This window comes from Pinus tabuliformis, chromosome 7, assembly GCF_031772625.1.
Source record: "Pinus tabuliformis cultivar Carrire ecotype Pingquan chromosome 7, CPIR1, whole genome shotgun sequence".
NCBI classification, from domain to species: Eukaryota; Viridiplantae; Streptophyta; class Pinopsida; order Pinales; family Pinaceae; genus Pinus; species Pinus tabuliformis.
Window position 1 is genome coordinate 2,081,154,292 of NC_142293.1, and position 72,089 is coordinate 2,081,226,380.

The window sequence follows — 72,089 nt, forward strand, 5'->3', positions numbered from 1 at the left end:
TTGAATAGAAAGCATATGGACTATACCTTTCTGGCTGCCTTCTTTCTCGAACTGATCTTCTCACACCCAGAGTTTGTGGCTCTTCATCTTTTGATTCCTCCTCTGTTGTAGATTCTGATTCTTCCTCCTTAAGCTCAAACTCTATCTTCTCAGGTTCCTTTGGTTGGACTTCATGTTTAATAACATCTTTCATCTCTTTGAACACCACATCTCGGTTGTACATAACCTTCCTTGTTACTAGGTTCCAAAGCTTATAACCCTTTAAACCATCCTTATACCCAATAAAGATGCACTTTTCACACTTACTATCCAACTTGGTTTTTTCTCCTTTGGAACATGTACATATGCATCACATCCAAAAACGCTCAGATGTGAAAGAGAGGGTTTCTTACCAGTCCATACCTCTTGTGGAGTCTTATCCTCCAACGCTGATGAAGGTGATTTGTTGACCAGGTAACATGCTGTCTCCACCGCCTCTGCCCATAATTCCTGTCCTAACCCGACACCACTGAGCATGCTTTTTGCCATTTCCATCAACGTCTTGTTCATTCTTTCTGTAACTCCATTTTGCTCAGGTGTGTATGGAGTAGTCTTCTGCCGTGCTATACCATAGTTCTTACAGAACTCTTCAAATTCCTTACTACAAAACTCTCCACTGTTATCTGTCCTCAATACCTTTATCTTCTTCTCTGTCTAGTTTTCCACTAGAGCCTTAAATTCTTTAAACTTGTCAAAGACATCAGATTTCTTCTTAAGGAAATATATCCATGTATTCCTTGAGAAGTCATCTATAAATGATACATAGTACACAGACTTACTCAGTGATGGAACCTTCACAGGTCCAAACACATCACTGTGCACAAGTTCTAATATTTGTTTCACCCTCTTACCACCAGAGGGGAAACTCACCCGATTCTGCTCCCCATATACACAATTTTCACAGAAATAAAATTCAGAGAGCTATTAATCATACCTTCTAACATACCTTTACCATGAAGTATTCAAAGGTCTTTCTCTCCAATATGTCCAAGCCTTTGATGCCACAACATGGTCTTCTCTCCAGAGACCACTAGATTTTCTACTCCACTTTCAGGAACCACATAGCTGTTGCACCCATCAACAATAGTGCTACCTTGCAGCTTGTATAGAGTTCCAATCCGAACTACCCGCATCAATACCAGTGCTCCCCTAATCATCTTGTAGGTATCCTTCTCAAACACTGTTTTTACACCTGCATCATCCAACGTGCTTACAGAAATTAGATTTCTGGCTAATGCAGGAATATGCAGAACACCCATAAGTTTTCTAACCCTTCCACCTTGCAACTTCAACTTTACTTTTCTGTGACCAACAATTCTAGCCTTCCTATTATCCCCTAAGAAGACATCACCACCATCGTATTTCTCATACGCGCAGAACCACTCTCTATGGGGAGTGAAGTGAAAGGATGCACCTGAGTCAATCAACCATGCCTCATAATCTACATGTGTACTTGAAGAAGGCAAGTACACATCCCCACCTTCATCTGAGGTGGTTTTCACCTCTTCAGAAGGAGCATCATCAGATCCCTTTCCTTTATCAGGAGCTTTAGATTTACAGTCCCTTTTGTAGTGTCCTTCCTTTCTGCATTTCCAGCACACCACCTTTACAGATTTTCCTGGAGATTTAGAACTCCCACTCGATGACTTATTTTTGTTTCTATTCTGGGACCGTCCTCGTACAGACAAGGCATCACCATTCTGGCTCTCCATATTTTTTCATCTCATCTTCTACGTTAGCAAGGATGAGACTATTTCATCAAACTGCAAGGTAGTTGTATTGCTACCTATTGCAATAACCAGACTATCCCACGAATCTGGTAGAGAAAAAAACAAACTGATCAATGCACTTATCTTCATCTGAAACTTTAATATCAATAGATAATAACTGCCTTACCACAGTATTAAATGCATTCAGATGCTCTCTCACCGAGTCTCCATCTTTCATCCTCAGGTTATACAACTTTTTCTGCAGGAACAATTTATTCACCAAAGACTTAGATTGGTACAAAGTCCCTAACTTGTCCAATAAATACTTCGCCATAGCTTCCCCTGATACATTCAACAATATTGAATTTGAGACACACAATCGTATTGTGCTCTTTGCCTTCCGATCCAACTTCTTCCATTCTTCATCGGACACTCCCATTGGTTTAGTACCCGGATCTACTGTGATCCACTGATATTTATCCACCAACATATCCTCCATCTTGAGTTTCCACAACTCAAAACTCTAACCATTAAATTTCTCGATCTCTATCTTTCCACTGCTTGCCATCTTCTTTCACCACCAGAATCAATCTCGCAGATCTCCCATTGAACAGGGTCTACCATAGGCCCGAGCGAAACCCCTCAGCAACAAAGGCGTCCCCTTGAAGCCAAAACAACTCTAATACCAAATGTAGGTTTTAACCCTGTACAGAAATTACCTGCATATGAATTCTAAAACATAGAAAATAAACAATGCGAGAGCATAACACATAAAACACATACGCATAGATTTCCCCTGGATCCAAAAACCGGGACTACCAGCTTGATTTTTCATTATGTTCCGTTAAATGTTACAATACATATTTATACATGTCGAAGCATCCAATACCATGGACCGAAAACCATCATGTCCAAAACATGGACCGAAAACCATCGCGTCCAAAACCATGTGCGAAAGTGATGCACAAAACCATAGGTAGGTCCTCCCAACCTAACATAGGGTCCAAAAAACAAAATTTTCCGGGATGCTACCCCGGATCCCATAGAGGGGGTTTACTTGCACCCCTCAAACCCCCTGTGACCCCCCTGCTACGCAATCAGCGCAATGAAGGGGGGGCTCCCCATGCCCCCCCCTCCCAACCCCCCGGTTAACTACGTGGGCTAGTCATGGAAAGAATATAACACAACCCAATAGGTGCTCCCACATTCTCTCTCGCATCCTCCAACAATCTGTCAGCTTCTCTTGTGTGCTTTCGTCCATCTTTGGAAGACTCTACTTGAGTGGATGTCTCCACTCCTGGAACCTCTACATGCGGTTTCTCCACATCAGTTTGAGGCTCCTCCTCCTTAGGAACCAACAGTTCCTCCACAACCTGTAGTTGGAGCTCCCTCTCAAGGGAAACTTGCATGGCCTTCTGCTCATCAAACTTGAGATCTCTGTGAACCACTGTCCTTCGAATAGTACGCAAGTACACCCGATAGTTATGAGGTGTATCAGTGTACCCCACAAATATCCCCAACTCTATTGTCAACTCAAGCTTCTTCCGTGCATCCTTTGTCACATGGCAATATACCGATGAGCCAAAGATCCTGAAGTGACCCACATCTGGTCTCTTACCGAAGAAAGCTTCCTCTGGTGTTTTCATTCCAAGTATGCGATACAAGCTTCTATTCTACAAATAGACCACTGTGTTGCATACCTCAACCCACAAGTGAAGTGGTAGGCCTTGGTCATGCAACATTTCCCGTGCTGCCCCTACAATAGTTCTGTTCTTCCTCTTGGCCATCCCATTCTCCTATGGGTTATGAGGTGCCGTCAACTCTCGTTTAATTCCTTATGCTGCACAGAAGTCCTTAAACTCTTGAGAGACATATTCTCCACTGTTGTCACTTCTCAATGCCTTGATCTTCTTCCCTGACTCTTTCTCGACAAAAGCTTTGAACTCACAAAACTTTGTGAAGGTTTGGTCCTTCTTCTGCATGAAATAAATCCAAAATTTACGAGAATAGTAATCAATTAAAATCACATAATACCTTTGCTTCGCTGTGGATGCCATCGAGAATGGTCCACACACATCAGTATGAACTCGCTCTAAGATAGCCTCTACTCGACTGTATCGATCATGCAAGGAAGACTTGGTGTACTTTCCCAAGGTACAACCTTTGCATGTGTCATTCTCAAGTTTACCTTTGGGAAGTCCTGAATATATCTACTGCATTATCTTCAAAGCCCCATGATGCAAATGACCCAATCGCCTGTGCCACAACTCGCCAATGTCTTGGCTTTGCACCAATTCTGCTTTCATACTCAATGCTTCACAATCATCTACCTCTAGTTTTTAGAAATTCTTCACCTGAATCCCTATCCTCTTGGTCTGACACGTGGCTATGTATATTAGGAATGCCTTTCCTTTACTGAATACAACAGCGTAACCTTTCTCCTCCAACATCGCGATCGATATCAAGTTCTTCTTCAGTTCAGGCACATACATCACATCTGTCAAGGTGAGAGGATCTCCATGCTCCATCTGAAAAGCAACCATGCCCACTCTTAAAACACTATACCTTCCGTCGTCACCCATCTCTATGCGCATCTTGATGTCTTTCTCCTCCAAGGCACTGAATAAATTTTTATCGCCGGTCATGTGGAATGAGGCTCCACTGTCAAGATACCAGACACAACCCATCATCGATGACACCATTCATGCGATAAGGGTAAAGTCCATTTCGAACTGAGAGGCTAATGCCTCACCTTCCGATCCTTCCGAGGATCCCTTCTTAGATTTCTTCAATGGGAAATTAGTCGCATAATGTCCCATCTGGTGAAAATTAAAGCATATTACTTTAGACATGTCACCCTTCTTCCCTCCATGAGAAGAATTCGATTTGAAATGGAAAGCCTTCCCCTTCCCTTTCCTTACCTTACTTACTAAACCATATTTTCTTCATCATCATTCTTGGATGAAGAACCATCTCGTGTGCTCCTCCTGATCTCCTCCTGCATAAGATCCGACCATAGTTGTTCCCAATCCGACAGTTTCTCCCTTCCATTCATATAGTCGTGGTATCTATTCCAACTCTTTGGAAGGCCAAGGAGAGCGAGGCTCACCATATCATCATCGGCAATAATTATTCCCACACTGCCAAGCTCATCTCTACAGGTGGTGAGCTTGTTTAGATATGTGGAAATAGTATCGCCCTTCTCCATCTCGATTCTTCGAAGCTTATCCTTGATCATCATTTTCCTCTGGTTTCTACTGTTCTGGTAGAGGTCCTTCAATGTCTTCCACATTGAAAATGGAGTATCCTTCCCATGGAGACTCGAGACAATATGGTCTCGAAATCCCTCAAGGATGATCCGTCTTGCCTTCGCCACACACTTCTTCTACTCAACCAACTCTTGTGCATTAGTTGAAGCTGGATTTGGGATTTCTTGATCAATGAATTCCTTAAAGCCATTGTCTTTTAATACATCCTCCATTCCATATTTCCATGCTATGTAATTCGAGCTACCTTCCAAGGCATACTCGAGTCTTAAGCCATAGAACGCCATTGGCCAGCCTTGAAGTATGATATGAATTCGTTTTGCACCTGCAACCTCGAACTTCAAACTTCGAATTCTCTTTTTAGTATAATGTTCACAGTTTCGATACCATGTAGAAAATTTCTACAAATCGATGTCTGATACCATGTAGAAAATTTCTACAAATCCAGCTCTGGTACCATGTAGAAAATCTGTGTAGGTTAACCCGATAATGCAATATAAATCAAAGTAGAATACTATAACCTACTTCTACTATCAATTTGCGGAAGCTTAAAGATCGAGTTGAAAAATATAACCAGAAGACGAAGAATCAATGGCACAATACACATGAAAATACTTTGGGGAAAGCCTCAGCTAAAAACCCCACACTATTGTATTATCATACATGGTGGAAATACATAGGAATTATATAAAGCCTTAGCTCTCACAGCTACCCAGCTCTCAGTACAATCCTCACAGATGCTCACAGGCAATATTGGCTTCTCTCCAGCCTTCCTCTCTTCCCTCCAAGCTCCTATTTCCTTGCGCTATTCCTTGTGGATGATCTTCTCTTACCAAGTGGAGAACCCATCTCCAAAACTGTGCAATCCTCAAGGATAAATCCTTGACTGCATGCATGAGTTTTCTCCATGAGAAAACACATGCAACTTATAGTACACTATCCTTGCCTTTAATCTCAACTGGGTCTTTCTCAGAATAGACATACATGAGTTTCTGATGAGGGAATTTTCAATTAACCGGAGTAGCACTAGTGGAGTGCATGCATGCATCAACTAACTGTTAACTCACTATTAGTTCCTCAAACAGTTTGGAACTAATTTAACTGGACTTAACTCAGTAAACTAAGTTAACTAATTACAAATCAAATATAAATCAATCTTATCTCCTTAATTTAAGGGATAACTCTTGCATGACTTCAGAAAGACTTCTAACTTGAATTTCTCCAACTAATTAATTTAAAATAAATAAATTAATTATTTCCAAGTAGCTGTTAAGACTAAATTCAATTTTAATTCACAATTTAATTCAAGGAAAAATTAAATTGGAATATTATTGTTGTCATATTTCAACAGATCAAACAAGATTTCTCCTCGTTCCTACAACTGATCTCTTATTTCAGAAACCCTTATGAAGTATGGAGCTATACCTTATTCTTTGTTGATCTTCATCTTGTATAACTCATTCCTTAAAGAGATCCCTTCTCCAGCAGTGCTGACGGAGAATAAATCTATCAATTTGTCATAGATTTCCTTGGCTGTTTCAAGCTTGGCTACATAAGGAATCAGAGAGTCCTTGATAGATTCTATGAGAATCTTTTGAGCTCTAACTTCATTCTTGTTATACTTAGCCAATTCTTGACTATCAATAGGAGCAACAATTTTCTTTTGTACATGCTCAATAACTTCTTGTTCTTTCAAATTGAGGTTAGTTCTCGTCTTCCAAGCAAGGAAGTTGGAAACTCAAACTAACTTATTGCTTTGCTTGCAAGAAGACATCTTTTCCAAGACTAGTTTTGCTCAAACAAATAAGATACTTACTTGATGTGATGATCCTTGAAGCTTGACTTTGGATGACTTCCTTGTATGAGCTTGAGGAAGCTTGTCTATCATTGAATGCTAGGGAATTTGATATTTTATCCATGAGGATCTTATCTTCAACTGAAGTGAGAGGATTCTTGATACCTTCCTCTTATAGATCTGCCCAAATAGTAGATCTTGTCTTCTCTTTGATAGATCTTGAAGTCTTAGAATGTGGATTTGAATCTAGCTTTGCCTTCAACTTCAACTACCTTGCCTCTTATTTAATGTTCTTTATCAGCCCTTCCTTGATGTACTACCAACCCTCTGATACCATGTTGAGAAATCTTAGGGCTTGATATGTTAATGATTTCTTTATCTTAGATAACTGCTTGTGAAATATTTTTATCTTTTTTCTTATTCAAACAAGATCTTTTCATATGTGTATGTTTCTTAACTTCATCAACCAACTATCATGCATAATAAGCAACAAAACAATAACACAAGATATAGGAATCATCCAGGGAAAAACCTCTCCAACTTGAGAGGAAAACCCACGGTAATTATTCTTATAGAATCTTCACTTGAAAAAATTTCCAAGACCCATACAAAGACCTTTTGACCAAAGTGTCTCCAAGATCAAGGCTAGAACCTTCTGCTACTGCTGGCCTATAACCTGTTATTCCATGGATCAGATCTGCAACTATAGACAGATGAATTAACTTCCCACTTCCTTTCTCCTTCTTCCAAGCTTCACTTGTCCAAACTAGTTTACTTGTCCAATTGTTGTCCTCAACGCTTGCCTTGAAACAAGATGATCTTCTTCCTTGATGTGGACTTATCGGAAACCCTTGCTGTAGACCTGAAGACGTCACTGTCTTCCCAAATGTGAGTGAGCTACTTGATCTTGTAGCCTCCTTCTTTCCTCGCTATTCTTGGAGCTTCCTTCTAGACCAACAACCAAACTCTTTAGGCCTCAAATCAACCCTTATCATGAAGATGACCTAGGATTGTAATGCAACCCTAATTGTGACCTGTTCCTTCACAGGTGTGAGAGGTTTAGGGCTCTTCTAGCACTCTTAAACCTTCTCTCTACTTATCTCTGCTCTTCAAACAAATCTTCCCTTCAAATAGACCCAAGATCGAACTCTTTCCTTGATGATGAGAGCATATAGAATGATGCCCTAGCCTCACACGTGTGGAAATAATTCCTGCAGCTATAGATGGCAGAACAAACCTTCTTCTTGTTGCCCTGCGACTCCTTGAGTTGACCCTTTCTTTGCACCCTTAGACATGATTCTTTGCATAAGAGAGAGACCGAATTGATGTGTTGTGAGTGTTTTCAAATGAGGGAGGAGAGGCCCTTATTTATAGTCCTCTTAATGCTGCTCATTAGGCCGACTTACATAATGATTTAGCCAACATGAATATAATACATTTTTGCCGAAATTACAATACTATTTTGATCTTCGATTGGAGGATACTTTTACTAGCCATTTGTACTTGAACTTGGAGGAGGCATTCCACATGGTTCTGCCCTTGATCTTGGAGACATAAATTATATACTCTACAAGTGTAATTATTTACATCAATGACACAAACCTATCACCTAGCCTAGAGCTCTTAATGGGAGCTACTACAAACAAATTTTGAGCATGAAACCCTAGACTCAAATTTACAAAATATTTTGCTAAATACAATTTACATAATTTACAATGGAATGTGTCATTATGAAGACCGAACCTAGTTACACTTTATTCAATAGAAAAAATGATAGAGAAGGAGTGAGGGAGGGATATAGTAACATAGTTGGAGGGTAAAGAGAGAGAGAGAGAGAGAGAGAGAGAGAGAGAGAGAGAGAGAGGATCGGAGAGAGTGGAGAAAGGGAGGGGAAAAGAGATGAAGTTGGAGGGGGAGAGAGAGGGAGGTAAGAAGAAATACATAGAGAGAGAAATGTGGAGAGAGAGAGAGAGAGATAAGGATGATGGAGAGAGAGGGAGAGAGGATAGTAGGAGGAAAGAGAGAGAAGCAGGGGGGAGGGAGAGAAGGAGAAGAGATAGATAGAGAGAGAGAGAGAGAGAGAGAGAGAGAGAGAGGAGGAGGAGGAGGAGGAGGAGGAGGAGGAGGAGGGAGGGATAGATAGATATATTGGAGAAAGATAGTGTATGTTTTGGGGGTGATATAGAGAGACAAAGGGTGATAGAGATATTGATGAAAGGTGAAGGGAGACAAGAAGAGAGAGATGGAGAGAGGGAGGGACAAAGACATTAATAAATATGGAGTGAGAGAGCGTGTGTGTTTGGGGGGGTGAGATAGAGAGACAAAGAAGGAGATATGGAGAGAGATATAAATATAGATGGAGGGGGGAGAGAGGGAAGAATTCTTGCACTAGATGCATTGATTTTAGTGTAGATGGCGATTTCTAATCCTATTTGATTTCTTGCACTAGATGCATTGATTTTAGTGTAGATGTTGATTTCTAATGATATTTGATTGCTTGCACTAGATGCATTGATTTCAACATAGATGATTTCTAACCCTATTTGATTGCTTGCACTAAATGCATAGATTTTATTGTAGATGGTGATTTCTAATCCTATTTGATTGCTTGCACTAGATGGATTGGTTTCATTGTAGATGTTGATTTCTAACTATATTTGATTGCTTGCACTAGATGCATTGATTTCAATGTAAATGATTTCTAATCCTATTTTATTGCTTTCACTAAATGCATTGATTTCAATATAGATGGAGATTTCTAATCTTATTTGGTCGCTTGCATTGAATGCATTGATTTCAGTGTAGATGTTGGTTTCTAATCCTATTTTCTTACTTGCACTAGATGCATTGATTTGAGTGTAGATGTTGATTTCTAACCTTATTTGATTGTTTGCATTAGATGCAGTGATTTCAGTATAGAAGTTGTTTTATAATCTTATTTGATTGTTTGCATTAGATGCATTGATTTCAGTGTAGATGTTGATTTCTGATTTGATGTAATTGGATGTATGATGGTACATTAATTTTAAAGTGATTGGATTAACAATGTGTATTGATTTCACTGTAAGCACAAAAAAATATTGACAATGTACATTGATTTTTTTATTCTAGTAATTCAACTTATTAACATTGGAGAGAAAGAGAGACAAGGTACCATGTTTACTACAACAACTGAAGTTAAAGATTTAAATGGTTTACGATTTCAATTGTCCTTTTCATATAATCGATATGAAAAGATGACAAAACTAATAACGCTGACAATAAGAATAGTAGAAGAAAATAGTTTGAGATTGATCACAATAAAGACTATTTGTAATTGACTACATTCTTATTATTCTCTTTTTCTATCATTCAACACTACTACATTGTCACTTTGCATTAAAAATTTTATTTCATCATTTTCATCAATAAAGTTATTAACAATATTTATCATTTCAACAAACTGAGGTAACTAAGCAAATTTAAAATTAAAATAATCTGAAACATATTTAGTATATTTAAAATGAATATATTAATATTAGATGTATTTACTTATTATTGATAAAATTAATCATAACTTGGCCGCACACGACTGAACCAACCTAGATTCATCTTAACTCAGGATCTATCAAGCACAGGGATCAAATCTCTCGAGGTGCAAACCTTTCCTTAATTTTTTCACTCAAAAAAGAGGTTTGCACTTCAAGAGATTTGATCCCTCTTGGTGCTTGATAGATTCGAAGTTAAGATGGATCTAGGCAGGTGGTAGGCTTAATCTAGTGCCTTGTAGTGCATCTAAGTTCGCGTCCTCCATTGCCATTAAAGACCCCTAGCTGGGCTCTGACTCCAATCTTCTCACACACGTGACATCTCTCATCACCTTCATCATTTGATATATCATCTAGGGCGTTGTCTACTAAGGTGGCGAATTTGCTCGGACGACAAAAAATCTATGGAATATGACCATTTTTTCTTCAAAAACTCTGATAGTAACAGTGTTTGAACCCTGTTTTTGATGGTGGAAATGAATTCAACACCATTAAAAACCAATAAGACACCCAAAATCTTGAAACTTGATAACTATAACCCGGAATTCCCAAAATTTACCGAAAATTTTCAAAATCCCACTTAAATTTCCAAAAAAAATTTGAAACCTCACTAGATTACACCTATAATCTAGCTCGAGGCATAAGTTAATGGGCCTCGTCATATACTACCAACTATAAGAAACATGGTGCCATATTTTCATAAATTTATGATGTTTCATTGTTAAGTAGCATTTTTTTGAATTAAAAAAATGGATAGAGACATTCTTTAACAAATACCATCCAACTGAACGGTTGTCAATTTTCAAACATGACGATTGCATGGGGTTGTCGCCCTATTACTATCAATTATTAATAATCATTGAGTGCATTAATTATTAATAATCATTGAGTGCATTAAATATCTCTCTGTACTTGTACACAATTTAATGCACAATGAATGGGGGATGTCAGCATTGATTGTGGTCATCAATGCAGTATCACGTGCATTACCTAGATTCCACAGATCCCTGAATTTGTTTGTTCTTAATCTTTGTCTATGAGAGATGGGAATATGTGGTTGGAAGATGGCAGTGGCGCTCAGTGGGTCCAATATTATTCTTCATCTGTAGTTTATCGTCATTTAAAGGTGAAAAGATCCTTGAATTTGTTTGTTCTGGACTTCGTATCTGTGAAATGGGCATGTGTGGCTGTAAGATGGCAGAAACAGTAAGTGGGTCTTAAAATTATTATCCTTTGTTCTGCACTTCAAATTATGTAGATTATTGACATTCATGAATATAAATAACGATCATTGGTTGATCCATTGATGCGATTAGTTGCTTGCCTTTGCCATTGGGGATTCTCATGGGTCTGGAGGAAGCTCTAACTCTTATGAATTCTGTGTGGGAATGGGCTGCGGCCAATTACTATTCCGTAGCTATTGTCTCAATACCGATAGCAGCAGCAGCAGCAGCAGTATTTTGGTGTAACGTAATAGGGTCACGGAATTTGCCTCCGGGGCCTATTCAATGGCCCGTTGTGGGCTCTCTATTATCGGTGGGATTCCAATACAGGCACCGCACTTTTGCAGAGTTGGCCAAAAAGTATGGCCCTCTCATGCATCTCCGCCTCGGTGCTTCAGATATTCTGGTGATTTCAAGCCCGGAGCTCGCCATGGAAGTTCTCAAAACCAAAGACGCAGAATGGTCATCCAGGCCACTGGGTTCTGCTGGGAAATATATCGGTTTCGATTTCCATTCCCTTAATTTTTCCCCCAATGGTCCTCACTGGCGCCACTTACGGAAAATATGTGCCACCCAGCTATTTTCTCCAGGCAGAATCAAGGCCCAGGCTCGAATCCGAAGAGAGGAGCTTCTGCGCGTGGTGGATCACATTTTCTCTGCATCTCAAAGAGGGGAAGCCATTAATCTCAGAAATGAATGTGATTGCGTGATTGTCAATACTATTACCCGAATGCTATTCGGAAACAGATACGCGCAGTCCGAGCATCCTATTGCTAAGGAAATGGACTCGTTCATGGATGTGGTAAAAGAGGCCATGATTGTCATCGGCGCCTTGATCGTTAGCGACCTTGTTCCTGCTCTGGATTGGCTAGATTTGCAGGGCTACGATCGGCGAATGAAAAACATAAGCCAGAAATTGGCGAGAGTTTTCAAGCTTATTTTAGACGACCATAGGCGTGACTTGGAAAACAAAAAGGAAGGCGACATCAGCGAGGAGAGCAAAGATTTCGTGGATATTTTGCTGTCACTACAGGGTCAAGACCAGCTCTCTGACAAATCCCTCATGGGAATCATGACGGTACGCTTCAATCTGTATTTATAATTTCTCTCTCTTTTTATAGCACATTTAAGGGATCATCGTTTTGTTTTATGTATATTTTTTTATAACTCATTAAAAAGTTAATTATCCCAAGCTTGTCAATTTAATGCTCATACTTTATTTCAGCTTCATATTGATGGAGAGTTCACAACTTCTTTATAATGCATAATGTCTCTTTTTATTTAATTTTTAATTTCTCCTTAATTTAATGTAACTGTATATATATCTCTATTTTCTTCTCTTAAAGTAAGAGTGTATACATTTTTATTTTCTTATTTTAAGGTAAATGTGAATATATTTTTATTTTCTTAGTGTAAGTATTAGGTGAAGATCCATTATAGAAATTAATTTAAATCTACATGTATATAATTATTTTAATATTTTTTAAGTGAATAAATTTTAAAAAATAAACTAATATTTTAAAGATTTAATGATTTTTTTAAGCTAAATATAATTTTAATAAATTTTAATATTTTTTTGATAATTCTGATGAGACTATATTTTCATGATGTCTAATTCATATCAAAAATTATCTAAACAACAAAGAACGATCTATCCAAGTTTCTATGAACAAAATTTCAAGCATTTTAATTATTATTGAAGCAAACATTTTAATTATTATTGAAGCATTATTATAATTATTATTTTTTTATCATATATATTAAATTAATTTTAATCCTATTTTTTTTCATATGTATTAATATTAATTTTAATCTTCTTTACATTATTTATTATCAATAATTACTTACTAAAGTGGCGACCAAATGCACGGAAATGCCCTCACTATATGAATAGTGAGCGTTGACACCCTTTCAGGGGCTTCTCACTCACCTGTCTGAATGAGTGGGTACGGTCATCCTTCAAGTGGGTAGGTCAGCTACCAGTTCATCCACGAAGTGGGCAGTAAGGAGTTGAAGAGGCAGGTCGAAGTGGGCAGTAAGGAGGTGAAGAGGCAGGTTGTAGGGTGCAACACTTCCTCTGAAGTTTTTCAGTTCAACAAAAACAGAATCATTGATTTATAATAAATATTCTAATATCGGGATATTACATATATATATTATCTGTTATCTTATTTAACAGAGTACTGGTATATAACTCGTTGTTAATCCTTTTTTTTCATATGTATTTTTATCAATTTTAGTCTTCTTTATATTATTTATTATCAATAATTACTTATCCATTTTACATTAATTATAATTAACAAATATCTATTCATTTTATTGACATTATTATTAGAATAATTGTTTTTTAATATTATTTTATTGACATTATTATTAACCAATTATTACTTTAACGTCCACTAAAACCAATGCCGTCTATGGGACTTCAAGAAAAGAAAAAAAATCTAATTGTGATTCATCAAAATCTTGTTTTTGTGATAAAAAAGAAGAGAAAGAAGCTCCAAGATTGCTATAGTTGGGTTGACTTAATAAGTCAAGCAGATGTTAGTGAATTGAGAACGCATGTAAGAGTGAGAGTGGATGTGAATAAGAGCCGGGAAGTCTAAATAAGTGTTTTTCATCTCCCACCTTCTTAGTATTGTGAGAGATTCTATCATCCCAGGGAGTTTTAGGAGTAGACCGCCCTCGGGTTTCACTTCGAAGCTCATGAAAATTAGTTGTTACCCTAGCAAAGTTCATTTTTTCTTAACGCTGGTCAACACAGAGAGATAATTCCGGTTATCAAAAGTGGGTTGATCACCTCCTTATAGTATATGAGCTTCCATTGGAAGTAATAGTATCTTTAACACTATCCTTACTTTCCATAATAATCTCCTCCTTAATTCTCAATAATTATCCCAAAACTAATTCTTCAATATTTTTATTTTTAATATTATTTTTATAAAAATTAATAATAATTATTAAATCTTTTAACATATTCACAACCAAATAAATATTTATTCATTTTACATTGAAAACCAAATAAGTGTTTATTCATTTTACAGGGACAAGTATCCATTTTCTTGACATTACTATTTTCCAGTGATTATTTATTAATTTTAATATTATTTTTATAAAAATTAATAAAAATGATTAAATCTTTTAATATGTTCAAAACCAAATAAATGTTTATTATTTTACATTGAAAACTAAATAAGTATTTATTCATTTTACATGGATAAGTATCCATTTTATTGGCATTACTATTTTCCAGTGATTATTTATTAATTTTAATATTATTTTGTGAAAATTAATTATGAGTATTTTTTTTAGATTTTTTAATAAATATTTAAGAACTTGTATTCCCCACACATATATATTCTCATCACATATTATAAATTATAATTAAAAAACCAAAACCATAAAACAATTCAACTTTACAAACTTTAAACACTCCTAATGTATTTTTATCTTAATAATATATAATAAATTAATATAAAATTTTATTTCAAAATCAAATATTTGCTAAAGATTATAATAAAATAAAGTGAAGTGAAGGGAATCTGCAATGGACTTAAAGATCATCACCAATGATCATCTTTAAGTCGAGATTCTCGGAATATTTTAGGATCCAAGAGATAGGGGCTCGGTTAAAAAAAATTGACTGCCCCATCTCCCTCAGATCCCAAAATATTCCAAAAATCTACAATCGACGTAAGAATCATCACCAACATAAAATTGTTGATAAAATATATTCGTCAATATTTGATAGGTGTCTCCGTTTACAGGTTATCTTACTGATATGCATGGATCTCACCAACGTAAAATGTTGCCAACATTTAATAGTTGATATGCATATGACTGTCCCCTGTCCCTGTGTTGCAGGATGTATTACTGATAGGCATGGATATCACATCGAGTGTAATTGAATGGGCGATGGCAGAGCTGATCCGAAGCCAGAGGGCCCTAACAAAACTGAAAGTAGAAATAGACAATGTCGTCGGCGATGGGCGTCTGGTGGATGAGTCGGACATCTCACAGATTCCATATCTGGAGAGCGTTGCCAAGGAAACTCTTCGTCTCCATCCGCCTGCTCCAATGACGGATCCCCATTACAACGAAGAGCCTGTAGATTTGGCAGGCTACAGAATCCCCGCTAAATTCATCGCGTTTGTCAACATATGGGGAATTGGACATGACCCCAAACTGTGGGACGAGGCCTCCGAATTCAAGCCGGAAAGATTCGATGGATCGACATCGCCCGGATCAAGTTTGGGTGTCAATTATGACTTCAAATTGCTGCCCTTCTCATCTGGGAGGAGGCAGTGCCCAGCTGCGAACATGGCGTTTTTGGAGGTGCAACACGCCATAGCTCTTCTAGTTCATGCATTCGACTGGTCGCTTCCGGAGGGCGAGCTGGAAGTGAACATGGAGGAAGGAGTAGGAATTGTTGCCCCCAAGAAATTCCCTTTGCTCGCAATGGCCAAACCTCGACTGGACTTTACCAAACTTTGTAGCCTCTGAAGTCGGCGGACAACGAGTTTATTTATAGTGCTGAATGTTTGAATCATGAATGTCATATTGTTATCCCCAAGTGCTTTTCAGTTATCAAAGTTGTGAGAGTGCCCATTAATTTAATCTGCATGCATGTTGGTTAGATAGCTCCGCATTTTGCATTACAGTAGAATTCTGTAGGGTCCGTATTAGCTACATATTTTTTTAAATCTGAACTTCTCTAATAAAGGGGTTATCGGGAGTAATATTTTGCATTCCGTTATAATGATAGAGAATATCTCGATCTGGATCTGTATTGGTTACAGATTCTTTTAAATCTCAACTTCACTGTCGAAGGGGCTATCAGGACTTGAGGGTAATATGGATAAATTATGCCTCCACTATAATTGTTTTTTATATTAGCGTGAATTTCATACTGCTATCAGAATTGCTTTTTAATTATTTATTGAATGCTAACGATAATCTTTTGATATCTTATGAATTGTATGTATGACTCTCGAATTTGAATGCGATGTTGTTGTAATTATTGTATTTCAATAATTGATTGAATTAGTGAGAGAATGTTTCTAATTGCTATAGTGATTAAAATTGAATTATTTTCAATTTTGTTATTTTGTATTTGTATAAAAAGTTGAATTACTTTAAATATATAGATTTAGGTAGCAATTTTATTATATATGTTATTTTTTTGAGAGAATGTTTCTAATTGTTATAGTGATTAAAATTGAATTATTTTCAATTTTGTTATTTTGTATTGGTATAAAATGTTGAATTACTTTAAATATATAGATTTAGTTAGCAATTTTATTATATATGTTATTTGCTAAGGGGTGTTAATTTATGAAATTAGATATTTTTGACCACTTATTAATAGAAAATTAAACTAAAATTTATAAAATTGTAACAATTCTAGCATCTTTAAAATGTTTACAATAATACTGGGAAAATAAAAAACTCAAGAATATACATTTAAACTCAAGAATATGAGGAGGTGATAAGAGCTTGATCAGCTCTAAGAGTAAGTTCACATTGAAAATAAAACTCCATATATGCCAATAATGCATCAATCCTCTTTAAACACAACTAATAGTTATCCTGAAATCTTTTGACATGCACTAAGCTAACAAAGATAATATGTCCCAATAATGCATCAATCCTCTCTGAACACACCTAATAATTATGCTAGACTCTTTTGACCTACACTAAGCTAACAAAAATATTATGATTTTGTATACTTGCTTGTCCTCCCCAACATAGTCTTGGTATGAAACCTTCACCTCTACTATGAAATCAAATTGTATGCTTAGGCATGCAAGAGGGCTGCCACTCCACCGCGTCATTAACTCCTCCGTTCAAATTCACCCCACAAGGGGTTCAATCTATTTAATTTTTAGTAATATATTAATGTTCTCACTTCTCATTTTGTTGGGTGATTAATGACTATTAGTTAATGAGATAATTTATAAGATTAAAATCATTTTTATTTTACTTATTGTTTCAGTTAATTTTTATTAGTATTGATAATTTTTTCACATAATGAATGTTAAGATAAATATCCTACACCATCTTAGTGTATGTCTTATTTTATGTATTATATCACATAATTGATATGCTATGAAGATTGTGGATTCTTTAAAGTATGGAATTTTTTCTAGTATTTAGTTTACATAATTCGAATTCTACACTTTATAATAATCTTATTTGTTTTTGTTATTTTTGCCTCGAGCACCCTTATCCCGATTGCAGATTCGTTAAAAATGCTGACGTGGTTGTTTGGACCCACCTATTTGTCTCCGTTTACATTGACGAACGCCGTTAACGTTGATTATAAAAATATTTTTCACCGGAAAATGCTGCAGCCGGAAAACTAAACCGTAACGCATCTTACAGGTGGTATTGTCCTTATGCCCTTCAGCGAGGAGCTCGAGGCATAAAGAACTTCACGTGGGAAGGTCGGAGTATTATTTTCAATATATATTTTAATTAATCACACTCCCTGTGGATGAACTGCACAGATTTCGAACTGTGATATTTTTTTAAATAATATATTTTGTTTTTATTTTATTGGTTTCTGACATAATTCATAGGAGTAGTCTAGCTGGGCGGAAGAATGGCCCGTTTTCCGGCACCGGCTGGAAAATCGTCCGGCTCCGGCTGCCGGCCATCCCTCCGCCCTCCACCACTTTCCCCTTGCTCCGCCACCCTCCTTCGCCGCCCAGCCTTCCCTCGCGATTCTGACAGCCTGACAATGGATTCGGCGCAGGACGATTTCCTGACATCCCCTGACGGATCGGATTCGAGCTCGAAAGTCGGGAACAGAGAGGAATGAGGTCCCGCGGTTGCTCCCTCACGCAACTTCCTTGCCGCTCTGTAATTGCCCTGACCTCCGCAAGTCCGCTCTGCAATTCCCCGGAGCTCTGCAACTAATTGCCCTGACCTCCGCAAGTCCGCTCTGCAATTCCCTGGAGCTCTGAAACTCCTTTCTCTTCCGCTCAGTAATTGCCCCGACCTCTGCAATTCCAAACCCAGGTAAGATCCGCAATCTTTATTATTGAATTTGTGTCTTCGTAATACCATTGGCAGAAGTAAACAACTCTTAATGGATCCGTGAGTCTAATAGCCATCGTTTGCATAAAATCAACCACAACCACCAACATTTTCTTCGTCCATTTTCAGTGGCCGAATCTGCTGGTCGAAGAAGCAGACTCCGGTGGCTAAATTTTTTGATAAGCTTCTCAGTTTACTCTGTAACCTCATTGTTCCCCATACATTTAAAAGGCTTCCCACGAGCAAATAAAACAATGAATGCGATTAGGAAAATAGAAAGAACACAACATACTGTAACGATTTCAAGATATCCGAATTACAAAACTGTTACGACAAAATGACAGAATGGTGTATTTGCTCGTCAATGGATGTAAGAAGGGAACAAGGTGAAAGTGAGGCTGGTTGTCCGCGTATAAGTTAATAGACAGTGGAATATAAATATAATAAGCAACCATGAGCCTTATGAAATTCTACCAGAAATGGTGCGTTTTATTGCTGCTTCATTTTTGTTTTTGTTGGTGATCACATTTTATGCTATTTTGTTTGGAATACGCATTGCTTTCAGTTCATCCTTCAAACTCTGAATTTAACTTCTATCTGAATGCGCATGAATGTCAGACTTAGTCACTGAATTACTCACGGGCTTTTATGTTTCAGTAATCACAACATACTGTAACGATTTCAAGATATCCGAATTACAAAACTGTTACGACAAAATGACAGACATAAATTTGGGTATATTGGCCAGATATATTCAAAGAAAGTTTTGGTTAGCCTTTTATATAGTCTTTATAGATATGGTTGCGGAAGAGTTTAATATAGCATTTTTTAAAACAGTTGATAGAGCCCTCTTCAATCCACTGAGACCATATAGATCTATTGGACAGGGAAAAGGAGCCGTTGTGATTTTAATAATCTCCTCTTCTTAGGTTTTCATCCATTAACACCACACAGGCTTATTGGACAAAGAAAAGCAACAGCTGTGGTTTATCAGTATTTCTTTCAACCCTAAGATTTCGTTTTTTTTTTCAAATTAAGCTTAAATCGCTTCAATTATCCATCACAGTTACAACAGGTAGACATAATAGTTACAGATACTCTTCCAGTAAAAGCTGGGATTTCTCCTATGAAATTCTGGATCACAGACATCATTCTTTGTCTGGTAAATTCTCATAATGTGCAGAGTTTAATATAGCATTTTTTAAAACAGTTGATAGAGCCCTCTTCAATCCACTGAGACCATATAGAGCTATTGGACAGGGAAAAGGAACCGTTGTGATTTTATGAGTGATTCTCTCCACTCTAGAATTAGCTTTTTATCTAAATGCAACTTCTATAGATTAAAATAATAAAATATGCATCAGAGGCACAGCAGACAGACACAAGAGTTACAGTTACATGAAGATCTTCTTCCTATAATAGCTAGGATTTCTCTTATGAAATGCTAGATCACAAACATCATTTTTCGAAGTGACTGCTAGTGTGTTAAGTTCGACATCAGTTCATAGAACTCTCTTTCATCCATTGAGACCACACAGGCCTATGGCTGAGGAAAAACAACTCTTCTAATTATATTAATGATTCTCTCAACTCTAGGATTTTTCCTTTTTGAGATATTTTCCAAATCCTAGAAAAGCAAAATGAAGATGAAAATGGTCATCTCCAAGAACTGCAACATGCCACTGCATACTGTCCTGGAAAGGAATTGAAGACTGATCCACCGCATATATCCAACAACTCTTGGCAAACAAGCACTCCCAAAAGATATGCTTCATCATCTTCAGATGTTGATAAACTGGATATAATCCATTTCAGAGCCCACTTGCCTTGGATGGGATCCTCAGATAAATCACAAACCAGGCAAAATCACTTTAGCTTATTAGAGAGCCAAATATACCACAAACTGTGAATTTGATGCACCTATCTCTCCTCTGCATCAGTGGATACCCATCTTGCATTGAGAACCATAGATAGTAGGTGTCTCTAATGAAGAATTGAATACGATTGCCTGGAGTCATACTACAGAAGTAGGGGACAAAAACTCCAAGCCCAGTCTCTCCAAAAAGGCCTCAGGTATCTCAATTTTCATCTTTAAAGCTCAATGTCTTGAATAAGACTCCTTAGCTCCTTATTAGAGATATAGTCTAGGGCAAGCAACCCAAATTATTATTGAGCAAGAAAATGCCGACCCTTATAGCTTTGAGGAAAGATCTCCATAAACCTCTACAAAGGAAGAAGCCTTTTATGCTTGAGCTATGAGCCTGAAAATGAGGCATCTCAGTAACACAAGACCCGTGGATATGCCAGCTCCAAATGGACTGACTGGCTAGATCCCACCCTTCTCATCTGCCCTTGGAATGCCAATAGACCAAACTCGAGGCATCCCTCCAAGCTGACCAAATACTGTGGAAAGTAAGAAACCTACGGACTTGAAAAAGTTGAGGCAAGAGATAATATCACACTCCTAAGCTAAGTCACACGGTTCATGTTTGAGCTTCTGTTCGACAATGTTTGAATTTTTTGATGAAGTTTGGATGAGGTTTGCTATTAGGTTTGTCAATATACATTTTCTATATATATATAAACTTTAATTACCATAAAATAGTAAGAGATTGAGGTATGGAGTCATGGACATGGAAACTGTGAGGATCGATTACAAGTTTGAGCTGTGGCATGAGGTCATGATATTGAGGTGTGGACTTGGTCAGTGGCCATGAGGTTGGCTGAACCACAATTTTTTTAGGTTTGCTGAATTTCAAAGCTTAAGGTTGAAGTTCAATGAATCTTGTGACATAAATCCAAAGGCTGCCTGAACTTGACCAATGTGTTGAGCAGTTATCAACCAATGCCGAAACCGAATCTGCTGGGAGCATTACCCTCAAAGACGTTACCACTCGCTTTGGGCCACCAGGATATGGCCAAAAATTGTTGTTGTCTTTGGGCATAGCACAAACATCTTGAGGTGCCAACAAAGTTTCCTCTCACCACCATACTTTGATCACAAGTGGGTTCATACTACATAGAATGTGGTCTAATTGCTGAAACTAAGTCCTGTTGGGGAACCAACAAGAAGCATTATAAACATGAGAAGCTTGGAGAATGCACCAGACAACAGTCTAAGTCATTGGGTTTGGTGAACATTATCCTCCAAGTTTGAAAATTGCCAAACTTGATATGGATTAAAACTCATAGATGTAGTTGGGTCCAATAATGAGCATTTCATCTATATAAAGTGGTGATTGCTAAATGTGTTTTTTGCAGAATAGTTGCCAGTATTGAAAGTGTTGCAGTGTAAATGAACACAAATTATCTGCTTTTTTTAATTATATATGATTGAAAAACATGTTGAGTATTAGGAAATAGATAATTGTCTACTTGTTTAACATGAATTTATTGTTATTTTATTTTTCAGGTTTTTGAAGTGTAAAAAATGGTGCAAAAGTGGCGTTTATGCATTGAAGTGTCTTGCTTTCCAAATCCAGGTCGAGCAATTATTAAATTCGTCCTTTACAATATGGCAACAAATCATTTATTTCATGGAAAGAGAGAAGTGCCTGGAATGACGACAAACAATGAGGCATATTACATTGCCCTTGTTGAAGGGTTAAAAGAGGCAAAACAACATGATGTCAATGATATTGAAATCTTCACCAACTCGGAGTTGATATGTAATCAGATGAAAGGCATCTATCGGGTTCGGAAGGACAATTTAAAACCTCTTCATAAGGAAGCAATAAATTGGAGTTGTCAATTTCAACATTTTACCATCAATCACTCTGCAGATATTGAAAAGATGTCCACTGATATAATGTCCAAAGCATTTTTAAGCACATATGTAGATGCCAAATATGACATAGGATCACCATCCACTGCAACAGAAATCATTGATCATCATCAATATAAATCCTCATTGTGCGAATGGGTTGTTGTTATAATTTTTCTGGGGTCTATCATAGCTTGGCTCTTTCACTAAAGAAGAACATATTAATGTTTTATTTTTCCCCAACATACAATGATTACTGTTTTTTGTACGGGAGACAAATTTATGGACAAATGTATTTTGAGAAAAGTCACTGATTCATGGTTTTGTGATTGTCATCAATACATTATGATGTTGTCTGATCCTTCCAAACACCTTCTTAGATCTTTGTTTCTGGAGAGATATTGATATGCTATGTGATTTGTTCATTGGTCGTTGATCAGTGATGAAAGGTTTCTTTACTATGTTTATAAGCACTTTATTCTTAATGACACATATTTCTCTTGAAACTAGTTTCAATTTATTTCTCTTCTAGTTTACATAACTGGCTGGATAGTACCTGTTTTTGGAAGACTTTGAGAGATAGTTCGAAAGTAAAGTTGCATTTTGCCAATTTATCTGTTCAATCTATATGAGTATTTGTTTTTTTAATGTAAATCAAGCATTTCATGGATTTTTTTAGGGTTCAAGACCGTATAACAAGATTTAAAGTCATTATATAATGACAATTAAATTTGAGTAGCAAAGATAGCAATCATTCGTTTTAAACACTAGAAATAAACTCAATTGACCCTCGTGATTACTTGCAAAATCTTATTTCTCAGTTTTATTATTTATAAAATGAAATTAACTGCTTTTACAATGCATGTGATGAGATATTGTACATAAACAAGTGACATACTTGTTCATAAAGGGCACTCATACAATCTTTCTTGTTTATATCTATTGTCCACAAATCAAATCTCGGAATCTCAAGTACCCGAAGTTGCAATATTAGAGTGTAACAGGTTCTCTCAATCAACCTAGATGGTTGAAATCACAGTTTAAAGAAAAAAAATTGTGATATCAACAATTTCAGGTAAGCCAAATTCTAGAGATAGCCTGAAACTTGTTATATTATTTCATATTTAAAAAATAATATAAAATATAAAATAAATTAACATTAATTTAATTTAACCCATGGGCTTAGAAGAGTCCATGATAAAGCTCATTGTTTTAAGGCACTTCTTATGTGAAGATCGCTGATTCCAAATCCTTTTTATGTGAAGATCGTTGGTTCAAAATCCTGTAACTGTAGCTTAAGAAATGAACATAAATTCAACTTAATTCCAAACTCTACATTTCCCCTAATTCTACTCAACTCTGAAATTTCCATTTTTTTAAATTCTGCTCAAATCTAAAGCTTCCATGGTTTTAATCTTCTCCATGTTTAATAAATTAAAAATCAAAATAAATATACTATAATATTAATAAATTAATAACATATTTCATCCATTTCAAAAGATAATGTGCTTCTTTATTCGGATTAACATGCTGAATATGCATTGCATTGATGCCAAGATCATTGAATTTAAACGATGCTATGGTAATTGATGGGAATGAAAAGAAGTATAGCAAACTTCCTAACAAACTTCCAGGATAGCAAACTTCCTAACACAAGCAATCAAACATATATGAAGTATGGTATGAACCTCTTACCTGTGGACATGTTTTTAAACAAAAGATGGAAAAATCAAAATCAAATCTCCAACTACCCACATAAGGCAGAGAGTGATATGTCAGATTAAATTACAATACATTTACTGCAGAAAATTAAATTACAGTACATTTACTACAGAGCAAAAAAAAATCAGAGCAAGGGCAAATAAGTTTCTTAAGCAGCACGGGAATTGGGCAAAAAAGTTTCTTAAAACACCACAAGAACTACCTGAAGAGAGTTGAATTGAGCAATTTTTTTCAGTTAAACTCTCTTGACTTTAATCTAAAAGACCAGCATTAACAGAATCAAGTGCAAAATTGATATTTTAACATATCTTAACTACCAATATTTATAAGAGAAACGGCTTACATATAGATAGCCCAGAAAAATGGTACAAAGCTTTCATTAAAATTGGTGTACCAGGGCTGCAGAATGAAGAGTTACTGGTTTAAGTTTGGTTTGCCTTAGTTTGAACAAAAGAATGAACATGATCACAAATGCATTCTGATCCTAATATCTATATCTTATCTGGAAAAAACTTATAGTTTGAAAACACAGTAGTTGCTTCTTTGAAGGGCACGAAGTTTGTCAACGAGGTGTGGATGAGATGGATGGCTTTGCATTTTATGCAAAGTATGATTATGAACGGCTTCAGAACCAGAGATGCTGTTAGAAAGTACAAGAAAGGAAAAGACACTTGCACAATGGCCTACCATTATAGGCACAAAGTCTATAGGCACTTGGTGATGTCAAACTACTTGGACAATATCTGGGGAACACTTTCAAGTTCAGATATCTTGGAACTACAAAAGGAATCATTTATACCGGTTGCAAATGACACCAGGATTACTACAGTAAGTGTTCTTTATGTGCAGCTTGGATTAGACTTGGCCCCATTTGCCCTTGAGTTTCCAGGTTTATATCTTCCATATGTTAGGATTCTAAGAGAGATCAGACTGGGAAACTCCAACTTTTGACAGTGCAATGAACCTGTTGGTACAAATCCAGCAAGCAACTTGGTATCAACATCTCAATCCCAATGAGCTGCGTGCAGTTTTACTACTTTTACAGTTTATATGTAAAGAAGGAAAGAAACATTGAAGTTCATTAGAAGTTTCAGAGGTTGTTGAAGTTGCAACAAGTGGAGAAACTATTGTGCAATCTGCTGATTGACATATTGTAACTTATAGAACAAGCAGACAGCTCAAGCAAGAAGAGATCCCAGCTAACTTATATAATACCGAGAAGCATGAAAATTTTGCTGATAAGTTTTCCTTAGGCAAAATATTGGTTGGCAATGCTCCTAAACAGGTTCATATCAGTTAAGAATCAAGATCTTCCATAAACTCAGAAAAGGAAAGGTATTAACCTGTCCACTGTTGTTGGGAGATAAATCATCCATCTTCAAACAGAATAAAGGGTGCACTCTGTTTATGTTTACTCAGAAAACTCAGAAGGAACTAATCTGGTTTGAAACTTAAAAGCAAGATCAATCTTGTCATGCCTATATATATATACGTATGCAATGATACTTGAAGCTGACCTCAGATTGGGAGATATTCAATTAAATTTAATAAAAGTTTGGAGCTAGACAGAAGATATATCATAAGTTAATTTAAAATTTATGTGGTTAACCTGTTGGGGGTAATTCTAAAATAAAGAAAATATTGATCCAAACCCTAGAAGAAATTGATATGCGCATGAGATGCTCCATATGTTTGTCTTGATGGTTATGATGTGTGGTTAACAACCTTATTAGAGAATCCATGGATATAGATTCTCGTGGATGCAAAAGAATGGGAGGGGACTATAGATACCCTAATTCTTACTGACTAATTTAGAAATGGCATGAGTTACACAAACTTGAATAGAAATTTTGTTGTCATGTGAAAAAGTCTTTTATATGAAAACTAGTTTCATGTCTTAAGGTGAAGATATTCTTAGATAATAGTGTCACACTTAAGACTAATTGGGGGACATAGTTTGCATAAGTTGGAACAAAAAAATATCATGCAAATGGAACTCTATATATTAGAGAAAATATGAGATTTGACTGATACCAATGATGAATATCAAAAGTGGGATTAATCACCCTAGATGCACAATCCTTTAAAGTTGTGGCAACGTTAGTAATTTTTTCTTATGTTACACTCAAGAAGGCTAAAAACAAATAGTTTATCACTGATAGTTATGATAAGGTGATGTGCCATTATAAACAACAAAGCAATCAATAAAACATAATAGGGGAATGAAAAATAATTGGACTAAAAATTGAATGCATTGATTGTTAACTAATATTTACATCCAATGCATTAACACATAAGAAACAAGACTATAAAAATCTATAGATATTACCTCAAATAGACAATGTGATTATGTGAGGATTGGCTCAACTATAAATATGTTATTGACACAAAAGAATGAGCTATAAAGAATGGTGTATATCAAAGTGATTTTAGAGAATTGTTGTGATATAGTTAGAGAGTTATGGTAGTGATTGATGTCTCTAAAAATTTTACAGCATATTTATATATGAAAACATATGAGCTTCCAGGTTTATATCTTCCATATGTTAGGATTCTAAGAGAGATCAGACTGGGAAACTCCAACTTTTGACAGTGCAATGAACCTGTTGGTACAAATCCAGCAAGCAACTTGGTATCAACATCTCAATCCCAATGAGCTGCGTGCAGTTTTACTACTTTTACAGTTTATATGTAAAGAAGGAAAGAAACATTGAAGTTCATTAGAAGTTTCAGAGGTAGTTGAAGTTGCAACAAGTGGAGAAACTATTGTGCAATCTGCTGATTGACATATTGTAACTTATAGAACAAGCAGACAGCTCAAGCAAGAAGAGATCCCAGCTAACTTATATAATACCGAGAAGCATGACAGTTTTGCTGATAAGTTTTCCTTAGGCAGAATATTGGTTGGCAATGCTCCTAAACAGGTTCATATCAGTTAAGAATCAAGATCTTCCATAAACTCAGAAAAGGAAAGGTATTAACCTGTCCACTGTTGTTGGGAGATAAATCATCCATCTTCAAACAGAATAAAGGGTGCACTCTGTTTATGTTTACTCAGAAAACTCAGAAGGAACTAATCTGGTTTGAAACTTAAAAGCAAGATCAATCTTGTCATGCCTATATATATATACGTATGCAATGATACTTGAAGCTGACCTCAGATTGGGAGATATTCAATTAAATTTAATAAAAGTTTGGAGCTAGACAGAAGATATATCATAAGTTAATTTAAAATTTATGTGGTTAACCTGTTGGGGGTAATTCTAAAATAAAGAAAATATTGATCCAAACCCTAGAAGAAATTGAGCCAATGTCAAGTCAGGGTTGATTTGTCAATAAATTCACATGATGAAAGGTGTAGGAGCAGCATTGTGGTCCATATGTACACACTTAAATGAAAACTTGAGGTTTTGTTGGCATGGTTTATTTATTTGGAAACTAAGCTTTCATTAATCTCTGCTAGGAAAATTCATCAGCACAGTGCTCTCTATTTGGTAAATAAGAACTACCAAGTTGTGAGAAATCTCATATGTAATACAACTAGAAGCTTAAACTTGAAATGCTTTCTCTTAGAGGGTGAAAGCGGGCATTAATCATATGAACACCGTAAATAAAATTAGATTTGTTTTGATCATATAACAGATCTAACATTTCAGATAACATTTCAGAATATATTTGAAGAACAATTTAGATTGATGTCCAAAACACTAATTCATTCCCAAATTGTGGTGTGTATACAACATTGTTACAGCTTAGTCTGCAATATTATACCAATTACGTGAGAAAATACAGAAACATTGCAGTAAAAAGAACCAACAATTCAATTTGTTGAACAATTACAGAGCCATGTGAATTAACTCGACATTCCATGTCAAAGTTCAAAATTTCATGAAACTTCAGGAGAGTAGTGGCATATGATTGAACTTTTACTTTTGCATTGATGAGGGCTCAAACATTCCTCGGTGCTCATCAGGCACCCATATTTTTAATATTGCACTGATGAAGGCTCAAACATTCCTCGGTGCTCATCAGGCACCCATATTTTTAATATTGCACTGATGAAGGCTCAAACTTTCCTCAAATTTTGCACGCACCCATGTTCTCAATGTACCTAGATCCTTCTGAAACAACCCAACATTCCATGTCAAAGCACAAAGTTTCATGAACTTTAAGAGAACAGATTATGTCCATGAACAGATTATGAAAAAGGTATTTTTATAACAACATAACAATGGGAAAACATAAATATACTTATCATATTCTTTGTGCATACCTCATTGATTCCCATTAGAGTTGAAGTCCTTCCATAGATGGTCAGTCATGGTAGAAGATGATGCTTCTCCACTTATTCTATAGTTACCTAGAAAAATGTCCAATGTTATCGCAAAGAAATTTTCTAGAGCATCAAGGTATATGTGCACACACAATGAAAGAGTGTCAAATGTACCTGGCATGGGAGATAAGGTTGGATGGTCTTGCATCTCCCTTTGGTCTTGGGTTATCGCCATGGTTGGGGATTGTTGCATTGCTGTAAAAAATAAACATACCACATGTTAAAGAATAGTGGTGATTAAATACTTAAATCTAAAACCATGACTCTATTCAACACATGAAACTAGCCTGGAACCATAGAGACGACATTATTTGATTGATGACGTCCTCGCTTATTGAGGTATTGAAACTCAAATGATTCATATTCTGATGGATCAACATTTAAATCAATTTCCAAACCATTGTTTTTTCTGCTGCTTCTTCTTTTCTTTGTGGGGCTAAGGAAACTCTTCTTCCTCTTCAAAGATGGATCAAGAGATTCCAATCCAGGTGTGAAGTCAAAATCAGTAACGTGCAAATTATTGGCTTCATCCAACATTTTTTTAAGCATACCAGTCAACTGGATTGTCTTCGCCAAAGTAGTAGGAGGGTTATCTAAAATGAGATGTGTATAGCTAAACAACTCCTCCCTTGCCAAATGAAGTGCCTCGGCATCTGCATCAACAACATTTGTGGCCATAAGAGTAGCATCAACATCTTCATCATGGTTTTGAGGCTCTATATTGATCTCAGGTGGGTCATTGCATATGTTATCCTCTGCATGCTGATGAAGCAATGGATTTGAATTATCCAAGTGGAAATACAACCAATTAACCTTTATGGCATGCTTGCAAATGTTTCCACGGATAGACCATGGACATTCACAGGTTATAAAATCCTTATGATACCAGGTGACAAGGTATTTTTTACTTCGATCTGTCTGACTTCTCACCCAATAGGCACGGGTTATGCTCTCATGAGGACAACAATCAGTATCCATAATTTTTCTTGCTCGTTCCACTGATGATTCTAGCTGCTTTTCTCTCTTATAGTTGTTTATAAATCCTTCTTCTTTTAAGATTTCCTTGAACTGATAACAAGGTTCAACTGTTGTTAGTAGCATATGCAATAACCAATCCATCCTCTGGGCACATTTTTTCCTTCTATCAGATAGAAATGTTGTTTTTAGGTAACAATGGTATGACTCAACATCATTATTGGTCTCCTGATTTGCATGAGGAAACTCCCGACAACCTTTCACCCACATACCTAATTGCAAATAGAACGATGTCAGTCTCACTATATCACCTTTATAAAAGTAAAAAATGCATATAATACGAAAAAATTTTTTACTTACGAATTTTATCTCCAGTGACCCAATTCTTGTTGAAATAGTCTAAGAACTTCTCTTCATCTGCAAACTTGATAAAAAATTGATTGATTGCATCTTCCACTTCATAATTGAGAGTGTGTTTCATGATGAAACCTAACTCACTGAACATCTCTTTGGCTTTTGTGGAACTAGTGGCCAACCGATTGACATTTTTTAACCAAGCCCTCCGTACATGCCAAACGCATAAGATCACATCACAACATGTGATCCTCCTGCCATAGTCAATGCATTTTAGTGTGGTATTTTTAGAAAAAATGCAAGTTTGGTTATGTCATGACAATGTTAAATTTACCTCAAGGCACTGATTTCAGCCAGTGCATCATCAACCATGAAAGCATTGACTTTCCAATCAGGACGGGTTTGGAAACATTTGCGCATGAGATGCTCCAGCCATATTGCAATATCATCTGATTTGTTTTGTGATGCCATGACCCATGCAACAGGCACCCCGCTTTGTTGTTAATCAAATGCCACGAGTGTATACAACTGATACTGTCATTTTCAACATTACATAAATTTAAATACAAATTATTAATCATTTTGAATGTATACAACTTAAATAAATATATTCAATAAATCATTGGCATCTGACTTACCCCATATTTGTTTGTGTTAAATGTTGAATCCATGGCTATTAAGCTATTGTGCGATAGCTTGACCATTGTCTCCAACATCCACTTTGTTTGAATCCCTATTATAAAAGGGACCTCCACACCATTGGGCTTTTGGTAAAAGAAAAAATCTTCCCAATGCTTTTGATACCAAAGGTTTACACTCATTTCATCCTTTTTATGAAGTTGATAATTTCCCTTCGCCAATCTATTATAGATGTTTACAATATCTTTCCTGCATAAGAAGAAATCTCTATCTCGAGCTGCCACATCGATGTCAACATGTCTCTTAATGTGGGTTCTATACACTACATCAATAGGCACTCCCAAAAAGAAACAACTCTCTACATATGCAACAATGTCCCTCGAAAGCTTTGGCCTATGCAAGGCCCTGGTCTCACCTGAAGTGTCACATTGACCATGACAAGCCCAACCTTCCCCATCTTCATGTTCATACATATTGAAAGTTAATATTGCTCTATCAGGCATTTCATGCATAACTTTTACAATAAAGTGGCATTGGCAACCCCTCTTCTGCACAAATGAGGTCCTTCGTTTAGCTGAAAGATTTCCTCTTTTGTCCTCTGAGCCAAATGAACAATGATAACTAAACCACAAATTTAAATTGTTAGTACATACAAAGAAAGATAATTGTGGTTTCAAAATATCTAAACAATATATATTTTAAATACTCACATATCATATTGCAATGCAGCAGTAGATCTTTCTTTTGGTTTCTTTTTTGTTTTTCTTATGAATTTGCATGGAGCAATAGGATTTTCTTCCTCTCCTTTGATAAAGTCAAAAACTCGTCGTAACGGGATTACAGCAACTCGATCAATACCATTGTTTTTTTTATTTATTTCTGTCCAAACCAAGTCTTTACTAGAGAATGCCATTTTTCCTTTGAGGTCTTGCACCTCAAGATCCATGATATATTGCCATTTCTTTCGCTTGCCCATTTTGAACTGATCTGGTCAAACAATATGCAAGAACATCAAAACCAAAATTTCAATCTTAGCAAGTTATCCAACATATATATAAATATAAAACATCTTTTATGCTTTTTTTGAGGTTTAAAATATCAATCACTCAATAATGACAAAAATAAATAGCACAAAAGGATGCAAAAAATTTGGGATGCAAGCATTTCCTTTAAGACGCTTGGCAAACTGTACTCATATTTCTAATTTGATGTATTTGACAATTGGGCGTTGCAGGACGGTTACCGCCATATTGATACTGCAGCAGAATATGGCGTTGAGGAGGAGGTGATGATTATTTGCCTTTAGGCTTCTGTGATTATTGACCAAAAATTGTGGGTTCATTGAATTTTTGAAGACATTGAGTTGCTTCAATGGCCCTGCATGCTTGATTGCTTGGCTGTCTTTTGCAGGTTGGTCATGGACTGAGAGATGCCATGGTTGCAGGCATTGATAGGAAAGATCTGTTTGTGGTATCCAAGCTTTGGTAGGCATCACATTTTACCATTTTATATCTTTTCTACTTCACATTGTAGATTGATTGATCTCCGGGAGTTCAAACTATATGATTAACCAGCCTAGTTTTAAACCAGCAGCCCCCATCTGTGTCTAATGGATTTTTTTTCTCTTTTCTGTTTGGGATTTGGGCAGGTGCACTAATATGTCTCCTGACAAAGTCAGGGCTGCTCTTGACAAGTCTCTCAATGATCTACAGGTTGACTATCTTGATCTTTACCTGGTATGTAATCCTCATGCTTGAGCTGGTGTAATATTGTTTTAATCCATAGATTTATCCTGTCATTTACCTGGTGTGTTTGACCCACTTGGTTTATATATATATATATATATAGGATATCTTATACTTTTGAATCAAAATATTGTGTAGTTAACCAGGGAGTTCATGAAAAAAAAAATCAAAATCTCCTAATCTGAAAACCTTATATATCTTTGTTTCATAGAAACAAAATCAAACTCAAATAAGGAGTGGAGTTTAAGCAGGATTTCCTCTGAACCAATTAAAAATGACCAATTGATTTTATCTTTGTAGAAATTTCATTGACTACAGTCCAAGAGAGGCTCTCTTGACTTGATTTTCTGTTTATTGTATGCTTTTTCAGATCCATTGGCCATTTCACTTGAGAGAAGGGGCAAGTAGGCCTCCCAAGGCTGGTGATGTGTTAGATTTAGACATGGAGGGTGTATGGAGAGAAATGGAAAAACTGGTAGTAGAGAAAAAGGTTCGAGAAATTGGGATATCTAATTTCACAGTGAAAAAGTTGGAATCTCTACTTAACTATGCAACAACTTTGCCTTCTGTGTGCCAGGTACCATAGCATTCCTATTCAAAGTTTGCTTCCATGTTCATATTTTGCAGTCTCTGTCAAATAAAATGGGTGACACCTATACATGATATTTATGCAAAAACTGTGCCACATGCAGGTGGAAATGCATCCTGGCTGGAGAAATGATAAGATTTTGAACGCTTGTAGGAAGCACAAGATCCATGTTACCGTGAGTCAGTGTATTCTATGAATACAAATTAAGTATCATAGGACTCTATCTTCTGGTCCAAAAGAACAAAGTTTAAATGATGCCGTGTCTAAACTCTGTCGTAATTATGATCATAACAATGCAGGCATACTCACCATTGGGATCACAAGGACCCCAAACAAGAGACCTGCTGAATGACCCTACTGTTCAACTGGTGTGTAGTGATCTCTCTTCATTTATATATCGAGTGATATTTATCCTTTCCCTACAATATGCTCAAACAGCTTGGATTTATAGCTCTCTTACCTTTTTATGTTGTGGGGGAAGTTTTGAAACAGTGCATAACTCTGTTTTCAGATCTCTAAAAAAGTGAATAAGACTCCGGGGCAGGTGCTGATAAAGTGGGCTCTTCAGAGAGGAGCAATCACAATTCCAAAGTCTACTAATCCTGGCAGAATAAGGGAGAACATTCAAGTGTTTGGATGGAAACTTCCTGAATTGGATTTCCAGGCTCTGAGTAGCCTTCCAGAGCAGGTATGTATGGTGGTTTTCAGTTAGTTCAGAGTATGTGGGATCTATTACTCTGAAATATTCAGAGTGAGCTACAACGATTGTTTGTGTACCCTTGTGCAGAAAAGGGAGTTGGATGGCTCTGAATTGTTCGTATGTGCCGATGGACCTTACAAATCTGTTGAAGAGCTTTGGGACCATGAATGAGATGGCCATGTATTTGGCAATGGACCTTACAAATCTGTTGAAGAGCCTTGGGACCATGAATGAGATGGCCATGTATTTGGCAATTGTGGGAAAATAAATTTGGCCATGGGTGGGGGAAATTATGAGAAATAATTTTTTCTTTCAATCTTCTGTAATTGAGTTGAGCGTTTTCTATTTTATACTTTCTAACTGAGTTTAGTTATTATCCTTCTATTTGTTCAGACTGTGGATCTATAAAGACTATATAAAAGGCTAACCAAAACTTTCTTTGAATATATCTGGCCAATATACCCAAATTTATGTCTGTCATTTTGTCGTAACAGTTTTGTAATTCGGATATCTTGAAATCGTTACAGTATGTTGTGATTACTGAAACATAAAAGCCCGTGAGTAATTCAGTGACTAAGTCTGACATTCATGCGCATTCAGATAGAAGTTAAATTCAGAGTTTGAAGGATGAACCGAAAACAATGCGTATTCCGAACAAAATAGCATAAAATGTGATCACCAACAAAAACAAAAATGAAGCAGCAATAAAACGCACCATTTCTGGCAGAATTTCATAAGGCTCATGGTTGCTTATTATATTTATATTCCACTGTCTATTAACTTATACGCGGAAAACCAACCTCACTTTCACCTTGTTCCCTTCCTACATCCATTGACGAGCAAATACACCATTCTGTCATTTTGTCGTAACAGTTTTGTAATTCGGATATCTTGAAATCGTTACAGTATGTTGTGTTCTTTCTATTTTCCTAATCGCATTCATTGTTTTATTTGCTCGTGGGAAGCCTTTTAAATGTATGGGGAACAATGAGGTTACAGAGTAAACTGAGAAGCTTATCAAAAATTTTAGCCACCGGAGTCTGCTTCTTCGACCAGCAGATTCGACCACTGAAAATGGACGAAGAAAATGTTGGTGGTTGTGGTTGATTTTATGCAAACGATGGCTATTAGACTCACAAAGCCATTAAGAGTTGTTTACTTCTGCCAATGGTATTACAAAGACACAAATTCAATAATAAAGATTGCGGATCTTACCTGGGTTTGGAATTGCAGAGGTCGGGGCTATTACAGAGCGGAAGAGAAAGGAGTTGCAGAGCTCCGGGGAATTGCAAAGCGGACTTGCGGAGGTCAGGGCAATTAGTTGCAGAGCTCCGGGGAATTGCAGAGCGGACTTGCGGAGGTCAGGGCAATTACAGAGCGGCAAGGAAATTGCGTGAGGGAGCAACCGCGGGACCTCCTCAATTCGAATTGGAGCCATTCCTCTCTGTTCCCGACATTCGAGCTCGTCCCCGATCTGTCAGGGGATGTCAGGATTTACAGCTGCGCCGAATCCATTGTCAGGCTCTGTCAGAATCGCGAGGGAAGGCTGGGCGGCGAAGGAGGGTGGCGGAGCGAGGGGAAGGTGGCGGAGGGCGGAGGGATGGCCGGCAGCCGGAGCCGGACGATTTTCCGGCCGGTGCCGGAAAACGGGCCATTCTTCCGCCCAGCTAGACTATAATTTAAATAAAATATAACATATAATTATAATAATAGTATCAATAATTGATTATATATAATAGGTTATTAAATAATTTATAAATATCTAAATATATTTTAATTTTAAAACAACTTTTATGCAATGATCTTAGTTTATTTATTTATTATTATTATTTTTTTTAATAATGAGATGTATAAGATACAGTTTATTATGTATTTTTGAATTTTAATTTTTTTTTATTTTTTTTTATTAAAATTAAAAATTCTATCTTTATATATATTTTTAATTTTTTAGTGGGAATATTATTTAGGATTAAATTTTACACGGGAATTTTCTACATTTATTTCCATACAAATGTCTCTATTCTCTATGCCATATTATTATTTTTTATTGTCTTTCTAAAGTTAAAAAGGGGAAAATCCAATATTTTTTTTAACATTCCAAAAATGAAGATCATATGGTTGTCAAGTTTTATGTTTAAAAGACTATTCCTTTTCTTTTTTCATAGGATGATTTATAACATTAAGATATATTTTTTTATAAGTGACAACCTATTTAATGATAATGATAATGTTAATTATTAAAAGTAGTCTTTCATACCAATAAATTTATTTAAAATTTTCATGTTTCAACAACATTTAATTTTGAAGACTTTTACAAAAGTCAATATTGACACAAATGTTTGCATTAATGAACAATTAATATTGAATCATCATACTTTAAAAAAATGGCCAAAGTGTTTCTAATATCATTAAACATTGAGGGAATCAAAAGAAAGAGTTGTATTAGAGATATTGAATCAAACTAGCATTTTGGATACAATCATCAAATATTCTATGGTAACCATCATGAAAATAAAATTGTACAAGGAAAAAATACTTTATAGCACAAAAGGATCACATGGTTCCTAGTCTAGTTAGAATATATCTATTCATGTAACATTACCAATCACAGCCAAAATTCACTAAGCCTACATATTACTACCTCAAATTTAAGTAATAAAGTGAACTCATTTACCTTCTAGTACTTGATCTTCAAAGTTAGCATTTCATCCAATTTCTTAACAATATACGAGATTGGTACAATAGGGATTATCCCTAATGGAAGAAGACATAACACAAAACCGCCCTCTCACCCCCATAATCACATAACCACAAATCTAAATAAATGGTAGAGACCTTATAGATTCCATAATCATATAGGTCCTCCAACTACTTATCCTCATATTGCACATAATCACAAAATAAATGGTAGATACCTTATAGATTCCATAATCATATAGGTCCTCCAACTACTTACCCTCCTATCGCAGGCATTGAGATGTTAGAGGGAATTGAGAGATGTTAGAGAGAATTGAGATAGCAAGATAGCCACTTTGGCTTGGTGTTCATTCTTGAAGGAAATAATAGAATACAAAGAATTTACTAGAATGATAATGGATTTCTCACAAAAGTTCACACAAATATTTGATAACCCTACTTGTAATAATGAACTAATTTAAAAGATGTGGGATTTGCAACTAAAGCTCTCAAATCTACTTAAATCACCTAGAGAAATATAGATGATAATGGATTTCTCCACAAAAGTTCACACAAATATTTGATAACCCTACTTGTAATAATGAACTAATTTAAAAGATGTGGGATTTCCCACTAAAGCTCTCAAATCTACTTGAATCACCTAGAGAAATTTAGATCTTCCTAAAAGCAGTCAAATCAAATCATATTTGCTTAAATCAATTCAAGAAAACATGAAGTTGTACTAGATAACACACATTTGCTAGAATCTTATTTCACATAAAACCTATGTTGATACAAAGCTAACTACAAACTCCAAAATGAAGACTCCTTGTTAATTCTTAACAAAAATTATAAGATCAATGATATGAAAGAGAAGATTTTCCAAAACAATAACTAAAACTTTTAAAGCCAATTCATCACCTATAAATCCTTCATCGCTAAATGCACGTAAAATAAAAATAGAAACGTGTATCCCTCTTCAATTTCTCTAATAATATCACCTTAAGATTAGAATAATGTAACAATAAAATTCCTTTTCTCCCATCTCTAGAATATAGTAACACATTGAGAGCAAGGTAGTTGAGTTCTATAGAGAAAAATGACAATTGTAATTTTGTAAATCCTTTACACCATACTAATCCTTCCTCCTTGAGACACTTACACCTTATTGAGAAACTTACGCCTTATCACAAGATATTTTAATAGTTACTTTTCTCTCTCTATAATTGTTTAGATTTTATTTAATGTATCAAGATTTTTTTGGATATGTATTAATAAATTGTAAAGAAAAAACATAAACACAAAACAACTAAAGTAAACCAAAACATACAATTAAATAAATTTAAATTATATATTTTTCAATGTTAAACAACACCTTTTATAATTCACATATATCTAAAAAGACTAATTAATATAGAAAATAAATATAATGTTTATTTCTACATAAAATAAAAATAATATATATTAACATTTCTATTAATTTCATGCATTTTAAAATTTAAATACTTTTAATTACAACGATTTTAAATTACTTAAATAGATATTTGAATATGTCATATTCACACTCATAGATTCAAAAGTTTAAACAAAATTTTAAACATAAAATGACTTTGCAAATAACAAAAAGGCAAGCAATAGTAACCTTTAGCCTTCCAGCAATACGATACATCTAAATAATTAGTCATGCATTTAATTGATAAAAATTATATAAATTAACATTTATATTAAATTCATGCCTTTTTAAATTTAAATAGTTTTAATTACAACAATTTTAAGAACATTTTTAAATTACTTAAATAAATATTCAAATGTTTCATATTCACACTTATATTCAAATGTTTCATATTCACACTAAAGAGATTCAAAAGTTTTAACAAAATTCTAAACATAAAATGACTCTACAAATAATAAAAATCTAAATGACAATATCCCCTAGGCGTCGTGCAATATAGTGTATCTAAATAATGAGTCATACATTTAATTAATGAGTCTTTGTCACTTATATTTGAAGTTAATATAAGGGGTAAATGATTTCATATCATTTTTGTCCACAATATTTCGTGATCATGTATTAATTGTATTAATTAAAATTAGAACATTGTTGGTAATCTTTGTTATTGAAGTTGGGAAGTTCGTTATTTTGTTATCTTATAATAGAATTATCCCATATTATATATAAATAATAACTCATTCCGTCAAACTAAAAGAGAATGTTATATTGAAATTACTCTCCATTTTAGTATTTTCAAAGTATGAGTACATGGGAGTACATGGATATAATATTATGACAAAAAGAAGTTGTTCCAACCTAAAAACATAACAAGTTTGAAAAGGAATAATATTAACCTTCACATTTGAGATATATAATTCTCACCTTCACATGTTTGTATTTATTTCATTGTTTCCTGTAGCAGTTGTATCAAGCTCATCAACAATTTTTTTCCTTATTGAACCATGTGTTAATGGAGGAAACTGTGCAGAGCTAGATGATGTATATGAGCGCTTATGAGTGACCATCCTCTCTAAGAAATCTCTTTCATGTCGCAGTGTATGTCCAAATCCATCTTGCACTTGTCGGAAATATGGAGCATGATGGTCCAACCCTAAAGTGGTTGATGTCAATGATGTTTTGAACTCATTTGTGACATCTTCCATGCATTCTCTAATATTGGAAAAATATTGGAAAAAGATCCTACATTTTATTCAAAAATTAAAAGCAAATTATAGATGAGAGATTGAGCCATAAACAAACTCTACATGTCATGGATGTAAAACTTATTTTCGAAACATGGAGAGTGTTTTCCAAATAGAGACACAATACATATTCTAGATAATTTCTCAAAATAGGAAATACACAACTTATTCAAAACATATACAAAAGGTGCTAAAGGAAATGGTAATTTTATTACAAGTGCATATTTTATAAGGATATGCAAGAAAAAATTCAACAATGTATGTATTCCTAAGAAGCCAAGGATGAGGGGTTTATAGTACTACTTGTGCTTCTCTTAAATGAAAAAGGGATAAATGTGAAAGGGTAGAAAGATGTATGCATTTACAACATTATTGGTTATAATTTAATAGTTTTTAAATATAAAAGTTTGTGTGTGTGGGGATTCCATTGTCAAAGTACTTCAAGAGCATTGCAATCAACAATCAAGAGAAAGGAATAAAATGTAAAGGAATATGAAGAAGTTTTATGATATTCCACATAAATATTTAGGTTTGATAATTGATGGTATAGACCAAAAGAAAATACTTCTATTACATTTTTTCCACATGCCAAAAAATTCACAAGAGGCTAATTTTATTCAATTTGATTTGGTTGGTTGTATGGATTTTAATGAGAAAATGTATCCAAGGAATTAATTCACAACTCAAAATATTCATAATGGTGCAAATATTTCCATCACCATAATTCATCATCTCCTAGCTCATTGGTCTAGTAATATTCCTTGAGTTAGCTATATATATAGCCATGAAAACAAAAATCAAATTATATTTGGATATCTAAGCATTCTTATTGAATTAAAAATATTTCAAATGGTAAAAGTTGGTTTCTTTCTTGTTGACACACTCATGACCATATTGATCAAATATTCAATTGTTTTTCCATAACATTGAGGAGAAAGAATTTTGGGAGCTTGTCATCATTAATCAAATATATTAAAAAAGCATACATTCCATAATTTATTTGTCACGTAGTGGAAGAAACTATTGGCATGTGAAGATTGGTTTTGCGATCGCATGGTGAAAGAATTAAGGGGAATGACAATTATATAGGGCAAGAATTATTCAATTATTGCATAATGGAAGTCTTCATTAGGATTAATATTTTTGAAGTTCATTCTATATCATCCAATATTTGCATCAAATTTATTTTTATTACAATTAGTTGTCAAAATCCATAATGCACTATGTCATAAGAGAGATGTAGATTATTATAAATACTTAGAAGAAATTTAAAAACTCCATTAAAGATACATATGAATGCTTTGATGTCATTGATTATGTTTGGTGAGACCCTTTTTTCAACGATCAAAGTGACATAATTTCAAGCTCAAGAAATGGAGATACATTTATGAAGACTCCATTTATTTGTCCACAAAATATGTCAAATGAATATTAGAAAAGAAACATTGTTTAAAAACAACAATATCAAGCTATTATTGAGTCTTCACAAGATTTTAAAGATGGTTGTATGATTACAATGTTAGCATAGGGAGATCCACATGGTTATACATTTTGGGTTACCAATGTTATAAAGGTCATTAAAGAAACTTAGGATGTTACAACTGTTGAAGTACATTGGTATGCAATAGATAGACAACCATTCAAGGATGTGTACAAGCTAAAGATGGCAGTTGAGAAAACAATCAATAGAAAGAGAAAAAGAAAGGGTCCAAATATAAATAATCATTGAATTGAGCTAATAAATTAGAGGATGTTTATAGTCATTTGTAACTTCAATTTGACAAGGAATGGAACTCTTTGCTTCAAAACCATAGAGATTATAAAGAGGTTGCTACCACAAGATATAGTGGAAAAATGGGAATCTGTTGAACCCAATCATAGACCTAGAAGCCTTTTGACATATGCAATGTTGGGAATACATGTATTATATGGATCATTGTTATAATAGAAAAGAATACAGTTCATCTACATTTTCATCTAGTCATTCATATTCAGATGATGTAGATTCTTATGGTGTAGTGGAATCTATGAGTCAATTTGAATAATTGTATAAAAAAATTGTTTAATTTTGATCAATATGATGTTTGCATAATAACTTGATTTTTTTTTTTTTACTTGCATATGATCTTACATGAAGTTATGAACCATTTCTATGTTTATTGGGTTATATGTTTTAATTATGAATAATTAATTTGTTTTGAATATCAACAATGCAAGAATAACTTTGAGAAATCATTTATGTTTCACTCAATGTATTAGTATTGTGATTTTGATTAAAAGTAAAAAACATATTTGTAAATAATGTTAAATTTATAAATTATACGACAATATTATCATGACATTATGTATTTATGATTTTCTAGACCACAATTAGAATTTTTTTTGCAATTTTAATACCCTATTGAAAAGGGAGTGCTTCAATTTGATAGTTGATTTTTAATTTTTGGTTGCAATGAGTCAAATTTTCTTAGGTTATGATTTTAAATGAGGTCTAATTTTAACCTAATAAAAAAAAGTATTCACTTTAATTTTTTTTTTTTTTTTTTTTGGTATTGATGGCCATTTTTTTAGAAAAAAAGATATGATGAGGCTTTGAATCTAGGCTTTAAGGAATCCTGATGATGAACCATAGTGGATGGTTCAAAATGTCGATTGTCCTAATGATGAACCACAACTGATGGTTCAAAATGTTGACCCCAAAAATACTGATGTGATTGATCCGAAAGAGTCATTTCTTAAACATTATGAATCAGAGAAGCTTGAATTCAAAAATCCCTACTTTTATTAAATTGGATATCCTGTGGATGTCATGGATGAATATGGGCCCTCCAGTTTTTAAGATTTCTACGTGGTAGCCTTCAATGTGACTAGCTTTCCTTTTGTAAAACCAATTAACCTGAAATTCTAACTCTTTTATAGAAAAAATTCCTTTTTGTAAAAAGGATTTAAATATTTTCTATGACATCAGGGATTCATAAAGATTTTTAAAGTAGAAATTCTAACCCCTTAAGACAATCATATTGTTATAGACCATTTTGTCGCACTTGTCGCATGTGTCACACTTTCTCTATTTTGTCGCACTTGGGTTACTTGGAATACTTGAGTTATACTGATTTTTGGACCTAATGGCCTATAAACTAGGTTAATCATCATCCTTTATCATCTTGCAATCATCTCCCACAAAGCTTTAATCATTCTCTTTCTGGCAGTACAATACAAACTAGAAACCAAGGTCAAAATCCTTGATTCTAGGGCCAGTGCAAGTACCATCATTATGCCCCTGCGCCCCAGAGTAGCTTCAAAACTGAGAAAAAGTGCTGCTAGCTCAGTCTTGCAGTTACTGCAGGTGTGTTGGTTCTGGATTTTCGGGAAACGAGATATTTTATATTGAAGATTCCACTTATAGAATCTTCTGAAGCATTTTCAACCATTTACTATCAATATGACCTCAAAATCCTATGATCATGGGATTACCTTAATCTCTTAAGATGATTTCCCACCTTTCATGGATCTCAAGCCTAGATTGGTAAACTCAAAACTACCATTTCATCTTATAAATTTTCCCTCTTAAAAGAGCTCAGGGTTGGCTTTGAAGGATCTTACTTGCATCCTTACGCTGCTGGATTGAGCTTAAATACATATCACTTATGCTCTTTGAGTGGATGATTGGATATTTCCTTGAGACAAAGGAAGGAGTACATTAGCTTGGGGAGACATCTACAATTCATTGATCACTGGATTGTAACTTCTCCTAATCCATTTAATGCAAAGTTCTCTTGTTTCCTTATACATTTGTACCATATATGATTACAAATGTATTTCAATGTTTATGATTCATTGAATGAAGGAATTAACATAGATCTATTTGTCTTGCTTGTGTTGTAGGTGTAGATCGAAACAGTTGGAGTGGGAGCAAAAGAGTTCAAGTGAGGAGAAAGAGACTTCGAAATCGAAGTAATTCTTCCTTATTTTTCATGTTAATTTCTCTAAAGGAATACAAGTGTGCTTTCCCCCTTTTTGTTACTAGGCTAGCCACTAGGTCTAGGGTGTTTTCCTTTGTCCACAGAAGAGAATTTTCTGTATAGCACATATTATTGTTTTTACTTTTACTAATTAGAAGTTTCATTTATAATTTCTTAGAATCATGTTAAATAAGTGCAAAGGCTTTCTTTGGTTTCTATTTATATCATATCTTTTTTTTTTCATTTTAATTTGGGATTTGCATCTATTTATTTTGTCATATTTTAAGGACTCATTAAAAACATTCCTAATGGTGTTTCTAGCAATCTTGCACTCTTATGACAATAAGTGTTACTCATTCTATTTTATTCTTGACATAACATCTCAATAGAGAACTTGTTAATGGAAGTAGAGAGGGCGGTTGTAAAATTCCAATATAGGTCTTTAATATTGTCCTTATTTAATAGGATATTTAATTCACTATTTAAATCCTTTAAAAAAAATAGATTTATGTTTGTAGACTATCAAGTGCATTTTACTATCTTAATTCTATTCAATGGATACTTTATTACTATAATTATATTCATTGGGGATTTTGTGCATAGTAAAGGAATTGGTATTCAAGGTCTATAACCAAAGTTTGACTCATGGTTGTTTAGGGTGTCAAATGTTAATATTTCTTTGTATTTAGGATATAAGAATATCATTATGACATAATCTATGACACATGTCAAGATACAACTCATCCAATTGGATTTGTGCCTTTATTAGACCATTGTAGATTATTAGATTTCAAAATATACAAAACTTTATTGGCTCAATAGCAAAAAAACTCTCAACCATGTATTTGGAGTTTCTTTTATATATGCTAGCTATAACAAAATATTCATCGAGCCATAGAGAATTAGTATTGGAATGATTGTCTAAAATAATGGCTTGACTAATTGTTTAATCATTAAAGTCTTCTAGCAATAAGATATCACCTTCATTTCTCATACTATAAATATCTTGTTCTAAGGCATTATAAGGATCATTTTTATCTAGATTGTTTCCTTATTAAAAATAGAATTAATAGGTGCAAAATAATATATTTTTATATAATATTCTTTATCATTAATATTTGAAATCCCCATCCAAAGCCTAATGCGATGAAAATTGTTTTTATTTTTTATTTTTTATGTAACAAGTTATGTCTTCAATCTCTCTATGGTAGGATCTCTCATTCAATAGTTGGCACAACATAAATATTTCTACTTTAGGAACCTTAGATTTATCATGGTCCTAAATTTCATAAGAGAATTTCACTCTAAGATTGCTTTTATATTCCTAATTGTTTGGCATTTTGAACTTCCCTATTTCTTTTACCTTTTAAACTTACTCCCTTAATTTAATTTGGTCTTCATTGATTGGACTTCTATAAATATGCCTAAAGGTTTAGAGAGCATGCCATATTTATAGATTTTAGAACTTACCTTAATACAAAATTTGTGCTAACTTATTCTCATTTTTTTTTCAAAACAAAAATTATAAATTATAAAGTTCAAATTATTTTTTGTTGTACATTCCATCTTTAATGAATTATCTCCAAACTATTTAAAATAAAATTGTAATTTAACTTTTGTTCTAATTCTTTAATTATATTTCTCATATTAAATTTATAAATTATTAATCTCTCTTTCTCTTTCAAATTATTTAAGAGTAGCACATCCATGTAAATTATATGGTTGGCAAACACTATATGTGTCAATCAACGCTTATTACAAGATACATTTCACATTGCTAAAATTGAAAAAAGTCATGAAAACTAACTAAATTTTAACTTTACTTTAAACTATTATTATAAAATAATAAAAAAAATTAATATACAAGTTTAAAAAAAAATATCATATGGAAATTTATCCACTTAATCATGAAAATTCTTAATTTGTAAATAAAATTTGTTATAATATCATGGACCAATAAAAATTATGAATAATTAAATTAAAATTTTAAAAACCTTATTTATTAGATAATTAAATTGTTTTTTAATTGTTTAATTTTTTTTTTCTAAATTATTAATTTCTCTACTATAAATAAATTTTATATTCTGAGATTTTAAATTTTTATTATTTATTTTATTTTTTTTTAACATGGGTGGGACTCTTTGCAAATCGATTCCAAACACCAAAACTCCATAGGCCCGATTTGGTGATGAAACTGCTTTTTTATTGCTTGTATCTTCCTACACTACGGCGTATGGATGACGCCTTGAGAGATTTGAACACGGGTGGGACTCTTTGACCGGAGTTGGTGATGTGACTTTCTTTTTTATTGCTTGTATCTTCCTACACTACAGGCGTATGGGTGACGCGTCTAGCTTGTATCTTCCTACACTACGGGCATATGGGTGACGCCTCCAGAGATTTGAACACGGGTGGGACTCTTTGCAAATCGATTCCAAACACCAAAACTCCAGAGGCCGGAGTTGGTGATGGGACTTGCTTTTTTATTGCTTGTATCTTCCTACACTACGAGCGTATGGGTGATGCCTCCAGAGATTTGAACACGGGTGGGACTCTTTGCAAATCGATTCCAAACACCAAAACTCCAAAGGCCAGAGTTGGTGATGGGACTTGCTTTTTTATTGCTTTTATCTTCCTACACTACATGGGTATGGGTGACGCCTCCATAGATTTGAACACGGGTGGGTGAGACTCTTTGCAAATCGATTCCAAACACCAAAACTAAATATCAAATATTATTTTATATTTTATTCGAAAAAAATAATAATTAAATGAGAATTTTTAAACATTGATACAAAAGTAAAAGATTTTAAAATTTATTAAAACATACATTGCCAATATAAACCACAGTAAAATTAATGATAATATAAGAGTAAACGGAAGTCCAATGCTGACCTAAGACACACTTACGTTCACATCATGCTCGATTGAAACTCTAAACGCTTAAGCAGTTCACAATAACCCATGGTTACCCAATAATCCCCAACACTTGCATCACATGCAAATTCAGTTCTTGAGTTTGAGCTGTAAATGCTCTGTATAGTTGGGGATGCTCCTTGCTGGTCATTTCTCAGGGAGCAACAATTTCTGCTTCCTTTGAAAATAACAAAAATAAGGCTATAGACAACCTGTTCCTTTTCGATCCACCCTGCCTTGAACCACTGGGTGCTTAGCTGCGATATTTGCCGTTACTCCATATTTCATATCTGCCATTCACATTTAAGTTAACTATTGTTTGAAATGCAATTGTCTATAATGCGACTTTTTGGAAGCTTTTCTGGTGGGTTTTTCCAGTCAAAATCCGACAGCAATTTATTGGAATCGCAAGTTTGATAGCTAGTTTCTGCACAATCAAAACGTCCCAGGGGTTCTTTAGGGTGCTGAATCCAAATATGCAGTTAAAAAACCATTTTAACTGCAACAAAACAAGATTTAACCTCAATTTCTTCCACGGGATTCCGTCACCAGAATCTCCAAAAAGTCACATTATAGACAACTCCGTTTGAAATTCCCTTACAACCCAATTCTAATCGATATTTAAATCAATATTTGTTTGAATATTCCCCTACAACCCAATTCTAATAGCTTGCCCAAAAAAAAAATATTCTCACCTGTAAAGAGTTATCAATATTAACAACAAATATCTAGGAATGGCCTCGATATCAACTCACTCTCCTTCCTTTGTTCGGAACTGGAGGCCACCCACATCATCTTGGTGGAGAATGGTAAGGCAGCCTAGTATGATAGAGAATGGTAAGGAAACCTAGTATGAGCTTTGTAGAAAATCTCCTCAGCAGATCCTGCTTCAGGGTTTCTATTACAATACCATTCATGCGTAGAAACTTGTCTGTTGAAGTTGTAATTTCACTTGCGCGTCATCAAAACCACCAGTATCTTCCCCACACCACCATTCGCAAAAGGTTGCATTTGTCAGAGGGCCTCCGAACACCCCGACCAAATGACACGCGTCCAGTGTACGTCTCCAAAACTGCCCATCTCCCGGGTGGTAAACTTCGTTTGGTTTGTGCGACTAAAGCAAGCGATATGCGTCCGATTAAATCAACGGACCAGGATCATTTTCAACCTGCCTGAACTTTTGTCTGACCGCCCACGTGAAGGAATTAATGTGATTTATGTTGTTTCGTAGATTGTAGGTGAGCTGTTTCAGTTTTAATATTTTTTCTTTTGCACGGAAGTATGGCGAATTTAAAGATAGGTATGGGTAAGTCAACGCATCATTAAGTTTGTTTTGTTTTGGTATATGTTTTGTTTTTGGTCTTCATTCGCATATGTAATGTATGTGTAACGAAAAGAGGGCACAGCAGTGCGAAACCAGAGCGAGGGTTGCAAAACCAGAGTGGGGATTAGTTTTTCAATGAAGACATTTTGAAATACGCAGCAGCGTGATAAATTTTTGTGTGTTGACTTTTTGTATTGTAACATGGGATAAAAAGAGGGCTTGCGGTAGCAAAGAATAATATACAAGAAAACCAACGCACAGCAGTGCGAATAAAAATTTTGTGGAGCATATGCATTGAAATGCATAGAAATGAAATGTATGGTGTGGTGCAGTAGCGCAAATGTAAACTTTGGTTAAATGCAATATGAAAACCCAGCAAGGCATGTGAGAAATTTTTTTTTGGGTGAATGTAAAGAAAATTTTACACAGTAGTGTAAAATTTTCTGGAGGGACAGAGTATGTAATCTTTTGCTAGAGGTTTTTGTAATATGCATGAGCATATGGAGGAAATTTTCTTTGGCAGTAAACCTATGTAAGAAATTTTATTTTACAGTAGTGAATGTAAAAGTTTTTTTTTTACATAGAAGTGAATGAGGATTTTACACAGCAGTACCCGGATGCGGGTGTTAATGCTGTGCATTTATGAGGGTTAATTCACCGCAGGCAGCTGTCCCTGCACCTGGCCCTTGGACGAGGAATGTACATTTCAATGCCATGCGACATCAATTGGACAGAGGACGGAATTATGGTCGCACAGTCCGTCTTCAATGCGCGCTGGGTTCGAGAGATTATGCTCGACATTTTATTCATGGCTTGGTGTCTGGTTTACGCCATTTCCCTCGGCTCTTTCCACCTAAGCCTGATTTTATTCCCGCATCCCTGTCTCGTTCAGGTAATCTGGAAACTCGCTTGGGTTTTAAGTCTTGCCTGGTTCGTCTACGCTCAGTCCTTCCCCATTCAGCTCTGCCATTCACCCTTACCTGGTTGCTCTGAGAATTCGAAGATGCCTCACCGTCGTGGAGTCTCTTGCCGTGGAGGAAATACTGGTAATCAAGGTAGGGCCTCTCATTCTGCTCCTCAGAACATTGTCCCTATTGCCTCTGCTTCCCCGTCCTCTCCGCCCTCTGGCCATGCTAGTCCTCTTTCGCACAACTCCTTTTAAACAACCCGCTTCACCTTCCATAGCAGACTCAACAGGCCAGTGTTGTCAGCCAACATCACTGTAATTTTTGCTAAGGAGGAGGAGAAACCCAGTAGCTCGACCCACACCACCGCCTCTCAGTCTCAGGAAGACAGTGTCTTTCAGGGGGAGATAGCCGGGGTCGTGTTTAATGAAGACAACATGCAGGAGGACGACATTGTTCCTGAGGCGCCTCAGCCTCCAGCAGATTCGAGTCAGCGCGAGATGCTTGCTTGTGGGCCGGTTCATCATCGAGGTAGCATCTTGAATCTGGTAATCCCTCCAGATGGTGGTATTGAGGGGAATGCAGACAACGATTTCGTCACCTGGATTGCCTCTTCCAGCCAAGTGGACAAGGAGGCGCCAGACTCTCCGCAACATGTCAATTGATGCTGTTTCACTGCCTACGGGTGGCACTCTTGCCTCTGCTCTGTTTTATTTATGTTATGCGTCTATGTTTTGGGTCTTTGGTTACTGTTCCTGTCTTAGTTCTTGTTTTGTATCGGTGCGAGCCAACATGAGTAGCACAAATCATGGCTCGGCAAGCCCTATTTTTGCCTCAATCTTGTACATGGTGGGTATGACAAAATGTTCACCAGTAATGCTGTGTTAGACTCAAAACAGGATTATTTTTTTGTATGTCACGGTCTAACAAATCATGTTTTGAAGTCTCTCAATCCTGAAAGGGCGGATAGAAGGATCTGTATGTCCCAGAATCTCTGGATGAGGGCTGGCTTCTACCCCCCCCACACAGCAATGTAAAATTATTTGTAAAAGAGGCAGAGTAATTTTTTTTGTGGAAGTTCTTGGTGAATCCCTCTGAGAGAGGATGAAATATGTAACAGGCAATTTATTAATGAATATGAAGTTTTTATGGGTGTGAAAAATCTCTGTTCTAAAAAAAAAAAAGTTAGATTCCCTGTGTAAAAGATCCTGTGGCAGAAACATAACATTTTCTCTGTTCTTTTATGTTTGAAATTACCAGAAATTTCCAACAATTGTATCAGAGCAGATCCAGGCTCTTTGAAGGTGATAAAGAAGCTGAAGGAAGGAGTTTTTTGCTGCAACAACTTCTCCAGCAGAGTGAAGTCTCAGGCAAAAGAATCCAAGGTATTTCTCAGATTAATTTTCTGTGTTGTTGTTGAAGAAACAGTCAGTCATTTTAAATACACAGTCCAATATTTGAAGCATAGTTAAGAATGGCAAGGTCAAAGAAGAAAGTCTCCAATCCTCCTAAGGATGTGTCTCCCTCTACTACTAAAATAGAAGACAATCTATTTGAAAGCATTCTATTTGAGGCTCCAAGATTCAATGAGAACTTTGATATATGGGAAATAAAAATGAGGACTTTCTTACAGTCTGAAGGGATTGAAATTTGGGAATCAGTGATTGATGATAGCAGGATGGATAAAGAATCCAAGGAGTGCAATGCAAAAGCAGCAAAGACAATCTTGGATGGACTACTTGATTCTGTAAAGAAGAATCTAAGAAAATATTCATCAACAAAGGATATATGGGACAAACTTCATGACCTTCATGCAAAGGGAGCACTGACCATGACCATCAGTCAAGAAGGAAATTCTGAACCCATCATAGAAGCTGAAAATGAGAAGGTTGACCTCATCAAGCTTCAAGTACAAGAAAGGGATGAAGAGCTCGCCAAGCTTAAGAAGGAACTTGATCAAAGCAAAAGGAAGCATTATGAAGAAGTCATATCCATGACAAATCAATTGAATAAAGCAAAGAAGCAGGAAGATACCTTGTCAAGTCAACTTGAACAAAGGCACAAGAGAGTGAACAAACTTGTAGAAGAGATTGGACAGTACAAGGTAGAGGTCTCCTCCCTTAAGTCTCAATTACAAGAAGCCAGGAAACAGGCACAAGAAGCTGAGAAGAAAATGGAGAGCAGTCAAGCAAAAAATGAAGAAATGAAGTTAGATATTATCTCCCTTAAAATAGTAGCAGCTGAAGCTACTCGTAGCAAGGAAGAAACTGAGGAACAACTTACAAAGAAGAATAATGAGTGTGAAAGATTGGAAGAAGAGATGTTCCTCCTCAGGAAAAAGGTTGAAGGGATGAACAAAATCATGAAAAGCTCTCAAGCCTTGGATGACATGCTCAGCTATCACAGATGTCCATCTGATAAATCAGGACTCGGGTATGTAGGTGAACCCTCAAGAAAGAATGAGAATGCTTTAAGCAAAGGAGATGTGAAGAAGGCAAAAAGAAATTGTGATGCTCCTAGTTCCAGCAAAGGCAAGGAGAAAGATCAAGGCTACAATAGAAGAAATCCTACTCCAAGTAGAAAACCAGCTCCAAGAAGAAATATTGATAATGTCAAAGAGGCAAGAGGCAATGGTTATCATCAAAGGATCTCAAGGCAGAAAAGCTTCAGAAGTACATCAAAGAAACCTCCATCTCCCAGGTACCAAAGTTCATTTTTTGGTTATTGTTATTCTTGTTCAAACTTTGGTCATATGGCAAAAGACTGTAGAGCATTTCATATAGATAGATGTTATGGTCTCCGACAACCTCCAAGAAACAATTTTACAGGAATAAATCATGAAACCTTATTCATGAACAATGTAGAATGCTTCAAGTGTCATAACATTGGGCATATGGCACGTGATTGTAACTTAACATGGGCTCTTACACAAGCTAGACCCATGCAAAAGAAGAAAGTTACACAAGTATGGAGAAGGAAGGAAATACAGTTCGAAAGTCCCTTGAGCTCCCCAGGGAATCTAAGTTTCTTTTTAGAAGACTTTGCCAAAAGGAGATGATGCATATAGTTAGGGGGAGCCTGTAATTCTTGATCATTATTGCTGAACTAGATTAACAGTCATTCTTTGGTGAAAATCTTCTTATAGGGGAGAGATATGAGATTAAATCTGCCATAAAAACAGAGAAGAAAAGTCTGCAGGGCATGGAGATTGCGTGGAGTGAAATTTTTGTTTGACCTCCATATGTCTGGTAAAACCGTATGTAAACCTGACTGAATTAATTCCTCACCATGCCGAAGTAGTAAATGAATTTATTATGGCCGTAGAGTTATTGGTAAAGTTCTTAAGTTTATTTGTTTTTACACGGCATGTAATATGGTAATGTAAATGGAGAGAATCAACAGCGAATAAAGAAAGGGGAATGAAATGCACAGAAGTGCGAAGAGGGTAAAAACAGGGGTTGCGTAAATTTTTTTTGTTGTTGCATTGTAATGCATTACAGACAGAAGTGTGAGGTAAGTTTTCTTTATTGTTCAATGTAATGTAATGAAAGTGAAGGTGCAGCAACGCGATAAGAAAAAGGGGAAGAAACGCACAACAGTGCGAAACAAAACGCAGCAGAAGGTGAGTAAAATAAAAAATAAAATGAAATGAAGAATTTACACAGCAGTGTAAAACGAAGGAGGAGCATGTAATGTAGAAAACGGAAGCACGCATCAGTGCAATCATGAAATTTTTCACACAGCAGTGAAAAGGGTAATGTAAATCTTGTTTTTGTTGTTGGAGAATATGTAATAAAAACACACAGTAGTGTAAATATGAAAAATGCAACAGCATGAAGATTTTTTGTTGTTGAAGAAACGAAATGTAATGGGCAGTAGCACATGTAAAATAAATTTTTCTTTATAGCAGTAAATGTAAGATCTTGTTTTTACACAACAGTGTAAATTTGTAAGCTGGGACAGAGTAATTGTTCTAGAAGAGAGAGAGTATTTTTCAGAAGAGACAGTGAAGTTTATTTTTGTTTTGGAACTGCACTTGAAGCATAATCTTTGGTGAATCCCTTTGTCAAGAGGAAGATGCTTTTCAACATAGACTGGTGAATCCCTCTGGTTAAGAGGAAGATGCTTTTCAACATAATCTCCAGTGAATCCCTCTGTTAAGAGGAAGATCTGTTGTCTTTGGTGAATCCCTCTGTCAAGAGGAAGATGATTTTCAGCATACACTGGTGAATCCCTCTAGTTAAGAGGAAGATGCTCTTCAGCATAATCTCTGGTGAATTCCTCTATGTGAGGAAGAATATTTTGTAACAACAGTTTTGTAATCCCTCTGTTAAGAGGAAGATCCTTTTTTTGTAATAGGCAGCAAAAAGGATTCTGAGGTATGTTAAAGCAGAGGCAGAATGTGTGGCAGCTACAGCAGCAGCATGTCAAGCAGTTTGGATGAGAAGGATGTTGAGGAGCTTAGGCCAAGAGTAGGCAGAAGCAACAGTGATTTTTTGTGACAATAGCTCAGCAGTTGCATTATCCAAGAATTCCGTGTTTCATAAGAGAACGAAACACATTGACACAAGGTTTCACTACATCAGAGAATTGGTGAACAATGGAGAAATTGTCTTAGAACATTGTAGGACTCAGGAATAGGTTGCAGACATTTTGACAAAGCCACTGGACTAGAAAAGCTTTGAATTTTTGAGGAAATATTTGGGTATGACTGATAACTTAGCAGTTGGAATTAAAGGGGAGTGTTGGAGTTGTAATTTCACCTGCGCGTCATCAAAACCACCGGTATCTTCCCCGCACCACCATTCGCAAAAGGCTGTATTTGTCAGAGGGCCTCCGAACACCCCGACCAAATGACACGCGTCCAGTGTACGTCTCCAAAATTGCCCATCTCCCGGGCGGTAAACTTCGTTTGGTTTGTGCGACTAAAGCAAGCAATATGCGTCCGATTAAATCAACGGACCAGGATCATTTTCAATTTGCCTGAACTTTTCTCTGACCGCCCACGTGAAGGAATTAATGTGATTTATGTTGTTTCGTAGATTGTAGGTGAGCTGTTTCAGTTTTAATATTTTTTCTTTTGCACGGAAGTATGGCAAATTTAAAGATAAGTATGGGTAAGTCAACGCATCATTAAATTTGTTTTGTTTTGGTATATGTTTTGTTTTTGGTCTTCATTCTCATATGTAATGTATGTGTAACGAAAAGAGGGCACACCAGTGCGAAACCAAACCGAGGGTTGCAAAACCAGAGTGGGGATTAGTTTTTCAATAAAGACATTTTGAAATACGCAGCAGCGTGATAAATTTTTGTGTGTTGACTTTTTGTATTGTAGCACGGATAAAAAGAGGGCTTGCGACAACAAAGAATAATATACCAGAAAACCAACGCACAACAGTGCGAATAAAATTTTTGTGGAGTATATGCATTGAAATGCATAGAAATGAAATGTATGGTGTGGAGCAGTAGCACAAATGTAAACTTTGGTTAAATGCAATGTGAAAAACCAGCGAGGCATGTGAGAAATTTTTTTAGGTGAATGTAAAGAAATTTTACATACTATGTAATCTTTTGTTGGAGGTTTTTGTAATAAGCAAGAACATATGGGGGAAATTTTCTTTGGCAGTAAACTTATGTAAGAAATTTTATTTTACAGTAGTGAATGTAAAAGTTTTTTTTACATAGCAGTGAATGAGGATTTTACACAGTGGTGTAAAATTATTTGTAAAAGAGGCATTTTACACAGTAGTGTAAAATTATTTGTAAAAGAGGTAGAGTAATTTTTTTTGTGGAAGTTCTTGGTGAAGCAGTTTATTAATGAATATGAAGTTTTTATGAGTGTGAAAAATCTTTGTTCTCAAAAAAAAAAAGTTAACCTCCCTGTGTAAAACATTTTCTCTGTTCTTTTATGTTTGAAATTACCAGAAATTTCCAACATTGTCAAAGGGCGTTGATCCGTAGTGCTTACTCAAGTCCACATCTACACTGTACATAATGAGTTTCGACATTCTATGTGATAATCCATCATCTCTGACATGTATTTCTCTCTGCAATACATGATAAAAATTATCACATACTTATTCTGGATATGTGTGAGTTCATAAGTAGAGATTTTAATTTTTCATAATTGCAGAAATAAAAACTATTAATACTTATTCTGGATATGTGTGAGTTCACAAGTAGAGATTTTAATTTTTCATAACCATTTTGAGAAAAACATAAACATACCGAGATTTCTGGCCACAAATTGGAAGAAATGGCCTTTCAATTCATTGATGTTAGTGGGCAGTGCAAACATGCCTCGAGAAATGGAGTCCACCGTTGGAACAAGATTTTGGTCGACTCCGTGGTTGATGATATGGAAGTAGCCCAACTCCAGCAGTTCATCGTTGCTTCCTCCATATTTACTCGAAAGGAGGAGATTAAGATCGATGACTGGGAGATGCAGATAAAAGGATGCCAGCACTGGATAGAGTTGCACGCATCGGTTTTGAACGAAGAATTCCTGCAGGAATAAAAAACTTGCCGCGGAAAATGGATGTTTTGAATTCATTTTGGGGGAAACTGAGGGCTCGAAAGGGACAGAGGAGAGGCAACATTAACTTGACCATTAATTCTACGTCCACCAGCACCTACCCAGGTCGGCGGGATTTCAAAAACATTTCGGGCACGGCATTGGAATGGTTATGTAATTTTTTTTTTAACCATAAGATATAGATGTAAATTGTAATGATATTGAGAGCTTATTAGTAAATTTATTACAAATGAGTTTCTCAATAATAATTACAAATGAGTTTCTCGATATCAATTTTGAAAAGTAAACAATAAACAAGCATTTTATCCCTTTTTCTTTTTTCATGCTCACATATTTCTTTAATAGTATCGAACATATTGGTTCATATTTTGTTTTATCACATTCCTAATGCTATGAGTTTACTTACTAAAACTCTTAATATAGTTATAATTTTGAATCCAATTATAACTTTAAATTTAATTAACTCATTTCTATATTAAATCCAATTATCTAACTTACACCATAAAAAATATAAAAAGAAAAGATCAATTGATTGATATTGAATCCAATTGTCCAACTTAAAGCTGAAAAGGTGGATTGACTCATTTCTATATTGCATCCAATTGTCCTGCATGAGTTCAAGCCCAGAAGCTAACTACACATCGTCGTGTTCCCAAGGATGGGGCACAAAGCATATTTGTTCTCTTATAATCGGGTAACGCAAGTTGAAGCAATGTAAGAGAAGCCATATGAGATTAAACAACAACTGCAACAAATAGTTGTGGGCGCTTTAGGTTCGAGAAGCGAATGATACCGGAGATGCAATCCAACAAATCAACGACCTTGAAGAAGAAGGGAGTTTAGTGTAGGTAGAACCATCTTGACGCTCATCCTCTCAACCCACATCATATGATTTATTTTAAGGAAACAAATATAGTTAATATAGTTAAATGTTCACAATAATGATTAATTATAGTTTTATGTTTAATTAGAGTTAATCACAAGTGACCATAGTCAATTATGTACAAATAAACTCAGCCATAATCATCATATTCAACATTTTCATAGTCATCCATATGTAAAATACATATTGTCAAAAAAAAAAGACATAATAATTTACATAGTCAACATAAACATCATATTCAACTTTAATCAACATAACTATCATAGTACACCATAATCAACATAAATACTATGTTGCTAGTCACAAAAAAACATTATGACCTTATGTTGCTAGTCACAAAAAACATCTTGGTCATACTGGACCACAATTACCATAAACCAACCAACAAAAATCAATTAAATAAACCACATTCAACCCTAATTAACTAGAATCAAACATCTTTTAATTCTACACTTTTACCCAAGAAAATTGTTTGCTAAAAAAACATCTCTAAGTAGAATCTAATTAACTGCTCCAATATTGCTTTTATGTAAAATATTGGTAGTTATTTTGCTATTTTTAAGGGTTCTTAAAAATATGGCAGGAAAATAGCACACCGTTCTTGACCTTAGTCGAAGCAAAGATCCCTTTTGCGACTAGACATATTTGAAGAATTATTTCCTTTTTCCGTGCATGTGCTTTCGCTTTCTTCTTCGGTGAATTTGTCTTCGTTATTACGTTGACATGCATTGCGGCGAGTCCTTTGATCTCCCAACACAGAGTTTGAAGACGAGATGGTAGTGAATTTGACAACTCAAAATTTGTACATATGGATTGACTCAGCGGCGAGTACTGTTGTTGGGCCATTTGGGCGGCCTACACTGTTTCATTATGTAAAATTCTATGCCCACAGTATTTTATGATGAGAAAATGTATATGAATTGATATTAAGAAAAAACAGTTTGTAAAAAGATTTTCAATGATCGGAATGATTAACGGTTTATACTGCTCTATCTACCACAACCGAAAATGTGACAGATAAATGGATTTGAATCGAAGATTACAAAATTTCAGAAATTGTTAGCTACAATCGTGGTTTTAATTTTTGATGGGCAGTACGATGCAGGATAGATCGATTCTTCCCACTGGCTGCCGTGCGTTAGTAACATGACTTTGATGGCTATGACATCGTAATTGGGCCATACAAAGTCTGTCCGATGCATATTCAGAGGTTTACTCAAATTTGCAACTCTTCTTTTGGCGAATTTTGCAGTTCAGGTTTTTTAATGCGTTTGTTTGAAATTTGGTCAGAATGACAATCATAAGTTTAATCTATAAATTTAAATATCATAGTCTTACTAGTATAAACTTATTTATATATTTGAATCATTGATATTTATGGGTGCAAGATTTAGTGTGGGGAATTCATTCGAGGGTGATGAGAATTTTTGGTTTAAATCTGTAGCTAAGTGGGGCAAATTTTTGTTACTTTATTGTTTCTATTTAGAGCCAAGCTCTACTCTAGCTTTTGTGTTAGTCTTTTAGTATTTTCATTCCGTGCTGAGAATTTGGCTCTTCATTTGTCTCCCTTCATTGCTCGAATTTTTCTCTCCAATTCTTGTTATGCACCTTCCTCCTTAGCTTAACATACATACTTGGGTACTGAAGGCTAGTCTCAGGTCTTACCTATTTGTCTCATTATTGGGTCCACTTCTCGCTCATCCAACCTCACATGTCTCATTAACTCAGCCCTGTATTCAATCCCTGTCTCTCTGAGTCATTTTCCCATGTGTCCCACTCGATTTACCCTCCCTCAATTGAGTTTTAATGCTACCATTCATGTGCAAGTAATTGTGCCTCGACAACAAGCTAGATCCTGCAAAGGAGTTGCCTACTACCACAAGATGGGCTTTCGAGCTCAACTGCATGCAGAGGCATCAATATGCTACATGGATCACACTTCACCTCAAATTCAAGAAGAATTAGTTGAGTTAAAATGAGGAATAAGGTGAATACATGAAGATGGGTTACACTTTTGGGCCAAATGTGACGATGAAATTTCAAGGTTTTCTTCTTTTATTGAATTGCGACCCTCAAAATTCATATAAGCATCGTGAATTTGTGAATTTTGATTCCGAGTAAAAAGGCAATATGCGGAGAATTATGTTTTTGTCCTAATGATAATTTTTGCAAAAATTTATAGTGTCGTATAATCTTTCAATTTTCCATTAAATGCAGTACTTTTCCTTGCAATTTTTTTGCACATCTTAAAAGGTATCCGTGTGTTCAAGTAGCATAACTTAATATAAAATGTAACTTAATATAATATATATATATATATATATATATATATATGAGCATGATCGACATAAAGAACTAAGTTTTTAATATTAAAAATATATATTTTTATGCAAAATTATATTTTTTTATTATTTTTCGAAGTTGGCGAAGTAATATTTCAATTGCATTTTGGAGACACATGTGTTCGCGTAAGATTTTTTTCAACTCTTTAAATAAATTTAAAAATCAAGAGTACTCTTTTGAAGAGGACTTGTAAACAAAGATAGTGGTATTTTTTGAAATTTTTCGTTGTGTATATTTTATGTTATTGATTTTTTATTCAACCCCTTTGAAACCGTCCAAAAAAATTTCAAACATTATGTTTAAAAGAAATTAGATGAAAAATATCATATGAATTTGAAAGTGTCAAATTCATATGCCATTGGATAGAGGATTCTTTCACGAATCCAACATGATCAACTCCGCCACTTAAGGACAAATTCTACCCTAAATCCGTTATGGTACAAAACGGGGTTGCAGAGAAATTTGTAGAAGAGGTGCTAAAACTGTGATTTTTAGGCCCTCGAGAGTTTGATTGAGCGCTTAAATTCAAAATTCAAATTGCTTGATTGAACCATTAAAAGACTAACCACCACCAACGACCTATCAACTTTTATTAATGTTATTAATGAAAAATGCTATGGCTCAAGGGATCGATTGATCTAGGCTTATGCAAGAACGCAACAAAATACAAAAATACCCATATACACAGAGATGCAGTAGAAATAAAACTTCATTTCATTAATACCAAAGAACTGAAATATGCTTACATACAAAAATAGAAATAAACTAGCACGGGCGATGGTAGTTGATCTATGAAAAGAGATGTGGCGGCTACATGCTTCTGAACTGTGTTACAATGAGGCTAAAGGGCCTATTTATTATTGAACAATAAGGGAAAACCATAAACAACCAAAACCCTAACCTCAGGAGATGAAACACCAAGAGTTTGTGGGTCCCGTTGTGGTTAGTTGGGTATCCAACTTCTCGGGGTTGTAACTTGGTTATATTATCTCCATTTGGCGCGTAAGATACCCTTTTGGAAATATCTCTCCAAGTACTATATATTTGCGGCAGACCCCTACCTGAGGTTATAGGCCTACTGCGAACCTCAAACAAATGTCGTTTAGGGGTTCAAAACTGCTCCGGAAGTTCAAGACTTGAAAAATTGCTAAAAATAGTAAATCCTGCAATAAATAAGGAAACAAATGAAGCCAACTAGAGGTCTAGGTGGAATATGTGGGTGGCCACCTATATCCACCTGGATCAATCCTCCCTCCTTAGGAAGCAATGGTACCCATTGCGTGTAGAGCCTCCACAAGGTGAGGAAATTTTTGTTGAACTTGGTCCCTCGTGAACCACTTGCCCTAGTGAAGGAGTTGGTATGATTTGATAAGTCGATATAGCTGGATCCTCTGTTGGCCAATGTTCTTGATCTTTGTGTCCATGATCTGATCAGTTGTGTCCTGTTCCATGCAATCCGGGTTTAGCTCTGTTGGTGTGAGTTGTTCTACAATGTCAGATTTGTCGAGCAATGTTGGAAAGTATGGCTGAAGACAGTCTACATTGAACACTAGGTGTAGACCAAGGAATGATGGAATGTTGAGCTCGAAGGCATTGTCCCCTACAACCTTGGTGATGGTGTATGGCCCATATTGGAGTGAGAAAAGCTTGCAGTGGGGTCTAGTGAGGCACTCCTTCTGCAAATGTAGCCAAACTTTATCACCCACCTAGAACTTGTGTGGCACTCAATGTTGAACATGGAGCTGCTTGTACTTAACATTGCCTCAGTCCAATATATCATGGATCTACTAGTGGATGTGTTGAATGTGCTTAGTGAAGTTGTTAGTCTTGTCAGCTTCGGACTGGATGTGAGTTGAATCTCCCTGAGTAGTTGCAAATGGCATGGACACATCACATAGTCGCTGAAATCCCAACCCTACCTAAAAGGGGATGTGGCTCTTTGAGCTATGGAGAGCTCTATTGTAGCTATGTTGGACATAGGGGAGGCTTTCATCCCATGTGTGTGGATTCTTTGAGTTGTACATGCGCAAAATGTGTACGATTATCCTATTGACAACCTCCGTTTGACCATCAGTTTGGGGGTGGAAAGCCGTGGACTTAGTAAGTTTGGTATCCAACATGGAGCAGAGACTTAACCAAAATGCACTTAGGAATCTGCTATCCCGATCTGAGATAATAGATTGTGGGATCCCAAAGTGTACCCACACTCGCTCAAAGAAGAGTTTAACAGTGGTCTCTGTTGTGATACTCTTCTTGGAGGTTGCCATAATGGCCATCATAGAGAATCTGTCAATGACCACGAAAACACAGTCGTTGCTATGTTTAGTAGAAGGAAGACCTGACATGTAATCCATGGAGATGGATTCCCAAGGTCGACTAGGAGTAGGAAGAGGAGTATATATGCCTTCCTTCTTGATGGTTAGTTTGGAAATGGCGTAGGCGGTGGAATATCTAATGTGCTTCCCAACTTCTTGATGAATGTTCAACCAATAAAAATACTTCTGCAATACTGCCATTGTTTTCTCTGCTCCGAAATGTCTAGCGACCCAATTTTAGTGCGCCTCCCAAATCATCTTGGCACGTTTAGTAAGGAACACAGATGTGTCCCAGGTGGCATAAAAATGCATCCTAGAGGTGAAAATTTGGAACTTTCTTACCTTACAGAATTGTTTGATATGTGTTTCTGAATTCTAGATCACTCTTGTAAAGATGCGGCCACATCGAAGTCTTGTTTACAAAGGACTCAAGCACAATAATCAGCGCCATGATTGGTGGTCGACTCAGGCAGTCTGGAACATTATTGATGCTCCCCATCTTGTACTTAATGTTCAAATGGAACTGTTGCAGTATGTGGACCATTTCTAATGGAAAACATTCTGCAACTTCCCTTGCGTCTGTATTAACTATAGGGGTCGGTGGTATGTGTGGATGACCATTTCCTTCCCCAGAATGTAATGCATCAATTGACGAAATACCTGCACAATGGAATACATTTCTTTTTCATAAGTGAGATACTTTCAAACTATGTCTGAAAGTGTCTCACAATGGTAAGCCACTAGATGCCCCTGCCGAGTAGGAACTGCACCAATAACATAGTCGAAGGCGTATATCTCAATCTCAAACGGTTGTTAGAGGTCGGGTAATGTGAGCACTGGTGCAAAGAAGAGGTGATGCTTTAACTCCGCAAAAACCTTTTGTTGGGTTTCAGACCAATTTTTTTTTTCTTTTGCTTTGCCCTTGGTGACTTGACTTAAAGGCCAAGTGATATGAGAGAACCCCAACACGAACCTACTATAGAAATTAGTAAGACCAAGAAAGCTGCAGAGCTCTGTTAGAGTGGTTGCGGCTAGACAATCCTAAATGACTTGTATCTTGGTTGGGTCCACATGCACACCCTGCTCATCAATGATGTACCCCAGATATTGAACTTGGGTCATGCCAAAAGTTCATTTCTCCAAATTGGCACACAATTGTTGTCGCAGGGTTTGTGTCGAATATGGTGGAAGTTCTCTTCCCAACTCTGGCTGAAGATCAAGATGTCATCTAAATACACCACCATGAATTCATTGGTGAAGGGTTGCAAGATTTCGTCCATCAATCTCATGAAGGTTGCGGGTGCATTCATCAACCCAAAATCCATGACCAACCATTCAAAAAGGCCCTCCTTGGATTTGAAGGAAATCTTCCACACATCAGAGGGTTCGATAGTCACCTGGTGATAACTCGAATTCAAGTCAATCTTGCTAAAATATTGGTCCCCTTGAGCTGGTCCATAAGGGCATCAATCTGTGGGATTGGGTACCTATTTTAGACAATTATCTTATTCAGTGCCTGATAGTCAATACAGAGTCTCCAGGTCTTGTCCTTCCTTTGTACCAATACAATCGGGCTCCCATAGGGTGAGAAGCTTGGCCCGATGTGTCCTTTCTGCAACAACTCCTGAATCTCTCTCTTGATATCATCGTTCTCCATAATAAAGCATCGATAGATCAGTCCAATGGGTAGCTGCGCACTTGGGGTTTGATCGATGGAGTGATTAATCTGACAGTGCAGAGGTACCCCTATAGGTGAGGCGAAAATGTACCTATACTCCTCCATGACCTTGTCCATCTACTGCTGCCATGTGGAAGAGCCTTGTTTGGAAGTTATGGCCACAACCTTCTTCTTGCCTTGAGGGCGAATCACCAGGAAAATGAATTTCCTGGTTTGGGAAATGATCTTGCTGCATTGCTTTGCAGTGATCAAAGAGATGGCGGCAGGTGAGGCTACCTCCGGTATCCTATACAACTTATTTCCAAAAGTAATAATCACATAGTGAGGTCTAGACTCATATAAAACATGTCTCTTCCACAAGTATGGTTGTCCTAATAATACATCACAAACTTTAAGAGGAGAAACATCACACAATACTTCATCTGTGGAGGGATTGATGCTGTAGGGAAGGCGACATTGTTGGCTGACGCAAAGATCTTGTCCTTGGTGAAGCCACCTGATGGTGTATGACTGTGGATGTGTTGTAGTCGGTAGGCCCAAACGCTTCATGACCTCTACTGAAATGGGGTTCTTTTGGCTCCCGCTGTTGACAATGAATTGCAGCAAAGAACCCTTCACCCACATATATGAATGGAAGAGGCGTTCCCCCTCCTATGGATGTTTTAGGCTCATTCTTCTGGATCTTAGTGGTGGTCACTGTGGCACTAAGCTCTGCGTCAATGATATGCTTCACTTTGTCATTCCCCTTGTTAGGTTCCAAATTAGAGTGAGAACATGCATCTGATTCAGAATCCTTTAGCTTGGCCATTAATGACTACTTGCCTTGACAATCACTTGTGGTTTGAGTGGAGCTCTTATGGAAATCACACCATTTTCCGTGTCCTTCCTCGTCTTTGTGGTGTTGTTAATTTTTTACGGCTTTGACGGGTTGTCCTAGGTCACCTTGATTTGACTTTGTCCTTTGTTCTGTGGTTTGGGGGCCCCTTTTCCTTGCTTCGTATTTGTAGATACAAAGTCTTCCTTCTTCTGTTTAAACTTTTGCTTAATCTTGACAACATATTGGTATGTTGTGCCGAGCGAGGATATATCCAGGAAATCCATCTCATCCTGGATGTACTTGTGTAGATAGTCACGGTACTTGAGTACCAAATTATGCTTAGAATCCTGGATACCCAGCTTCATGTGAAGGGTATGGAAAACATTTGTGAACTCCGAAACATCTTGGTCCCTTCCTTGTCACGACGTGGTTCACTTTATGTATTTATCTTCATAGCTTCCGACAGGGTAATATTGTTCCTTTATGGCGTCTCGAGAAGAATTCGAAGTGGGTGTGGCTGAAAATAGTGAGGATTCCCTCTCATCTTTTTTCTCACAGTAGGTCTCCCATTAGTCCTTGACGTGTGCGACAGATTTGAGATGTGCAAAAGTAATATTTTCCCCCATTGGAAAAGCCATGAACTGAAAAATATCCTTCCAACAGATTTAACCATTTATCTACGACATATGCATCTATCTGGCCCTCAAACATGAGAATATCAAAGTTAACTTATACCTTAAAAGGAGTGGTGCCTCTAGAGTGGTTGCTATATGAAGATGCGTCCCCTGTGGGTAGCCGTCGAAGGATATGGGAAAATTTATCCATCATCGCGTTCCTCTGTCGCTCGAGGGCTTCCTCGAGTAATATTTTGAAAGGATCTCCTACCCCTTCATCTTTATTTTCTTCTACTATGGGAGGCCATCAAGTTTTGCGAGGCTGGTCTTGTAAAGGTTCAACCAGTTTGAGCCCTAACTCCTTATATGCTGACCTCGTTGGGGACATGCAACGAAAAATAGAGAAAGACAAGACTACTATGATACCATTGATCCAAACTTATGCAAGAACACAAAAAAATACATAAATACCCATATACACAAAGATGCAATAGAAATAAACTCCATTTCATCAATAGCAAAGAATTGAAATATGCTTACTTATAGAAATAGAAATAAAGTAGCTCGGGCGATGGTAGCTTATCTTTGAGAAGAGATGTGGTAGCTACATGCCTCTGAACTATGTTACAATGAGGCTCAAGGGACTATTTATTATTGAACAACAAGGGAAAACCCTAAACAACCAAAACCATAACCCCAAGAGATGGAACTCCAAGAGTTTGTGGGCCCCGTTGGGGTTAGTTGGGTAGCCAACTTCCCGGGGTCGTAACTTGGTCATATTATCTCCGTTTGGTGCGTACAATACCTTGTTGGAAATATCTCTTCGAGTACTACAGTAATTGAGGAAAGCCCCTACCACTAGTTATCAGCCTGCTGCAGACCTAAAAAAACACCATTTAGGGGGTCAAAACTGCTCTGAAAGTTAAGGACCCAAAAAACTGCTAAACATAGTAAATGTTGTAATAAACAAGGAAATAAATGAAACCAACTGGAGGTCTAGGTGGAAAAGGTGGGTGGCCACCAATATCCACCTCGATAATAGATTGAGCCTAAAACTTGATTGAGCCTTTGCTATCAACCCAAAAAAATAAATTAATCTCTAAATTCGAATGTAGAAAAAAAACAATAAACATTCATTCATAGAGAAATGTCAAAGTGTGAAAATTACACAAGGATTCAACAAACATGGGAAATTAGAGATTTTGATCTAGAAAAGGAAATAAATTCCCATCCAAAAAGGAAATGCGAGAAAAAGATAGAGAAAGGATGAGAAAAAGACGCCAAACATTGAGAGAACAAGAAGATCATGCAATTTAAGAAATTCATGCAAATACAGGTAATTCAAATTGTCTCACTTCTCATATTACTTACTCCATATTGTATGCATTAGGAAATATAATTGAAAACCAGAAACAAATGGATAATGAAATAATAAAACTAAGATAAAATAAGCATTGAAAGTAATACCATGTAGTTAAAAAATGAGATGTAACAACAAGTAAAGAAAACCACTTGAAACCATGCAAATTATTGAAAATCACTTGAAACCATGCAAATTATTGAAAACTACTTGAAACCATGGTTTATTGAATTTTTTTGGAACCACTTGAATTCATGCAAATTATGAACTACCTTTGAATTGTAATGGTTTAGGATAACCCACCAAAACTAAGGATGTGATTTAACAAAATAAAACCGTTAGAACATAATTCCCATATATTATTTACATGAATTGCAATTCATGGTAATTTATTTACAAGAGGTACTAGCAAAAATTATTGTCACATAGGTGCTCCAAAAAATATAAACATCAATTTGATTAATGTTTGATATCCTTGTAGGAGTTAAAAGAGAGAAAATGTGTCAAGATCTAGAAGGAGCAAGAATATCCCTACTTTCAATGTGCATGAACTGAGAATGTATTCTGTGTTAAAATTATATAAAAGCATTAAATTTTCGTAACATTCATCATCATATATAGAAAATAATGGTTCCTTGAATCCTAAATGATGATTCATACCTTTGAAAACCTCACAAGTTTATTCTTTCAATTCTCACATGAAGGTTATGAGAATTTTTTAAAGAGAACAAATTTTTTAAAGACATACAACGTGGAGTGTAGATTCGTGTTTACACAAAAAGGAGTGTATTATTACATATAACTATAATGCTCCATGGAAGGCTCATGTGATTAATCAATATTAAATTCATAAATAATAAATGCAAAAGAAATAAATTAACATGCATGTATTGATGATATGCTAGAAATCTTTACAACGTTAATCTTCTTACACTGTGGAAATTTAATGTCAATTAAATTCATCTAGTTGTTTCTCAACATATAATTGTTTAATATATTGCAAAATATGGTTCAAAAGTAAAGAAGAGGAGTTCCTTATTTTAAACTTGGTCAAGATTTGATGAAAATAATTGAAAACATAAAAGGCATTGGATATCCATCTTTTCACATGCATAAAAAAGGTTCCTTGTAGAAACATATAGTTTTTTAAATCCTCTTATCCCTCCTTGTGGCCTACTTGATTGTTGTGCCAAAATTTTCATGTACATTCTCCCAAAAAAAGGCTCAAATCATTTGTGCCCCTCTTCGCCACAAACGATAACAATGTACATTCATTTTTTATAAGGCCTTGAAGCAACTTCCGCTTGGAAAATATAATTCCTACTTGTCTTGGTTTCTAAGTAAAGGAGCTTGTTCATGTTCTTTAGGAGTTGTTTAGATGATTCCTACTTTATCGTTTGGTTGAGAGATTTACTAAACTAAGTAATTGTGTGGTTAAGCTATAATTTCTATCTTTAACCAATAATAGATGTATTTATATGTGTGATTAATCTAATATAAGAGTAGTTTTTTGGTGTGCAATTTGTTTTTCAAATTGGTATCATATGCTACCTGAGGTAACTTCCTCAGTGGAGGGCATAGGGCCATAGGAGAGGTGTACCAGTTCATGAAATGTTGAAGCTGAATGCGAACATGCGTTTATTACACATTTATGTCAAGGAGTGTAGACCTCATCTGCAACTGCCTAGTTCATGAGTGGTGTGACGCCGCAGTGTGGGCAGATCATTTAGCAAAGGATCAATCTACATATTGGCGAGTGACTGAACAATTACACTGTCTAGTGTGAATTTGAAGCCTAGCATTGGGGTAGCAGAAGTGATAGTGATTGATCTATTGAAACAAAGAAGGGTTCTTGGTTGAAAATTGAGCTCGGGAACATCGTGTCCACCATCCGCAAGAGGGGTCCATAGAGAGCTACGTACGGTGGGAAAAATAATGCATAATATTTAAGGGTTGTATGTTGTTTCCATCATGAATATGTAAAACTACCATACAACCACCATAGAGTTGTCCAGGATGATGTGATTGCAGTGCCCAACGCATTAGTCTTTTTGATTTTCCAATATTGTTATTGTTTTGTTCTCTCAGAATTGTAGTGCTTGTATTGTGATCCAAGGCCACTATGAGTCGTGGAGCTGTTGATGGTGCTTACTGCTTGGTTCCCTTCTGAAGATGTTCCAGGTGGCTCTAGACACACTCAAAATTCAATAGTGACTATGGAAAAGCTCAAAAATCAAAGTCCTCAGATTGAAGTATAGCTAGTACCAGATCAGATTGCTCATTTCCCTAATTCCAATAGTGTGAACAAAACTCAAATATGATTTCGTATGCTCAAGTTATAGCTGGTAAAACTTGGTCAAGTGGTAGTATTAATGAGGCAACAATTTGGCAGAGTGCTAGTGCACAAAATATAGACATTGGAAAGGGAAAATTTGTTGCCTACTTAATTTCGCTAGTGACCCTTAAAAACCGCTCGAAAAAAATGGCTAATTTGTTATTATAAAACAAAAAATATGAAAATTGGAGTGGCGGACTACCACCCCTACCACCCCTGGTTGTGTATATATATATATATATATTAAACAAATGGAAGGCGGTCAAACCCTTCCATCCATCACATTATAACAACACAACACATATATATGTTATATATTGTTAGGACAAGGTCCCCTTGGATTAGTTTTGGGGCAAAATGCCCATGTTTTTGTTGTATAAAATGTAAAGTCTTCGCAAGATGTGGTTGCGGAGCGCGTAGATAGTAAAGTGTCATAAAGGGTTTTACCCTTCTCTTATGTAAGTTGTGTAAGCTTTTGTAGATCTACCTATGGTACGCAGACCATGGGATTGTATAAGTAGGAGTGTCTTAGAGAGTCTAAGGAAGTAATAAGAAGTAAGTAATGATGAAGATGATTATAATGGGTCAATAGAAGAAAGAGCATAGAAGTCTTAGAGTAGAAGAGAGGCTCTACAACTGTGTGTGCAGAGGCCTAGAGTAGAGTCCACAGATGAGTGCGCGGACCCCTACTGTTGAGTGCGGAGGGAAGTCTTGAGTCTGTAAGCAGAACTGAAGTATTAATAAAGAGATTATTACAGAAATTCCTGTGCTTTTTCTATTTACTTATGTTATGAATTAATGCACTTTATGTTGTGCTAAATGATAGGTTTATGAATTAATACTATATTGATGCGCAATTTTACATGATGTATATTGTTATATGAAAACAAGTAATAATAACTGTTTACGCGAAGAATATCTTGTTGCATGTTAAAGTTATTGAACACTTAAGCTGATCTGGGTAAATATGGAAGTAGGAGTAATCATAGGGGCGCGTAAGTGGTTGCTTCACCTATTTAGGGTCCGCAAAAGACAATCCTAGACCTTCGCAAAGGTCTATAGGTTGGTTATAGGAATTTATATCGATAAGACTTAAAGGATTATAGATCCGCGCGGAGGTAGGTTTAGGGCCTAAAACGACATTACACTATTCTTTGGGTGCAGAAACTTCATTCCAACATCCCCCCATACTACTTCGGGTGAGACTTCAGTCCACGCTCCGCGGGTTGATGCCAAAAGGGCCAGAAGTGTAGGGATTTGTTTGGAAAACTAGTTCTGAACCCGGGTCAGGACCCACTAAGCAAAAAAATGGTTCTGTTTCTAGGATTGGGATCTGCATAAAGAGATGTGTGATGTCGCATCATTGGAATGCAACTAAGAAGGAAATTGAGGAGTGGTTGGATAGAAAGATCCACGAATTCATGGTGCAAGAAAATAGAAATCTGCGATTGACGAAAGAACAGTGGTTGAATAGATATCTATACACAAAGATATACGAAATTTTCTTTTGTTCCTTCCTGATCGAACGAGTGGTTTGCTAAATTGGCAGACGGCTAAAGAAGGTGGAGGCTTGATGTTCCAATAGTGTGGACCCCAGAGTTAGTGTGGAGATTTGAAGCCTCTAAAGATAAGATCACACACGTTGTTGATCACTGGCTTGATCGTGTCATATCAGGATTTGTGATAGAATTCGTGGTCGATACCTCGGTCAGCTATAGTGAAGCAGAGTGACACTTATTCAAGGTACTATGAGGTAATTATTTAAGATCTTTGAATACTTGGATTAAGATGCTCTTGCGTGAAAAGAGGGTTATGCCATTACCTTGATGTTGGGGCTACGCGAAGTAGAAATTTCTTCAGGGATAGAGAGAGAATAAGCCTTGAATATAACTCACTGATTGAGCCTCCTCTGAGTGACGATGATGGAGCAGCACATGCTTCACCAGGGAATTGTCTAGTTAATAAGGCAAGGGTTTACGTGAATAACTTATTCATCCACACCGACTCTTCCTTCACCTCCATAACATACACCTTCGCCCACACCTCCACCACCTTTGCCACCATTCGATATGTCAAATATGATGAATTTTCCTATTTTCAAGGGCATGGGAAATGAGGACCTGGACTAGTTTTGGTTCATTGCGAAGGTCGTGTGGACGACCCAGAATATTACAGACGATCATATGAAGAAAGAAACATTTGTTACTTCTCTACCAGATTGTGCGCTAACATTATACATTAAGTACTGCACTGATAACTCGATGGCTTCATTAGCAGACACTCAGTCTGCGCTGAATAAGGAATTCATTAGGCCCAAGTCTGAATCACAGTCAGTCGTTGGATTCAAGGAAATCATGATGAGGCCTGGTGAAATGCGCTCGAAGTTGGATCAGAGATTGAAATGCCAGATCCGCGAAGCTAATATGAATCTTATGGATGGGCAGCGCCGCGAATGGTTTGTAGCTTCGCTCTTGCCTCACCTAAGGGTTTCCTTATCATAGAAAAAGATTGGGACCCACACAAAATCCCTGGAAATTGTGATGAGATTGCATGAGACACCAATTCAAGATATTGCGTTGGGAGTTTAGCAGATTGACGTAGAGTTGCAGAATCTTTGCCTAGAGTTTCAAAGTCTGAAGAAGGATAGAGCAGCTCGGCCAGAGGTGTGCGAAGAAGTTTGGTGCCTGAAATGTAAGAGCCAGGGGCATGACAAAGATCACTGCCCTATCTTTGTGAATTATGTTGCAGGAGGAGGGCCAATGCCTCTGAGGTCGGAATCTCAAGCAGGGCCAAGAGCAGGGAGCGCATTATGGTGCGTTATCTTTCAGGTAGCTATAAAACATGTAATAGACAATTGCCACTTGTTGCAGAAATTTTTACAGACACCACAACAGCTCTTCTGTAACTTTTGTAAATCAGTGGGTCACGATGAGCGTAACTTCCGTAGATATGAGTTAATGATGGAAAGAGTGCGTGGAGGATATCAGGGGCGCAAACGAGGCTGAGGAGGAGGAGGACCTGGTAGAGGTCGAGGACAAGTTATTTTTTACAATTGGGGAGTGCCAGGATATTACGCGCGGGAGTGTACGAGGCCGATACACCTGTTGTTCCGATACTATACCAAGTTTGATCACACGATAGAAGATTGCCCTATATTGATAGCCAAGATGCAGGAGAGGAGGGTGCAGCCTACCCAAAACCTACAGATGATGAGGGTTGAACCCAACAAAAAGGATCCTAATGTGAATATCGTGCTACAAAGTGGAATGACGACTGGTGAGGATAAAGGAAAGCAACCTGAAGAAAGTGAGTGGCTCCACAAAGCTCCAAAAAAGGAGGTTGGGTTTGATCTGGAGCATGCAAAAGAAATGTTCATGTAAGCAAAGAAAAGCTTCGCTGAGGCCTCTACCTTAGGAAGCCAGGATAAGATGCCTAAAGAAATGGACCCCTCCATGCTTACTACCTTTTTGGAAACTTGCATGAAACCACTGTGCAATAGCAAGGTCGTGAAAGGATTACAGGAGTTGATAAATAAGTGCACCGGTAAAGAAAATGTTCCTGAAGGACCTCGTGTAGTCAGGAAAATTGGTAAGCATAAGGTAAGAATAGGGCGTGAGATGAGGCTCACTGCGCAAATAGGAGAATATGAAATGGATCAAGTTATTCTGGATTTGGGGTCGGATGCGAATGTATTGCCTAAACAGACATGGGAAAGAATGGGGAGACTTGCGCTGCAGTGGTCTCCGATTTAGTTGAGGATGGAAAATCAATAGAAGATTATCCCCATGGGAATATTGCATGGAGTGATAGTAGATATTGAAGGCACGAGTGCGTTGGTTGATTTTGAAGTGATAGAGATTGTTGATGACAACAATCCCTACCCTGCACTCCTTGGGATCGATTGGACTATTGACATGAATGGGGTGATAAATTTTAAGAAAATGATGATATCATTTGAAAGGAAATCGCTCCGCGTAGTAGTACCATTGGACCTTGTAGAAGGACTGCGCTATACTAAACGAGTTCGCGATTATGAAAGCGACGATGACTTGGACTAGATCTACAAAATAACTGTGCGAGATCAAGATTGGGTTAATCTGATAATTGATGGACGTATTACATGGGACCGTGAAAGTTCCTGTACATCAAATTCAGATGAGGAATTAGAACACTAGCAAAATAGGTTGCACGAAGTATCTACGCTGTGTTGTAATATGATGACTAAATTGCTGTGCTGCGTATCATCTGAGGTAAGAAGTTTTCCTTATTATGATGGTTTAACTAACGTAGATAAATTTTTGGATGCATTTGAAAGGGAAGTGCTAGAGAAGCATTGATTTCAAGCCTTGGATTTGGCGTTGCACTCTACGCCCGTAAGATGGTGGGGTACACATAAAGATAGTTTTGATGGATGGCGCGAATACAAAAAAATGATGAGGTTGCAATTTCATCGCCCAAAGGTTTGGCTAACAGAGAGATATGATGGGAGGAATGATCTGCGTGATCATTTACAAAAATGGACTGAGGTTTATGGAGCAGAGCTGCAACCTGAGTGGGTGCATTTATTATGTCATACTTTGGATGTAATACCAATGAATTGGTACTTGGAAATAAAGCTCTGTCATGGCACGAAAGAGTGGGACGTTTTGAGACAAGGATTTTTGATGACATTCAGCTTTGAGGATGGATTCAAATGCATTGATGAAGCATTGCAGGAGGTCAAGGCATCGATCTTCAGAATATTGCAGGATCCCTTAGATTTGATTAAACCAGATTGCACCACCTAGTTGCGCCATGCGTTGGAGTGATACAATGTGATTGCTGAAGAAGATGAGGATCCAAGGAACATTAATATCCTAGAGGCAGAAGGTCACCGCGAAGTGGAGGGACCACAAATAGAGAATCCAGATATCACCGCGCCACTGAAGACTAGACAAGTGAACATTGGCACAGAAGCAGAGCTGAAGTTTGTGAATATTGGGGACTATTGGGATGATGCCACAGTAGATAAGGTCGCTGAGTTGCTCCGTGAGTATCAGGATTTGTTCCCTACGAAGTTTTCAGACTTGAAAGGAATAATAGGGGACTTGGGTGTCATGAAAATTACGTTGAAGTTGGACGCGAAGCCGATTAAGCAAAGGCCTTATCGCCTTAATCCAAAGTATAAAGAAAAGGTCCGCTTGGAGTTAGATAAGATGTTGGAAGCAGGTATTATTGAACTAGTAGAGGAGTCTAATTGAGTGAGCCAAATGGTAGTCCAAGAAAAGAAGAAAAAGGGCGAGATATGGATTTGCGTAGATCTTAGGAAAATC

General features: G+C 36.2%; 2 protein-coding genes across 2 annotated transcripts; both read left to right on the forward strand.

The window, feature by feature from the left end:
- Positions 1–11,535: 11,535 nt before the first annotated feature.
- LOC149256875 (cytochrome P450 782C2b-like) lies at positions 11,536–16,375 on the forward strand. The gene is made up of 2 exons (XM_089457523.1): positions 11,536–12,637; positions 15,424–16,375. The coding sequence occupies exons 1-2, from the start codon at positions 11,681–11,683 to the stop codon at positions 16,060–16,062; spliced, it is 1,596 nt and encodes a 531-aa protein (XP_089313649.1). The 5' UTR covers positions 11,536–11,680; the 3' UTR covers positions 16,063–16,375.
- An 8,295-nt stretch (positions 16,376–24,670) lies between these two features.
- LOC149256876 (aldose reductase-like) lies at positions 24,671–33,601 on the forward strand. Its single transcript, XM_089455498.1, has 9 exons — positions 24,671–24,913; positions 31,621–31,671; positions 31,797–31,870; positions 32,035–32,122; positions 32,502–32,708; positions 32,824–32,895; positions 33,020–33,088; positions 33,232–33,408; positions 33,508–33,601. Exons 1-9 carry the CDS (start codon positions 24,671–24,673, stop codon positions 33,589–33,591), a joined length of 1,065 nt encoding a protein of 354 aa, XP_089311624.1. The 3' UTR covers positions 33,592–33,601.
- Positions 33,602–72,089: the final 38,488 nt, after the last annotated feature.

Bases quoted from the DNA above. Each gene is read 5' to 3' on its own strand.
- LOC149256875 (XM_089457523.1), top strand. From the start codon at position 11,681: ATGGGTCTGGAGGAAGCTCTAACTCTTATGAATTCTGTGTGGGAATGG. The intron at 12,638-15,423 runs GTACGCTTCAAT...CCTGTGTTGCAG, and splicing joins CCCTCATGGGAATCATGACG to GATGTATTACTGATAGGCAT.
- LOC149256876 (XM_089455498.1), top strand. From the start codon at position 24,671: ATGGCTTTGCATTTTATGCAAAGTATGATTATGAACGGCTTCAGAACC. The intron at 33,089-33,231 runs GTGTGTAGTGAT...CTCTGTTTTCAG, and splicing joins ATGACCCTACTGTTCAACTG to ATCTCTAAAAAAGTGAATAA. The intron at 33,409-33,507 runs GTATGTATGGTG...ACCCTTGTGCAG, and splicing joins TGAGTAGCCTTCCAGAGCAG to AAAAGGGAGTTGGATGGCTC.